The sequence below is a fragment of the Heteronotia binoei genome, chromosome 2, assembly GCF_032191835.1.
Source record: "Heteronotia binoei isolate CCM8104 ecotype False Entrance Well chromosome 2, APGP_CSIRO_Hbin_v1, whole genome shotgun sequence".
NCBI classification, from domain to species: domain Eukaryota; kingdom Metazoa; phylum Chordata; class Lepidosauria; order Squamata; family Gekkonidae; genus Heteronotia; species Heteronotia binoei.
In genome coordinates, this window is record NC_083224.1 from 180,658,050 (window position 1) to 180,729,716 (window position 71,667).

Below are 71,667 nucleotides of genomic sequence, written 5' to 3' on the forward strand. Positions count from 1 at the left end.
AAATAAATAAATAAATAAATAAATAAAATCCCACAGGGTGTCTGTTGTGGGGGAGGAAGGTATAAAGGAGATTGTAAGCCACTCTGAGATTTGGAGTGTAGGGTGGCATATAAATCCAATATCTTCTTCCTCTTCCTTCTTCTCTTCTTTTTTCTCCTTCTCTTCCTCCTTCTGGGCTTGATGCTTAAGTGCCTTTGTCCTCCCCACTTTATGAAACTCAAGTGAAGGGTCAACTTAACTGGCCACCTGTGAACCAGATGCCTGTCCTCATCGAGTGGAACTGAAGCCCAGTAGGTCATGCAGTGTTTCTGCCTTGAATGAACTGTTGTCAGTTGTGGCTCAACATAAAAGACAACAAAACAAACCAGATCAGTGCCAGTGACACGTCTGACGAATCCAGTATTGGGTTAAAAGGGTTTTTTTTTAATCATTTGACTTGGAAACACAAAAGTTTTCTGTAGGGCTTTTTTTTGTAGAAAAAGCCCAGCAGGGACTCATTTGGATATTAGACCACACCTCCAGACATCACCATTGTTTCACACTGGGCTTTTTTTTGTAGAAGAAGAAATTGGATTTATATCCCGCCGTATACTCTCAATCTCAGAGTCTCAGAGCGGCTTACAATCTCCTTTATCTCCTTCCCCCACAACAGACACCCTGTGAGGTGGATGGGGCTGAGAGAGCGCTCAAAAAAGTTGCCCTTTCAAGGACAACTCTGCGAGAGCTATGGCTGACCTAAGGCCATTCCAGCAGCTGCAAGTGGAGGAATAGGGAATCAAACCCAGTTCTTCCAGAGAAGAGTCCACACGCTTAACCACTGCACCAAACTGGTTGTAGAAAAAGCCCAGCAGGAACTAATTTGCATATTAGGCAACACACTCCAACACAAAGCCAGCCAGAACTGCATTCCTGTATGTTTCTGCTAAAAAAAAAAAGCCCTGGCTTTACACAGTACCTCTGATCCTCCACATTTCTTTCTCTTGTTACCATTGGAGTCAGATCACCTTTGTTGTTTGTTTGAACAGCGTTTTTGCCTTAACCAGGAAATGTGTAGGATTGGAGATACTGTGAAAATAGCTGCTTTGGAAGGTGGACTGTATGGCATTATACCAGATTGAAGTCTCCCCCTCCCCAGATCCCCCTCTCCTCAGGCTTCACTCCCCCAAATCTCCAGAAATCTCCCAACCCAGAGACTACTTACGTCCTTCCCCCCTCCCCTGCCCCGTTCTAACAGTATTTTCTTTATTTATGAAGGGCTGCTAGCAAAACCCAAACATTCACCACAAATTACTACCCAGACTTGCTCTTTTTCCTTTCATGGCCCTTTCCAAACTGCAGGCCTCTGGTGGCGAAATCTCTCTCGTTAATATCTGAAAACGCTGAACTTTTACCATGAAGCGGAAGGCCAAGACGTGCCAACAGCGCGGCCAAGATAAATACCATACCTGTTTGCACCGAGCTCAGCAAACTCGTGCAAAGACAAGCCAGATCCCATTCCTGACTCAGGTTAAAAAGAGGGTGGCCGGAGGGAGAGAGACCGCAAAGACCAACATGAAAATTGAAATTCACTGTTCCAACTCTAAAGGGATCAATCTGGTTCTTGGCATTTACAGGCTTCTATGGTTGGTTGTAGGGCTGGTTCCAAGTTTTGAGGGCCCCTATAGGGTTGCCCCCTCTCATGGATTGCTGCCTTGACATGGCGAGAGGGCTTGTGCGGTTCAGTGATCCAAGATCACCGCAGATGGTGACTGTAGCCATGAAATTAAAAGACATTTGCTCCTTGGGAGGACAGCTATGGCGAACCTGGGCAGTATAATAAAAAGTAGAGACATCACCCTGCCAACAAAAGTCAGTATAGTCAAAGCGATGGTATTCCCAGTAGTAATGTACGGCTGTGAGTGCAGAAGAATTGATGCTTTCGAGCTGTGGTGCTGGAGAATAATTTTGAGAGGTCCTTGGACTGCAAGAAGATCCAATCAGTCAGTCCTAAGGGAAATCTACCCAGACTGTTCCCTGGAAGGTCAGATGCTGAAGCTGAAGCTCAAATCCTTTGGCCACCAAATGAGAAGGGAGCACTCCCTGGAGAGGATCCTGATGCTGGGAAAGACAGAAGGCAAAAGAAGAAGGGGACAGCAAAAAATGAGATGGCTGGACAGCATTACTGATGTAACTAACGCGAATTTGGGCAGACTTCGGAGGATGGTGGAAGACAGGAGGGCCTAGCGTGACTTGGTCCATGGGGTCGCAAAGAGTCGGACTCTGTGACTGAACAACAACAACATAGGGTTGCCAGCGCTGGATTGGGAAATACCTGAAGATTTTGAGCGTGGCACCTCAGGAGGCTGGGGTTTGGGGAGGGACCTCAACAGGGTATAATGGCTTAGAGTCCACCCTCCAAAGCAGTCATTTTCTCCAGGGGAACTGATCTTGGTTGCCTGGAGCGCAATTGTAATAGCAGGAGATCTCCAGGTGCCACCTGGAAGTTAGCAACCATACTTGGGCACCGTGGGCATGTGGTGGACAGCGAAAAAGTGAGCATGAGGGAGACAGTAGACCCTGGCAGCTGCCTCATCTCAGGTTATGCTGATGCCAGCTGTTGTTGGATGCAGGGCTTTTTTTGAACAGGAACGCAGTTCTGGCTGACTTGGCATCAGGGGGTGTGGCCTAATATGCAAATAAGTTTTTGCTGGGCTTTTTCTATAAAAAAAAGCCCTGTGTGAAACAATGGTGATGTCAGGGGTGTGTGGCCTAATATGCAAATCAGTTCCAGTTGGGCTTTTTCTACAAATAAGGTCCTGTGTGAAACAATGGTGGTGTTGGTGGTGTGGTTTGATATGCCAATGAGTCCCTGCTGGGCTTTTTCTACAAAAAAGCCCTGTGTGAAACAATGGTGATGTCAGGGGTGTGTGGCCTAATATGCAAATCAGTTCCAGCTGGGCTTTTTCAGGACAGTTCAGCATTATACCCTCCGGGCCCCTTTGATTCGCAGATGTGCAGCCTGCCACGTGGTTTCATTTCTGTACCTAATGACAAGCCTTCACAGGGCTTTTGCTTCAGTCCTCTACCCCAGAGGTCACCAACCTTTTATCTAAGCAGAGTTACTTCTGAGCTACCCATCCCCTCCCTGGAATCCACCTCCTAGATAGGACGCATGAGCTGCCCTGTCAAGTCACCATCCTCCAGATAGAGAGAATTTCCCCCATTAGGAGGCTGCAGCCACCTGGATTCTTGCACCATTCTAGAAGAGAGATCTAGCTGCAGAAGAGAGATCTAGGTGGAATCTCCAGATGACAGAGTTCAGTTTCCTTGAAGGAGATCTCAGCTTTGGAAGGCAGATTCTATGACATCTTAGAACTTCTTTCCTTTGGGACAAGTGATGCTCTGTATTCTTGGTGCTTAGGAGGGTCAACAGTGAGAAGGCTTCTAGTGTCCTAGAACCACTGATGGACCTCCTGATGGCACCTGGGTGGGGTTTTTTTGCCACTGTGTGACACAGAGTGTCGTACTGGATAGGCCATTGGCCTGATTCAACATGGCTTCTCTTATGTTCTTATGTTATGTTCTTCCCTGAGTTTTGTCCTCTCCATGTATTCTCCGAAGTGTCCAAGAATTCCCCAAACCAGAGCTGGGAACCCGGACTGTTTGTTGGACTCAGGGCTGTCGGCCAAGGACTGGCAACCAACAAATGAGTTGCAGAGGGGCAATGCTATCAGTGTTGTGAACACAGAAGTGATGTCACCATGTTGGAATGACACTCTAGGTCTCTATTTTAGGTGAATCCTAGAGTGTCACCGTGGTGAGTGAGGGGAAAAAAAAGAAGAGCTATGTAATTTTTATACCCCACATTTCTCTACTTCAAGGCATCTCGAAGTGGCTTACAATTGCCTTCGCCTACCTCTCCTGCCTTATGAGGTAGGTGGGGCTGAGAGAGTTCTGAGAGAATTGTGACTGCTCCAAGGTCACCCAACTGGCTTCATGTGGAGGAGAAGCAGGGAATCAAACCCAGTTCTCCAGATTAATCTGTCAGTCTTAACCACTCTACCATGCTGTGGAAATGGGCTTCTGAAGCTTTTTGTGGCATGAATGTAAATAACAAATAAAAAAGCCCTGACAGCAGGAACTCATTTGCATATTAGGCCACACCCCCTGACATCACCATTGTTTCACACAGAGCTTTTTTTGTAGAAAAAGCCGAGCAGTTGCATGTTGGGCCACACCTCCTGACACCAAGCCAGCTGGAACTGTGTTCCTGTGCATTGCTGCTCAAAAAAGCCCTGGATATCAATAAAGAAATGAGTGAATAAATGAATGAAAAAATGAATGAGAGAAACTCCATTCTAGCAGAGAGATGTAGCTGCAGAACCATAAAAGAGCCTTCAGTCTGTATCTTACTGAGCAAACTTGCTAGCTCCTCTCTGGAGCAGTCTGATATATGAAGAGGACACAGAAGAACGGCGAGTGGAATGGGGCTCAGGAGCCAAGCAACAGATTATGAAATCCCCCTCTCCCCCCCCCCCCCTTACAGCAGATACTGAAGGAGGAGGTCTGCTCCTCCTATTTTTCCAAGGCTGCACTCCAATAAGAGGGATCAAACTTGCCAGAGATTTCCTCTGCTGCTGCTCCCACTTCCTGCCAGAGAACTAACAGGCTTGGGAGAAGAGGAACCCCAGATAAGAAAAGGTAAGAGGGTATCGGGAGGTGCTGGGCTGGGGAGCTAATGCAAGTGAGGTTGCTGGAATGGTAATCACATGCAAGGAAGCAAAGAAAGAACTCTTCCCTTGAGTTGTAGAGCCTCCACCTGTGTTAAATCCCTGCATTTTTGCACTTCCCATAACTGCCTGCAATGACAGAGAAGAAGGAGAAGTGTGAGCAGGCCTGGCAGAAAAAATGTCTTGTTCCTTTAGTAGAATTAATGTGTGGAAATGGAAAGCTAGGACTTTTTCATGACACTGTGGTAAAGAACATCACCTGCTAGCTTAACAGCCCATTGAGTCTCTGTTGAAGGGACAGGGCATTTTCTTTCCTTTAGCCAGCTGGTAACTACAGAGGAGCTATTCTGTTCCTATCAGTGCTTTTGTTTCCAATGCCTTTGGGTCCTCCTGAGTAGAGCTGGGCTAAAATGAATTCTCAGAATGCTGTAGAACCTGAACCTTTACTCTCCTGGGGCAGGACAGCCAGTTTGGTGCATTGGTTAAGAGCGGCGGACTCTAATCTGGAGAACTGGGTTTGATTCCCCACTCCTTCACATGAAACCAGTAGGGTGACTTTGGGTCAGCCACAGTTCTCTCAGAGCTGTTCTCTCAAGAGCAGTTCTCTCAGAGCTCTCTCAGTCCCACCTACCTCACGAGGTGTCTGTCGTGGGGAGAGGAAGGGATGCAGATTGTAAGCTGCTCTGAGACTTTTAGTAAAGTGTGGGATATAAATCCAACTTCTCCTCGTCTGAGAATTTCTCCATTGGGAGCACATAGCCACCTAGATTTTTGCACCTTGTTTAAATTCCATCTCAGGGCAGAATTAAGAATCTGTCATTAGGGAGCAATCCTAAACTGATCTATTCAGTACTAAGTTCCATATTATTCAATGATGCTTTTCCTCAGGAAAGTGTTTTTAGGATTGCACCTTTCATGTATTGGCTGCCCAGCACTTGAGCAGACTTTAGAAACAGGGCAGGAGATATGAGAGAGAAAAGTATTCTGCATGTATATTACAGCATGCGTGGTCTGTGTTTGCATATCCTAAGTGGGAAGTGAGCATGTCTTATGGCACTGAACTGGGTTTGGCTCCTGGGAATTGTTCACTTGCAGGGCCCCAAGGTTTGCTAACCCTGGCTCTGAGATGTCTTCTGTGCAATACCCCTTCCTCAGGAGGTCACCATGGTACAAAAAGTAGCCATTATCGGTGCTGGGGTGAGTGGCCTGGCGTCCATCAAAGCCTGCCTGGAAGAAGGATTGGAGCCCATCTGCTTTGAGAGGAGCAATGACATCGGGGGACTCTGGCAGTTCACAGTGAGTGTGGAATTCTGGGGCAGGTATCCACCCTGTCCAGTTGCTGTATCATAATTTACCGCTTATGATATGTATCCTATATTTCCTAGTGACTTAAACATACAATCCCTCTAATTTGGCTGGTGGAATCTGTGGTTGCCACGCCTGGCAATCAAAGGAGGGTGGGGATATAGAGGGACACCTTTTGGCGATGGCATGATGTCATTTCTGGGGAAACCATAGAGTTCCCGATAATTCCTAGAGTGGAATGATGTCACTTCTGTGTTTTCTCCAGAAATGATACTGTGTCATTGCTGCAAGAACCATTTTCTAAATTTTCTAAATGGGAACTAAGGGTGGATAATCCCTTACCGTCACTGGAGGACAAGCTATTCTAATGGAATCTGAGGTTCTCTAATTTGGTAATGAGCATTACCACCCTGCTAGTATATACTGGGGATGACCATGTTAGAGATTCTGAGCTGTAAGACACACTGGAAGAAATAGACAGCTGTGGGTTATGATAGTGTAAGTCTTCTAGGTTGCAGTCATAGGTATGTATTTATAAAATGCATACCTTTCCAATTTATTCTATTAAAACTGTTCAATCTTTAATTCTAAACTCAGCCAATGAGGTTGTTCTCTAGATTCATCTAGGATTATCATCTATGGCAAGCAGGGTCTTCTCTGTTGTAGCCCCAGAGCTATGGAATTCTCCATGTATTATTCTGCTTCAGAAGGCACGGAAGAAATAGTAGTAGTATACAAACTATACCAACCCCTGGTAATGTAGGTTATGCTACTTATTCTACATATACAAGCTACAAACAATTGTCCTTGCAGCTAATACTGCTAGTAGTCTGATTAGCACTTAGCAGCCGTTGCAGTGTTGTGAGAAAGTCCAATGTTATGGGGTGGTGGCAGCAGTGGTTTGTGGTTTGCAGCTGACACCCTGGAAGGTTTTCAGATTCACAAGTTAAAGCAGAGGTTAAGAAAGAAAAGTAAAACACTCTTATATGCTTGTTGTAACAGCTCCTGGAGAGGTCATGAAAAGTGAGATCTGTTTCCTGGTTTAAAAAGTGCAGCTGCCAAACATAATCCCCCCCTCCCTTTTCTCTTTTCATTGCCTGTGAATAGACTTCTGTATTTTGTTCTATACTGGTTATACAATTTGCAGAATATTAATCCGAGAGCAAATGGATCAGATGACGCTAAATGTTGCCTGAGTGGGCAAGAAGCTGACTTAATCTTAGCTTCCATATTTGATAATCACTTTCACATTTTATATTACAATCCCGTGCAGAATTACTCTATTTTATTTTGTTGGGCTTTGCTTACACCTTACATGTCAGCGTAAGGTTTCCCAGGTGTTCTAGAATTTGAGCCTGCTCTAATTTTTTGCCTGGTGGAGGTTCGAACACCTGTTCCACAGGTGAGCGAAGAGATAGATTCTCTTATGGAATTGGGAGCATGTAGCCAGCAGCTGTATGCCAGGAGGGATCAGTGCATTTGGATGATTGCTGACTTTGGAGTCAGTCAGCAGTTTTTCTCCAGGCCAGTTTGGCAAGGCATCCTGGAGGGTTTTGCCATCTTCTGGGCATGGAGCAGGGGTCACTGGGGAGTGCGTGGGCAGGGGGGGCAAGGTATTTGTGAGTTCCTGCATTATGGAGGGGGTTGGACTAGATGACCCTGGAGGTCCCTTCCAACTCTATGAGTCTACGATTCTATATTGTAGAACAAAGTGAGCTGTCCAGACTTGTCCTGCTCCATATCTACAGGCCCATCTGCCAGGAGATGTACTCCTTTAACCCATTAGGGTGCAGGGTTTTTAATTTCAAAATCCATTTGGCTCCTTTTCTCAACAGTATTCTTTCATCCTGTCTATCAAGTTTAAATATTGCTGACTTTGGAGTCAGTTAGCAATTTTTCTCCGGACCAATTTGGTAAGGGATCCTGGAGGTTTTTGCCAAAAGTCTGCTTTGGCAGGGAGGGCAGAGTATAAATCCAACAAACCATAAACCATAAAATGAGAAGTCCCTGACGCCAAGTCAGCTGGAACTGTGTTCCTGCTCAGAAAAAGCCCTGCTTACCAATATACATTTTTCCACATCCAAATAATATTACGTAAACCACATGATATAGCATAAGCTGCGTGTTGTGAATTCTTTAAGATGATATTGTTTATTGTCAACAGGATTGGTGAAATATTTCATGAAGATAGAATCATAGAGTTGGAAAATCATAGAGTTGGAAAGGACCTCCAATTCCATAGAGTTGGAAAGGGCCTCGAGTCCACAGGAAATTCACAAACACCTTCCCGCCTCACCCCAGTGTCCCCTGCTCCATGCCCAGAAGATCTTCATGCCCAGAAGCTATGCTGCAAAGTTTGACAGGGACCCAACTGCAAGACACACTTCCCTTGTTTGAACCTTTGTGTTTACACATGAGGGGAGCTCCTCATGGGATCCCCTCAACAGCTTGGACTGAAATACAGGGCTTTTTTTGTTGCGGGAACTCCTTTGCATATTAGGCCACACACCCTTGATGAGCCAATCCTCCAAGAGCTTACAGGGCTCTTAGTACTGGGCCTATTCTAAGCTCCAGGAGGATTGGCTACATCAGGGGTGTGTGACCTAAAATGCAAAGTTCCTGCTACAGAAAAAAAGCCCTGCTGAAATACATCTCAAACACCAGTCTGAGCAACTGCTCACTCACACAGTAGCTGCTTGCGGTAGTGGGGAAAGTCCTGCTTCAGTAAATACATAAGGAATAAGTTGCAGCTGCTTTTGTGCTGAGGTGAGGCATATATCCCCCAAGGTTATAATCGGGTCATTAAATCAACCTCGTTGTAAAACGCAGAATTCTTTGCCCTTGATCTACTCAAGCCAGTTCAACTGTTTTTACCTTGTGTTACTTTATTAATATCCCGACTTTCACCTCAATGGGCTTCCAGCCCTCTCCTCTCCTCCGTTTTGTCCTCACAACAACCCTGTGAGGTAGGTTAGGCTGAGAGAGTGTGACTGGCCCAAGGTCACCCAGCAGGCTTCCATGGCACAAGTGAGAATTCGCAGCTGGATTTCCCAGATCCTAGTCCGACATTTTAACCGCTCCACCATACTGGCTCTCCTTAACATCATGGACACTGGACATGCTTTCTGTGCCTGTGCAGCCAGTGACATCTATCCATGCAGTGATTATTAAGAACTGATCTCAAGTTTAACTAGGTTTGTGCCCAGAAACTGAAGTCATTTGCACACAGACTGTTTGCCCCGGTGTGGATGATACTAGGCTTAGGGTTGCCAGCCCCCAGATCTCAGTGGCGGTTACCCCACTTTTGGGGGCTTCCATCTGCCATTGGCCAGCTGCCCAGTGGGGGAAACCCCACCCACATACAGGGCTGTCACTCAGGAACACTCTGGTATTTAGACAAACTCTATGGTTTTGAGGGTGAAAAAACCATAGAGTTTCACCCAAATACCAGAGAATCCCCATGAAACATAAGAGAAGCCATGTTGGAGCCAAGAAGATAAAAGAGATTGTAAGCCACTCTGTCTCTGATTCAGAGAGAAGGGCGGAGTATAAACTTGCTCTTCTTCTTCCTTTTCTTCCTCGTCCTCCTCTTCTTTCTCCTCCTCTTCTTCCTCCTCCTCCTCCTCTTCCAATCCAACATTCTGTGTCACACAGTGGCAAAAAAACCAGGTGCCATCAGGAGGTCCACCACTGGGGCCAGGACACTAGAAGCCCTCCCACCACTAGAATGCTCCCAAATCTTCCCACTGGCGAGGCAAGGGGACCTGGCAACCCTAGATCCAGATAAGCTCTAATTCCGGAGGATTCTCAGCTCCCACCTGGAGGCTGGCATCCCTCTCTGTGTACTTTGGAGCATCACATGAGTATAAAACAAGTTGCACTGCACTGGCCTTGGTCTTTTGTGTGTGTTGAAATGGAGCAAAACATCAGTGGAGAAGATGAGTCAGCAACCTTGGGATTGTCCATAGCTTAGGAGTTGCGTGCCATCCATAAGGTGATGACCCCCAAATAGATTTGTATTTGCCTAAGAGTAAAGAAAGTGGCTTTCTAGGGCAATGCCTGAATGGTCGTGGTGGTATCAACTGGAAACAGGAAGTATTCATCAAGCTGCACAATAGCCTGGAACTAAGCAGAATGCTATGGCATGGAATTGCTCAGAGCTGCTGATTCAGCTCTCTAAACTTTTCTGCCGTCAGCCCAGCAGTCACGCCAGCCTGCCCTGGGAGACGTGCACCTCAGGTGAACTGGCCCCATGCTGTTGTGCAAGTGTCCAATGTGCAGTGCCTGGGCAAAGTTAAACAGAGCCACAGCTTTACATAAGGAGAGACAAAGCATTTGTTTGTCAGGTCCAGGGGTGGAATTCTAGCAGGAGCTCCTTTGCATTTTAGGCCACACACCCCTGATGCAGCCAATCCTCCTGGAGCTTACAGCAGGCCCTGTACTAAGAGCCCTGGAAGCTCTTGGAGGTTTGGCTACATCAGGGGTGTGTGGCCTAATATGCAAAGGAGGTCCTGCTAGATTTCCACCCCTGGTCAGGTCAATAAAGAGTGGTGGGTTTTGACCCAGTTCTGATCTGTAGCATCCCATATTAAAAACATTCCTACGTGCCACTGGATACTCTGCACCAGTCTGAGAAGAAGCACCCATTCCCACTGGAAATGTCACAATGTAATATGATAGATCCAGAGGAGTTAGCGGTGTTAGTCTGTTGCTGCAAAATAGTAGAATCCAGGGCTCTTTTTGAGCAGGAACGCAGAGAGCTGTGTTTCTCGAAAGCTTATGCTACAATAAAATTGGTTCATCTTAAAGGTGCTACTGGACTCTTTATTATTTTACAACATCACGTGAGCGCATGAATCTGCTTTATACTGAGTCAGACACCTTGGTCTATCTGAGTCAGTACTGTCTGCTCAGACTGGCTCTCCGGAGTCTCAGTTAGAGTCTCAGTTAGAGTTAGAGGTCTTTCACATCTCCTTTTAACTGGAGATGCCAGGGATCGAACCTGGCTGTGACCTACTGCATACAAAGCAGATGCTCTGTCACTGAGCTATGGTCCCTCCCTGTCTTTTGGGTCAGGGACACAAAAATCTCCTATGAAATTCAACATGGTTGCCATGTGCAATTAGGTTTTGTCCCCTGCCTCTTCTTCCGCCTTTGTCTCTTCCCCAGGGTAGCTACAAACCCCAACATGACCCTATTTTCAGGGTCTTGATCTGTATTTTTCCTCTGGTCATTCCCTGAGCATTTGTGGGAAAGCCAGAGAATCGGTCATAATTTGTCTTGCCACTGTCATAAGCGGAGAAAATGGGAGGGAGGGATGAAGTCAAAATGCAGCAACATCAGTTCTGGTTGGTGTTCTTGTGCTGCTCTAGGAATTTTGCCCATCAGTATGGTATTTATCCTAGAGACAGGGGAGTGGAGCCCTTGAGCGGTGTGATCACCACTACATCAACAATACTCCCCATCCTCACACAGTGTCTCCAAAGAATTCCCTGTCCAAGGTTGGCAATCCTATTAGCAATACACAATTGTACAGTCTGTGTGATGTGCAAAAAACCCAAAAGAAAACAACCCTGAAGACAATCTAACCAGAGAGTACAGAAGCAAAAACGTGCTAATTGAGGAAAGTTGGAGGGAGGCAGAAAATATTAGCCATCCTTTCTCACTGGGCAGACTTATAACTAAGCCGGAAATTGCCGCTAGCTCCCTTTGTGGCTGGCACTGAGTAGCTGAGATCTGTTTCCTCTATAAGGTATCATTTTAGAAGAGGGGGTTATGGCTCAGTGGCAGAGCATCTGCTTTGCATACAGAAGGTTCCAGGTTCTGTCCCCAGTATCTTCAGTTAAAAGGCTCAAATAGCAGATGGTGTGAAAAACTTGTACCTGAGACTCTGGAGAGTTGTGGCCAGTCAGAGCAGATAGTTTTGATTTTCATAGACTAGGGGTCTGACTCTATAAGTAAGCCTAATGTGTGTGAGACCACTCATACTGGTGTGAAGTTGTCTCTTGAGGATGGCAGCATGTCAGGTGTAAGACTGATCCATCAAATATCTACATCACAGACAGAATTGAAATATCTTGGGTTTTCCTCAATGCTTGTTGGTAGAATCTATTTCCATATTTAGTTGCCCAACTTAGCATGCTGCAGAGTTGATTAATGGAAGACTCTTCCCCATTTTCCTTACCCATATGTCCCTATTGTTTTCCCCCCCTTTTCCTCAAGTGTTTTGCTCCCTCTAGTGGTCGATTCGATATCACATTGCTTACACAGATGTAATAACACAACACTTGCAGAAAAGAGGGCGGGGGGGGGGAGCCTTGATGCAATAAGGACACACAAGCAAGGAAAATGAGAATGTGGAAGAGCCCCAGGGCTTTTTTTGTAGCAGGAACTCCTTTGCATATTATTCCATACACCCCGATGTAGCCAATCCTCCTGGAGCTTATAGTAGGCCCTGTACGAAGAGCTCTGTAAGCTCTTGGAGGATTGGCTACATCAGCGGTATGTGGCCTAATACGCAAAGGAGTTCCTGCTACCAAACCCCCTCCCCCCTTAAGAACCTCAAAGTTATAAATATGGCACATGTGAATGAGTCTCTTCATTAGCAACGTAGTCGAGGCTAGCCAGTTTCTCTCAGCTCAGGATGTTGCCCTGTTGATTCCCTGTTTCTTCCATTATGCAGCTTGTATTGCTGATTCAAGTCATCTGCTTTCCAGAGGTCCTTCATTTGCTTCTCCATTGGTATGATGAAGTCATGGAGTTAAGCAATGCAGAGGAAGGAGCATCACATGTGAAGACCTGGCCAAAAGCAGAACAACTGAGCATGATCTGATGTTGGTTGTCAGCAACTTTCACCCAAAGCCAAAGAGAATGCAGTGAACATTGGAAATTCTATAGACCAGTCAGGTTCAGTAAAAGGAGGTACCACAGTCCTGTCTAGGGTTGCCAAGTCCAATTCAAGAAATTATCTGGGGACTTTGGGGGTAGAGCCAGGAGCAAGATTGTGACAAGCATAATTGAACTCCAAAGGGAGTTCTGGCCTTCACATTTAAAGAGACCTCTCGGCTTGGCTTCGCGAACGAAGATTTAAGAAGGGTGCAATAGTCCACGTCTGCTGCAGGCTTGCTGGTGGCTGACAAGACCAATGTGGGACAGGCAGGTCCGGCCACAGCGGCTGCAGGGAAAAGTCTGATTTGGGGTTGGTGCTGTAGCAGTGCGATTCTTCCTCAATCTCCTTTTGTCCTCAAGACCAGCTATGCGTGCGTTCTCAAAGGAAGAGACAGCCTGGTGGATGGTGTGCCTCCATGCTTTGCGATCTGAGGCTAGGTCAGACCACTGGTGATGGTTGATGTGACAGGTGCTAAGGGATTTCTTCAAGGAGTCCTTGTACCTCTTCTTTGGTGCCCCTCTATTTCGATGGCCGGTGGAGAGTTCGCCATACAGGGCAATCTTGGGAAGGCGGTGGTTTTCCATCCTAGAAATATGCCCTGCCCAGCGCAGCTGCGTCTTCAACAGCAGTGCCTCAATGCTGGTAACCTCCGCCCTCTTGAGGACTTCAGTGTTGGTCACAAAGTCACTCCAGTGGATGTTGAGGATGGTGCGAAGGCAGCGAGACCACACACGCTTTAAATGCCTTCCCTCCACTGGAAATAATGAAGGATAGAGGCACTTTCTTTGGGGACATATAGAATTGGACCCCCTGGTCCAATTGTTTTGAAACTTGGAAGGTATTTTGGGGAGAGGCACTGAATGCTAAGCTGAAAAATTGGTGCATCTATCTCAAAAATACAGATACATGTGGATCAATTCTCCATTATACCTGATGAGAATTGGTCTCCATAGGGAATAATGGAGTACTCACCTGACATTTCCCTCCCCCCTGCTTTTTAATGACCCTGAAGTGGGGGGAAGGCCTCCAAACCAGGGGATTCTCTGCACCCACCTGGGGACTGGCAGCTCTAGTCCTGTCTCTTGAGGACTAAAATAACCTTATAAGAAGTCTTTAGAGCAGTCTCTCCTGATTCATTCGTGGAAGGCTGAACCCAGATTTCAAGTTAACCATGTCAGGATTTCCACCCTTGGCAGCAAAGAATTCCTCCTTCTGTCTCCTCCTCTAGGATACCACAGTGGATGGCAGAGCCAGCATTTATGCCTCAGTGCACACCAATTCGTGCAAAGAAATGATGTGCTTCCCAGACTTCCCTTTCCCGGAGGATTTCCCAAACTACTTGCATAACAGCAAGCTTCAAGAGTATATCCAGCTATTTGCCAAACACTTTGATCTTTTGAAATACATCAAGTTTAAGGTAAGACATCACAGCCAACAGGTGGGGACATGGGGTTCCACGCTGGGTAGATAGGCATGACAATGGCATGTGAATGATTTCAGAGGTGCTTCCAGCAGACAGAGGTTTTTGCAATCTCTAGCCTGCACCGGAAGACTAAAAAAAATTAATGTCCATTTCCCTGTTCAGTGGTTACAATTTTGGCACTCTAAATTGTTCTGTTTGGAGGCCCCCTGTGGCTGGCCGGCCTGGGTTGCAAGCTCTGGGTTGGAAAATACCTGAAGATTTTTGTGGGTGGCACCTCAGGGGCCGGGTTTGAGGAAGGGAGGGATGATGTGTAAAGTCCACCTTCCAAAGCAGCCATTTCATCCAGGTGGACTGATCTTTGTCACCTGGAGCTCAGTTGTAAGCCCAGGAGATCTCCAGCCACAACCTGGAGGTTGAAGATACACAATAGGCTACACAGAGAAGGTTGGCAACCCTACTAGGACCACCTAGTGTGTGTGTGGGCTACTCCTGTTGGAGCCTGGCAGTGCAATCCTAAAAAAGGTAAACTCTTCAATGGGTCCGACGGCCAGCATAGTGTAGGCCAGGGGTGGCCAAATTGCAGCTCAGGAGCCACATGTGGCTCTTTTACACATATTGTGTGGCTGTTGACGCTCCCACAACTTCATCAGCTGACTTGGAGAAGGCATCTGTCTCTTTAAATCAGTTCTCCAGGCCAAGCCAGTTAATCTTCCTTCCTTCCTTCCTTCCTTCCTTCCTTCCTTCCTTCCTTCCTTCCTTCCTTCCTTCCTTCCTTCCTTCCTTCCTTCCTTCCTTCCTTCCTTCCTTCCTTCCTTCCTTCCTCATCTGACATTCATGTCTTGTAGCTCTCAAACATCTGACATTTATTCTATGTGACTCTTATGATAAGCAAGTTTGGCCACCCTTGGTGTCGCAGTTAGAATTTAGGACTAGGAACTGGCAGATCCATGTTCAGATCTCAGGCATGGCATGGAAGCTTTCTTGGTGGTCTTGGGCTACGCCACACATTGTGAGGGTAAACTGGAGGAGAGGAGAATGAGGTCAATACATTTGTGCCCCCCTTGGGGAGAAAGGCCTGATTTCACTAGATAATGAAACTAAGCAAATATAGAAGGGTGTAACTCTTGCTTGAACTACTGTAAAATCATGTGATTTATGGTTCCTCTAAGACTCTTGTGATTCATGTGAAGAAACGTCCTGATTTTTCAACCACTGGCCAATGGGAAGTGGAAACAGAAACAGAAGGCCAAATGGAATCTGACATTTTTGACGCTGTCATGGTTTGCTCTGGCCATCATGTCTATCCAAATAATCCAGCCAATGAATACACTGGTAAGTGATCATACCATTATTAACAAAAGTAATTAACTTGAGTCTCCAGTTTATGAATTATTTCTAAGAGTGGTTGGAAAGACTTTTGTGCCTTCTGATTGCATTTTGTCTAAGGGCAGGGTTAAAACTTGGTTACTCTTTTCCCTTTTTGGCGAGGGGGTGTGTTTATATTGCCAGAACCTTCTGATTTAATTCTAATCTGCTCTTACCATCTAAATGTCATCAGTGCCATTAATTTCCAGGCTCGATTCTCATGCCCTTAAGGGATTATTCTCCCTATTTTCTCAATTGCTGTTATGATCATGTGTCCAGGGCTTGGGACAAGGTGGTTCAAGTACAAGACAATTTCCAAGCCAAAACAGGCAACTTTTCATTTTGCAGTTGTTGGAATAGCATGACCTGGTTAGTTAGCAGCTACCCATTCCAGCAGATGTTTGACAGAGTGGGCCCTAAGAAGATAAGAGAAGCCATATTGGATCAGGCCAGTGGCCCATCCAGTTTGTGTCACACAGTGGCCAAAACCCAGGTGCCATCAGGAGGTCCACCAGTGGGGCCAGAACTCCAGAAGCACTCCCACTGTTACCCCTCCCCCTCAAAAAAATCACCAAGAACACCTTTAATTCCATCCTTGGAGAGAGTTCTGTGGCTCAAGGAAGCTCCATTCTTCCCACACCTGCTTTTTCAAGGTGGAAACCACCTGCTTGCCACAACGCCTTCATGAAATAGCATTGCCAGCTTTCCTGAGTCATGGGGCAGTAGTGCTCATAATTGGGTAGTAGTGCTCATAAGAGCTACAGGTAGCTTCTGAGCCATAGAGTATCAGTGTTCTAAAACAATTATAGACTTGATCTTTACAATGTGTTCATGTGTGTTCGGGAAAGCCGACAGGAGATGAAATGTCTCTGGTTCGGGAGGACTCGTCTCAAAGAGATGAAGGGTTAGCTGCTATTTTTCTACCGGGTAACAGACCAGAGTTGTCCACTGTGAAGGCGACAAACAATATGGACTGTCTGCCAGAGTCTCGAGGTGGCAGGAGGAAGGTGGCGGGCCTAGCTCGCCTGGGAAATTATAGATGTTTGTATGCAAATGCTAGAAGTGTTCGAAGTAAAATTGGTGAATTGGAATGTTTAGTGTTGGGAGAAAACATAGACATTGTGGGAATTTCAGAAACTTGGTGGAATGAGGAGAATCAGTGGGACACGGTGATTCCTGGATATAAGCTATATCGGAAGGATAGGGAGGGAAGGGTTGGAGGTGGGGTGGCTCTGTATGTCAGAGAGGATATACGGTCCAGTAAGACTGAGGTCAGAGAATTAGATTCACTTTTAGAAATGCTTTGGGTTGAAATAGAGGGCCCAAAAGGAAATTTAACTATGGGAGTTTGTTATCGCCCACCAAATCAAAAGAGAGAGGACGATTATAATATGATGGAAGGCTTAAAGATAGCGGCTAAACGTAAAAACTGTGTCGTAATAGGTGATTTTAACTACCCGCAGATTGATTGGGTCAATATGTGTTCTGGTCGAGAGAAAGAGATTGAGTTTCTTGATGCTCTCAATGACTGCGCTATGGAGCAGATGGTCTCAGAACCTACCAGGGGTGGGGCGATCCTGGATTTGGTCCTAAGTAATGCCCAAGACTTGGTGAGAGATGTAAAAGTGATTGCGCCGCTTGGGAGCAGTGATCATAATGTTATTGATTTCACCATTTGTATAAATAGGGAGTTGTCCAAAAAGACCGCCACAACCACGTTTAACTTTAAAAGGGGTAAATACACTGAGATGAGGAGGCATGTGAGGAGGAAACTGAAAGGAAAGGTACATACTGTCAAAACCCTTGGGGAAGCTTGGACGCTATTTAAAACTATAATCCTAGAAGCTCAGATAAAATACATACCACAAGTTAGGAAAGGCACAAACAGGCATAAGAAAAGGCCTGCATGGTTAACAAACAAAGTAATGGAAGCTGTAAAAGGTAAGAAGGACTCCTTTAAGCGGTGGAAAACCAGTCCAAGTGAGATTAATAAAAGGGAACACAGGCTGTGGCAAATCAAATGCAAGACTGTGATCAGGCAGGCAAAAAGGGACTATGAGGAGCATATTGCAAAAAACATAAAGACCAACAATAAAAATTTCTTCAAATATATTAGAAGTAGGAAACCAGCCAGGGAGGCAGTGGGGCCCTTGGATGACCATGGGGTAAAAGGATTACTGAAGGAGGATAGGGAAATGGCTGAGAAGCTAAATGAATTTTTTGCCTCCGTCTTCACTGTGGAAGACGAGAACTTTTTGCCCACCCCAGAACCACTAATTTTGGAAGGGGTGTTGAAAGACCTGAGTCAGATTGAGGTGACAAAAGAGGAGATCCTACAACTGATAGACAAATTAAAAACTAATAAGTCACCGGGTCCGGATGGCATACATCCGAGAGTTCTGAAAGAACTCAAAGTTGAACTTGTGGATCTTCTAACAAAAATCTGTAATCTTTTATTGAAATCTGCCTCCGTTCCTGAGGACTGGAAGGTAGCAAATGTCACCCCCATCTTTAAAAAAGGTTCCAGAGGAGATCCGGGAAATTACAGGCCAGTCAGTCTGACTTCAATACCAGGAAAGTTGGTAGAAACCATTATCAAGGACGGAATGAGTAGGCACATTGATGAACACGGGTTATTGAGGAAGACTCAGCATGGGTTCTGCAAGGGAAGATCTTGCCTCACTAACCTGTTACATTTCTTTGAGGGGGTGAACAAACATGTGGACAAAGGAGACCCGATAGATGTTGTTTACCTTGACTTCCAGAAAGCTTTTGATAAAGTTCCTCATCAAAGGCTCCTTAGAAAACTTGAGAGTCATGGAGTAAAAGGACAGGTCCTCTTGTGGATCAAAAACTGGCTTAGTAATAGGAAGCAGAGAGTCAGTATAAATGGGCAGTCTTCGCAGTGGAGGACGGTAAGCAGTGGAGTGCCGCAGGGCTCGGTACTGGGTCCCATGCTCTTTAACTTGTTCATAAATGATTTAGAGTTGGGAGTGAGCAGTGAAGTGGCCAAGTTTGCGGATGACACTAAATTGTTCAGGGTGGTGAGAACCAGAGAGGATTGTGAGGAACTCCAAAGGGATCTGTTGAGGCTGGGTGAGTGGGCGTCAACGTGGCAGATGCGGTTCAATGTGGCCAAGTGCAAAGTAATGCACATTGGGGCCAAGAATCCCAGCTACAAATACAAGTTGATGGGGTGTGAACTGGCAGAGACTGACCAAGAGAGAGATCTTGGGGTCGTGGTAGATAACTCACTGAAAATGTCAAGACAGTGTGCATCTTCAATAAAAAAGGCCAACACCATGCTGGGAATTATTAGGAAGGGGATTGAAAACAAATCAGCCAGTATCATAATGCCCCTGTATAAATCGATGGTGCGGTCTCATTTGGAGTACTGTGTGCAGTTCTGGTCGCCGCACCTCAAAAAGGATATTATAGCATTGGAGAAAGTCCAGAGAAGGGCAACTAGAATGATTAAAGGGCTGGAGCACTTTCCCTATGAAGAAAGGTTGAAACGCTTGGGACTCTTTAGCTTGGAGAAACGTCGACTGCGGGGTGACATGATAGAGGTTTACAAGATAATGCATGGGATGGAGAAAGTAGAGAAAGAAGTACTTTTCTCCCTTTCTCACAATACAAGAACTCGTGGGCATTCAATGAAATTGCTGAGCAGAAAGGTTAAAACGGATAAAAGGAAGTACTTCTTCACCCAAAGGGTGATTAACATGTGGAATTCACTGCCACAGGAGGTGGTGGCGGCCACAAGCATAGCCAGCTTCAAGAGGGGTTTAGATAAAAATATGGAGCAGAGGTCCATCAGTGGCTATTAGCCACAGTGTATGTGTGTATATAAAATTTTTTGCCACTGTGTGACACAGAGTGTTGGACTTGATGGGCCGTTGGCCTGATCCAACATGGCTTCTCTTATGTTCTTATTTGTAAAGTGCCATCAAGTCACAGCCAACATATAGCAACCCCAGCAAGGAGCTTTCAAGGCTATTGAGAAGCAGAGGTGGTTGGCCATTGCCTTCCTCTGCATAGTCTTCCTTGGTGGCCTCCCATCCAAGTACCAGCCTTGCTTAGCTTCCTGGAGATGACAAGATTGGATTATGCCATACTGCCTTTCTTTGAGAGCCAGTCTGGTGTAGTGGTTAAGTGCGGAGGCTCTTATGTGGGAGAACCAGGTTTGACTCCCCACTCCTTCACATGCAGCTGCTGATGTGACTTTGGGTCAGCCACAAGTTCTCTCAAGGGTGTTCTGCTCATGAGCAGTTCTGGGAGAGCTCTCTCAGCCCCACCTACCTCACAGGGTGTCTGTTGTGGGGAGTGGAAGGGAGTGGAGATTGTAAACTGCTCTGAGACTCTTTTGGCTAGCTAAAGGTGGAGTATAAATCCAATCTCTCCTCCTCCTTCTCGTCATCCTCCTCCTTCCCAGTCTTCATGATACAAGGAGTAAACGTGTGTGCCTTTTTCTTGATGCCTGCTTTGTTTCCCACTTTCCCATTTAGGCATAGAGAAGTTTAAGGGCAAATACTTCCACAGCCGGGAATACAAAGGACCCGAAAAGTTCAAAGGGAAGAAGGTCCTGGTGATTGGCCTTGGGAATTCTGGCTCTGACATCGCTGTGGAACTCAGTAATGCGGCCTCTCAGGTACTGTTGCACACACTCTAGTAGTCAATCAGCATGACCCAGGCCAAGTTAAGCACTTTTGTGCTCCAGGAATTTCAGTGGGAGGTGAAATCACTCAACATCCTCACATGGAATAGATGATGAAGGAATGAAGGGTGAGAAGTGAAAAGGGCTATATGAGAGGTCCATAGCTCAGTAACATAGCACCAAATACGTTATCTCCAGTAAAAGTATCTTGGGTAGGTTCCTAGGAACAAGGGAACCCCTGCTTTTGTGGGGTGCTTCCCTGCCACCGGCCAGCTATCCAACAAGGGAAATCCCACCCCCAACTGGCCTGAAGGTGATGTGATGATGTCACCCAGAAGTGACATCATGTTCCTGACATCACACAGCAACACTGTAGTTTTGGGGCAAAACTCGATGGTAAAATCTGGTACAAATTTGCCCAAAAACTAGAGCATTACTCCCTGACATCTGTGACATGATGACATCACTTCTGGGTGACATCATTGCACTCCCGCATGAGTGAAGATCCCAGAAAGGACCCAGGATCCCCCACTGGTTGCAAGGTAGGACCTGGCAACCCTAATCTCAGGTAATAAACCAGAGGAAGGGACTTCTGCCAGATGCCTCAGAAAGCTGTTGCCAGAACAGAATGTGCTAGGACATATGAATGCGGAAGGCAGCAAGACAGCCTTGAGCTATTTAGGCCCTCTAAGTAAAAACGAGCACTTTGAATCCTGCCTACTTGTGATTGCCAACTCATGAGCACTGTATCTACTAGGGATGCCAGCTCTGGGTTGGGAAATACCTGGAGATCTTATGGGTGAAGCCTGAGAAGGGTGGGGTTTGGGGTAGGGAGGAATTTCAGCAGGGTGTAAGCAGGGCTTATTTTGAGCAGGAACACACAGGAACGCAGTTCCAGCTGGCTTGGCATCAGGGGGTGTGACCTAATATGCAAATGAGTTCCTGCTGGGCTTTTTCTACAAAAAAAGCCGTGGGTGTAATACTACACAGAGTCCACCCTCCAAAGCAGCCATTTTCTCCAGGGAAACTGATCTTGGTTACTTGGAAATCAGTTGTAGTAGCAGGAGATCTCCAGGTACCACTGGGAGGTTAGCAACCCTAGATGAAGTCTAGGCCCACACATGAATAACAAATTCTACTTTTTTATATACCCACTTTGCAGCACGGAGGTCCTTACTGACTGTTTAAACAGTCCACCCCTTCTGTAGACAAAGTGGACCAACCCAATTGTGTGACTGTATAATTTGCTTTTAGACTTCTTGTTGCAACTGTTTTGCTGTTGTCAAACAAGATTTAACTGGACCCAGGAGACTAATTTATGCTCATGGGCATGGTCCATTAAAATTGATGAGAATCTGTCAGGGTCCATAAAATGTCTCCTGTCATGCATTCCTTCTTTACATGTAATGGTCACTGTTTTAATATGTAATACCTTATTGGGTTGTATGGTAAAGGTTATCTTGTCTCTCTCAGTGGAGATGCTGGTGGTTGCCAGGGAATGTGGGGGCCCTCCCCCTCTCCACCATCTGGAGATGGAGGCTGAAAACAGCCTTCACTTCTCAGGAGATAAGGAGTTCTCTGGGAACTGTTTTGTGACAAATCATGTCTTAGAAGGTCTGGGGGCAGGGAAAGCCCACACTTTTCTGAATTACTTAATGCTGTCTATGGTTTTTACTTTCACTTCTGGCAAGGCCTCCGTAAGGGAAAGGTCTGAACTTGTAACATATCAATAAAGCTTCACCTATGCCTTCATAGCTGAATTCTATCTGAGTGTTACTTGGCAAAACCTCACTGAATCAAAGAACTGTGCTTGGTAATTTGAGACTTACTGGATTTTTGTCTCCTAACCTCCCCCCTCCCTTTATCAAGGTTTATCTCAGCTCTAGAAGTGGATCCTGGGTGATGAGTCGTGTGTGGGAAAAAGGCTACCCTTGGGACATGGTGATCATTAATCGCTTTGAAACATTCCTCAGGAACGCCCTCCCTACAGTGATCAGTGACTGGATGTTTGTGCAGCAAATGAGCAGATGGTTCGATCATGAGGTTTACAGCCTGGCACCAGTAAATAGGTACTCATAATCAAAAAGGTGGCTGTGGAGGGATAGGCTTATCCCCTTGGGGTTGGGAAGCTCCTGGAGATTTAAGGGTGGTACTAGGGAGGAGTGCAACTTCAGTGGGGTGCAATGCCACAGAGTCTACCCTCAAAAGAAGGGGTAACCAAACTTGCTTAATGTAAGAGCCACATAGAATAAATGTCAGATGTTTGAGAGTCGCAAGACATGAATGTCAGATGTTTGAGGGAGGGAAGGAAGGAAGGGGTAGAAAGAGAGCGATAATGCAGTCTCCAAGCCACTGGCTGGTTTGGCTTGGAGAAGCGTTTAAAGAAACAAATGCCTTCTGCAGGCTGACTGATGGAGCACTGAGGACTTTGAGAGCCACACAATATGTGTGAAAGAGCCACAGTTTGGCCACCAGAGAACTATGGTATGTTGGCTAGAGCCACTGAGAGGAGGATGACAAAGAGAGAAGCTTGCCAGGCTCCATCAGTTGTCTCAGCCTTGGCCTCCTTGTGTGAATTCACTGGATGTGAGATTTGCAAGCAACTTTGGTGCAGGGTAGCCTCCTGTGTCCTTTTGGTAGAAATGCCTCTGGAATATGTGGGTCATAGGGTAGATGGGGGAAGAAGGACTCTGCCTGGGGTCCACTGCATGGCCTTTCGTCCCTCCCAGTTCTTGCAGTTATTAAGCAACAACCAGCTGTATTTGTTCTTGGTATTTAGAATAAACAAGAGCAGATGGGAGGGTTGCCTTTTTCCACCCTGGAGCATATGGTTTGCTTTACGGCCAATGCTGCAGCAGATCTGTGATCAGGACCTGCCAAGGGCAGGGAATGAGTGGGGTCAGGGATATGGCACCAGGGAGGTGGAGAATTACCCCTCCTCTGTGTTGTTTTCCTGTCTAAATCCTGCCCAGCTACCCCCAGGTAACATGGTGGTGGGAAGTGCCATCAAGTCACAGCTGACTTATGGCAACCCCATGGGAGTAACAAGGCAAGAGATGGTTTGCCATTGCCTGCCTCCATGTCATGACCTTGGTGCTCCTTGGAGGTCTCCCATCCAAAATACTAGCCATGGTTGACCCTGCTTGGCTTCTGAGATCTGACAAGATTGGGCTAGCCTGGGCCATTTTGATGAGGGCCCCAGGAAACACAGGTATCCAAAGCCACCAGGCTTGGAGGCACCACAGTGGTGGAGCGCAGGGCTTCTCTTTTTACCAGGAACTCCTTTGCATATTAGGCCACACCCCCTAATGTAGCCAATCCTCCTGGAGCTTACAGTAGGCCTATACTCCTATAAGCTATTGGAGGATTGGCTACATCAGGGTGTGTGGCCTAATATGCAAAGGAGTTCCTGCTTGACAGTGTTATCATTATTCCTGAGAAAGTTGTGCCCACAAGCGAGCGAAAGAAGTGAATCTCTGTTGTCCCAATTAATATCTTCTGAGGTAGAACAAAAGCTCATCAGTTCCACTGAGCAGAGACAATGATGGGAAGAGGTGGGAAAGAATGTATACATTACAGGACATGGTATCTCTCTCTCTCAATGGTCTGAAAAAAAGACTTTTGTCAACTTCCAGCCTTCAAGGGCCACTCCTATTAGGTAGTGGATCAGAAACAGGCTACGGATATTCTTGCCAAGAGTTTTGATGGGAGCAGCTATTTGGCTTCAGCTGCAGAAATGTTCAGAATGCTGTTATCTTGAAAGCAGGGACTTCTCCAAGCTGTTTGGGAAAGATATAAACAATCAGCTCCCTCGCAAGTACCAGGAGTGACAGGGGTGTTAAATACTTCAGATACTTTTCCAAAGTGAGTTTTGATTTGTGCGCACCATTCACTTTTGCGCAAACACTGGGATTACCAGTGAATGGCTGGTCTTTATGGAAACAGTTTTTTAAAGATGCGTTTAGCCCAAACCTAGTGAGGAAGCATAACTTAGAAGTTGTGTCCTGTGACTGAACTGGCCCATCTCAACTGGCCAAGATAGCTGAAATTGCAGCCTGAGAGCAGTCTGAGACATACTTGCTTTTGATTCTTGAGGGCTGTTTCCAGAAAAAACGTTTCAATTGTGACATGTTGAAGGATAGTCTTCCGGGCAGGCGAGTTGGGACAATAATGCTAGACCTCTCTTCCATAAGGCACTGTACGTTTGTAGGAAGAAATGGAAGTCAAAGGACAATCAGAGAATGTGTGTGATTCAAAACCAACCCATGTGATTCAAGACCAGCCCATCTATTGGAGGACAAAACATTTTCCCAGAGTGAAGTCAGCTGTTTGTCGTTCCCTAGCTTACTGATGTCTAGGCTTCCTGATTGGGTGGGGAGGAGACAGAGGGAGAGGGAGGGATGGAAGGATGGAAAAAGAGGTGCCAGACCGCTCAAGAGGAAAATAAAGTAGAAATACATGGGTGCCCCTCATGAACTTTTAAACATTTTTTTTTTTTATAATTTTGTTTTCACAAAGAAGTTCCTGGACTCTGTTCCACCGCGTTCCTCCAGAAAAAAGCTCTATGGATGATAGATAGATGGGTGGATGTGTGGATGGAGAGATGGATGATAGATAGGTAGGTAGATGGGTAGATAGATGGAGGATGGATAGATAGATGGAGGATGGATGGATGGATGGATGAGTACATATAATTCCTTCACACATTTTGTCAGAACTGAGTTTCTGCATACTGTTTCTAGTTATGTATGTGTATGATGTCATCACAACTGACTTATGGTGACCCCCGCAAGAGATTTTCAAAGCAAGTGAGAAGTAGAGGTAGTTGGCCATTGCCTTCTGTAAGCCTAAATGCCCTAAAAACGAGGTTGGGGAATTAATCAGGTGGGCACCTGGCTCACTAGGAATCTTTTACCAATGTATACAAGAATACACATCCAGAAAAGTGATGCTTAAATAATTGGGACTCTAATTTAGTGAAATCAATTGTAATTTATTAAGAAAAATATAGTCTTCCATACAAGATAAAAATACACATACAATCATACACACACACACACAGTCCTAGGAAATATAGATAGATTGATAGGGGAACATAAAGGGTTCACATACAGGGTAATATTTACCTCCAAGGAAGGCTCCAATGGCGACAAAAGAGGACGGGGGAAATGGACCCAAAACTGTGGCCAGAATTGGGGATGGATCTAGACAGTGGAAGGTGTGATACTGCTAGAAGCACACATGAGTGGAGTTGGGTCAGAAGTTATAAGGACTCCCTTGAGCCCTCAAGGGATGGGAGGGAGGAGGGAGGAGAAAGGGGAGGCTCTGCAATGACCAGGAAGGCAGGACTATTGCAGAGCCAATAGCAAGTCCCTTGGTGGTGCCCCATTGGGTACCTGCTTTTGACCAATGAACTTGCCTGGGTCCTGTGTACCTGAAAGAACTTTCAGATTGAAACAGGCCGTGGGGGCAGGCTCCAAAATGACAGAATAGAAGTGATTACTGGATGGGGAACACTTAAGATTAGATGGGCTTATCTGAAAAGGTGACAATAGAGAGTCAAATATTGACCTAGGTATCACCCGGATTAGACAACAGACTTGGCTCATGTAGAAGATGGCCTTCCTCTTTTTCTATCTTCTTCCTGGCACCTAGTCTTTGTCCTGGGTTTCGTTAAACAAAGGCTTGAGTGGTCTGGCAGGATCCATGCCTGGATAAGCTTGATTGCCTTATGCAAAAGTTGAAGCAGCAGTTGGATATGAAGTCAGGAAAGCAAGATGGATTCTGGTGGTGCTAGCCTTTGGTTCATGGAGACAGGCTGGAAACTGTTTGCTTGTACAGTTCATGGTGGCATGGCTTCTTTTAGCTGGAAGCACTTCTGTAGTTCTGGCTAACACCCTTCCAGATGTAGAATGCTGCTGCAAAGCGGAGGCTTATAGTGTCCACATAAGCCTTAGAAACTGTAAGCAAAGTCCACTTCTTAGAGCAGATGTGTGAGAGTCAAAACTCCAGGCACCCTGGCAACCATACTGGTGATCACAGTGTTCATATGTATGAAAAGTAGGGGGCTTTCCTTACACTTCCATTACAGAGTCTTCCTTGGTGATCTCTGTGCTGACCCTGCTTAGCTTCCAACATCTGATGAGACTGGGCCGTACCCTATCACTTCACTTCCCCATTTCCAGTTAGGGATGGGTAAATCTCAGAGTCTGCCTTTGGAATAAACTCCAGTTTGCCATAATTATGTTATACTACATCATAATTATTTTATACTACATTGGCTTGACATCTGGCATGTATGGTCCCCTAGAATCTGTTTTGCCAAGAAGTCTTGCCAAGAGCAAGTAAAGGACCCTACTTTCACAGAAAAAAGGAAGGTTTTTTCCCCTTAGAGAGTGCTGCTCTGTTGGAAAACATTTTGCAACCCTAAATGTCCCCTTTGGCTGTGAAAACTGAATTCAACGAATATTCGGCATGGCTCTGATAATTCTCCAGGGACAGAATGACATGTGGTTCCTAACCTGCCTGCAGTTGGGAAAAAGTTCTTCTGTTCTGTCTTTTCTTAGAACACTGCGCAAGGAGCCTGTGTTCAACGACGAACTCCCAAGCCGCATCACATGTGGAGCTGTTGTGATTAAGCCCGGTGTGAAGGCGTTTACAGAAACCTCTGCCATATTCCAGGATGGGACTGTGCAGGAAGGCCTTGATTATATCATCTTTGCGACAGGCTACAGCTTCGACTACCCATTCATGGATGACGAGTCCATCCTCAAGTGCAGAGACAACATGGTCACCTTGTACAAGAGCATCCTCCCCCCTCGGCTGGAGAAACCAACCATGGCAGTGATTGGCTTGGTTCAGTCTTTGGGAGCAGTTATCCCAACTGTGGACCTCCAGAGTCGCTGGGCCATAAGTGTCTTTAAGGGTTAGTGAAGCATAGAGGCAAATAACTGGGTCCCTAGTTCCAATCTCACCCAATCCTTTTGAGCCTGTGGAGTTCTGACACTGGAGGGTGGCACAATCACAAAATGGCTGCCACAAGAGATGGAGCCAACCACAAAATGGCTGCCACAGCTGGTGGAGCCAACCACAAAATCTCAGGGGGATCATGCCTAACTCTGATAGTAACTCTTTAACAGTTCAGGCAGAAGCTCTTTTTGGCAGTATGCCTTTTAATTTGAACATATTGTGTTGCATGCACAGAGCATACAGCAAAGATTCTTAGGCTGTGGTGGCAGCTGCTGCCTAATCAGTTCCTTCAAAATTTGCACAGCCAATCAGATCTACAATGACCAGTCAGAAGCCCTGTCCCCTTTCTAAAATGCTTAGTGGGCATCAGGAAAGGCACTACGGCCACCATGTTGGAGAACTAAGCAAAGAAGTAAGAGAAGAAGGATTCAAAAGGCTTCCAAATGCAAGGCTGATCCTCTCTGTGTGTGTCTGCAGATGTTCCTCCCAGCTCCAGGACCCTGAGGCCAAAATCCCTTTTGCTTTTGTCCAGCCACAACCTTAAATCACTAGACCAGCTCAGGCTTTATAGGATTAACTGCAAGAAAGGGGGAAAGGGCTGCAAGGTTTTAGGATAGCTGCAAAGTTCTGGGGTAGCTGGCTGGTGTCCCCAAAACCTTCCCTTTTTCCTTGGGTGAGATATTGAAGATGGAGCACATTGCTGCCGGACACAGAGACCAAAAGGAGATTGTAAGCCGCTCTGAGACTGATTCAGAGAGAAGGGCGGGGTACAAATCTACCACCTCCTCCTCCTTCTTCTTTGTCTTCATCATCTTCGTCGTCTTCGTTGTCGTCTTCATTGTTGTCATCTTCATCTTCTTCCTCCTGGTCCTGCTTATGCTTCTGCACTGCCCTATGAAGAAACCTGTATAACGGAGGGGGGGACGGGGCTAAACAAAATGACCACATATTCTAGCATATAAATAGTTGATATTCCATTCCAAATGTCAATATACAGCAGCCATAATGATCAATAACAAATTATTGTGTGTGTATGTGTAGAGAGAGAGATTTTTGTAATTATATATACCGCATACAGAAGTGTGTGTTTGTGTGTGTGTGTACATACCCGTGAAGTGGGTGAGGCTGGGAATGCCTGGTCCCAGCAAGCTTTATGACAGAATAGGGATATATACAAAATTACAAAAACCATAATGGTCAAATACAAATCAATATGTAAAAAATCAGATAGAACCATAATAATCAGATTACAAATCCATAATAATTTAATACACATCAATATGGAAGAACTATATAATAATTTCCCTGGGCTCAAGACTTGCTTCCAATCCTTCCTAAGACTTAACAACTTTTCAGATGATCATCTTGTCACTTCATAAGTGAAGAAACCAGTTATTTTCATGATTGTGTAACATCAATATCAGAGTTTAGAAAATGGCTGCATACCTCATAAATCCTGATAAATACCACATAAATGCCACATAATACTAATATATTCCTCATAAATCCTAAGGAGAAAGGGAGGGGGAACCCTATTCGTGCCAAAATTCTGACTGCTGCCTATCTTGGTATAATTCTGAATGAGAAGTCTGTTTTCTCAATGGGAAGGGAAATGTAGCATAGTGTACTAAGCTTAGAGCACTAAGATCAATTCATGAGAAGTGATCTGGTTTGGGTTGAGAAAATGATCCCGAAAACCAATGCAGTAGGGTTGCCAATCCCCAGTTGGGGCAGGGGATACCCAGTTTGGAGGCTCTCCCCCCGCTTCAGGGTTATTAGAAAGAGGGGGGGGGGATGTCTGCTGGGTGCTCCATTATTCCCTATGGAAAGCAATGGAAAGCAGATCAATAATAGAGAATTGATCTGTGGGTATTTGGGGCTCTGGAGTAGCTGTTTTTTGAGGTAGAGGCACCAAATTTTCAGCTCTGGTGCCTCTCTTCAAAACACCTCCCAAGTTTCAAAAGGATTGGACCAGGGAGTCCAATTCTATAAGCCCCCAAAGAAGGTGCCCCTATCCTTCATTATTTCCAAATGGAGGGAAGGCATTTAAAAGGCATTCATGTGATGGCCAGAACTCCCTTCGGAGTTCAATCATTATTGTCACACCCTTGCTCCTGGCTCCACCTCCAAAGTTTCCTGGATCCACCTCCAGTCTCCAGATATTTCTTGAGTCGGACCTGGGAACCTTAAGTATAGCTGAACATTCTCAGGTGGATTCTGAGCTCTAATAGGTAACTGGTTGGAAGCAGCAGAGGGATGAAGTCTGGCACCCATCTTCCAATGGGACAAGACACCCCTTATGTTTATCTATCTACTAAATATTTATCCCTTCTTTCCTCTGATTTATTTATTTATTTATTAATTTCATTTATATCCCGCCCTCCCCCACCTTGGCAGGCTCAGGGCGGCTAACAGCAATCCATAAAAACACACCATAATAAATAAAACATTAGAATTACATTATAGAACAATAAAACATTAAAACATTAAATTAAAAACCAGTCTAGTAGATAAGGAGCTGAGGACAGCATATAAGGTTCTTTTCTCTCCCATTTTATCCTAACAACAGCACAATGAGTGAGGCTGAGAATGGCCCTTTCTACACTAGCCATTTGATCCTTTCTTTGTGTGCATTCCCAAGCTACCTTCTACATTCCATGCCGCCTTCAGTTCTATCTTGCCTCACGGTTTCTTCTACATTTGCTTTGTGTGAAAGTGTACCGACTGCACTTTCACTCTGCTGTTGCCCCACGGTTCTCAAATTTTGTTTTGGTCAGGAGCTTTCTCCAGATCCAGATCGAAATCTTAATTGTAGAACTTTTCCTTCAGATTTCCAAACTCCTCTCCAAACCTCCATAATTTGCATTTACATGTAAGATTGTTGTGTTTATTTACATCTCAGTGTTTGTTCCATGGAAATGTAACTTCTAATTTTAATTTGTATGGGGATCACTCATGATACGGCCCCATCTTCAACAGGATGAAAGAATCTGTAGAGGTTTTCGATGAGTGAAAACAATTGTCACTTTTAAACTAAGACAAAGTTCGTTTTGTTAAACATATTGAGCTTAAGGGGAATGTTGCAGAGGCACCACATCTAGCACACAACCTAAAGAATCACAAAACACTAGTTTTTAAAGAAAAATATAGCCCAGAAGCATGTTAAACAACACAAATACAAAAGTAAAAATCCACAGATAACACTTTCATTTGGAGAGAAGCAAAGCAATTTTTAAAAAGCCGAATCAATTCAGGTGATGCGGATCTGTGGGAGGCGGATTGACTGCTCGCAGAATCTGGATCAAACCTGAGTGTACACAGGGCAAGTGGTTGGTCTAAGCAAGCCTGAGTGTACACAGGGCAAGTGGTTGGTCTAAGCAAGCTTCATGACAGAATAGGGATTTGAACCTAGTTTCCCCAGCTCCTAGCTTTAACACTGTAAATCCTACATATGTAGTCCAGCCAATCCCACAGTGCATGTTTTCCATAAGCAGGAGTCACCAAATCATGTTTCTGTAGCAAATGTGTCTGTCTGGGCCTCTCTAGGCCCCATTTGCCACCTTTGGTGCTGCATTTGCAATCTGACTGAAATATACCATTGTAGTCCAAAAAGATGCATATGGTAGTTTATATGGAGTATCGGGGCAAAGCTTGCCTCTCTTCAGTACCTGAAAACACAAAGGAGATCCAGTCTCTGCATGCTGAAGAAAACAGTGTATACCCCCCTCTGTTTGTGAGTGTGTAAATCCATGGGAGAACTGGTATGGATCTCATAGGGCATTATAATGACCACATTTTCCTCCTTCTGCAGGGTTATATAAGGTGCCTTCGGAGAGCCGCATGATGGAAGACATTGATGAGACAATGGGGAAGAAGCTCAAATGGTATGTTTTAAGGGGAGGACCTGCCACATCAACAGTGAGAAATAGACTTGCTGATAGCTGGAGTGAGAGAGACAGAGATAAGGAGTGGGGAAGGAGGGAAGGAAGCAAACGCAGAAGTGGAATTGGGATTGGGGAGGATTCCTCCTGCAGTATGAATGGCTAAATAGCAGAACATTTTAAAAGGATATTTGAGCTTCTCACGTCTACCTCTTTTGCTGCAGGCTCCACTGTCCTCTTAGAGGGGAGGCTTCTAACTACTTCCCCTCCACCAGAAGCTCCAGAAAGTCTGATTGGCTGAAAGTGAGAAGGGTACACAGAGAGAGACAGAGAGAGATAATGGGTGGGGGAAGAGGGCAGGAAGTTAAAGCAGAACTGGAGTTGGGATTGGGTAGGATTCCTCACTGCCACTTGCCTATCTCTGATGCCATTTTTCCTGAAGTATGACCGGGGAAGTTTTAAAAGGACATCTGAGCCTACAGCTCCAAAGCCTTGCAAGTAGGAGAGAAGGATCGCTCTCACCCCAATCTCTGTAGCTGCAAGCTCCACTGTCCTTTAAAAATATTCTCTTCAGCTTCTAACTGCAGTACCCAGTATGGCAATCTTTGAAATCTCACCTCACATAAACAAAGTGATTGTAATTCCCAGGCAATTCCTTGTGAAGCCAACTACAACACATTATGCAACATTTTGTTGCAGGTCCCCACTTTTAATAACAGATTTGTAATAGAACCCCCAACATGCCCCCATATCAGTAAACAACTTTATTAATCAAATGTTCTTGATGCGATTGAGACAGCTGCCTTTGCAGATGAAAAGGAAACAAACAAATAAAAGCAACTCGACTATATAGGTCTACTGGTTATGCAAAAGTTCTTGGAAATCTTCATGGACAACTTCATTTCAGGTGCCCCAGGCACATCAGATCTCTCAGATCTCAACTAGTTTAACTGCTGCGGATTTCCCACACAGTGTCTTTGAATTCCCTAGTCATTCCTACGGCCCCTCTTTCAATTCTTAGGGGGCCCTAGCAAGAGGGTATTATGGCTCTACAACCTGAAACACATGGAGGTAGATAAGCTGGTTGAACTGAGGCAGCCTTAAGCCAGTTGCAAAAGACCCTGGAGGCCTTTTGTTGCATGCCCTTCATAGGTATGTTACATGAATAACCTTCTTGAGTGACATGTTCTTAGCATCTCTTACCAAAGCTAGCTTTCTACGTTCACATTATGCTCCCACCTTGATACAGCAAGAATTTTGACTCTGTCCTTGAACCTGATAATTGCCCTCCCCATCAAGCTGTTGTCCCACCTGCTTTCTGGAGGTGCACATGTGTGGGGAGTTTTGTGGTCATTGTTAAGCCTAAACCATGCACTTGGCTAGATACCAAAATGTATAGTCCCTGACATCTCCAAGTTTAAAAGCAGTAAATAATACAGAAGACCTTTACCAGAGGCCCCGGAAAGCTGTAGCCATATGCTGTAGGGAATATTAAATTTGATCAACCAAGGATTGGGAACTTGGCTTTTGCTTTTTTTTCCCCCTTGAAAATGAGAGGTGGTTGAGATTAGTTTATTTGATTTCTATCCCTGCTCCATTTTCTGCAAGCAGGACTCTGGGCAGCTTACAACAAGTAATATACATTACATAACAAAATAAATACAATGCAGTTAAGATTGAACCCTATTCAGCAATTAATCTATTAGATGGCGCCGCATGTTAATCCCACAGTACAGATGGATGGAGGGCATGCAATCCGTATTCTAGCCACAGGGAAAGATATTAAACAGGAGAGGATAAAGGAGGAGGGAAAGAACCTGAAAGGCCACTGTACTTTCTGTCGCCATCCAGTGGAACAACTCGGTTTTACAGGCCCTGCGGAATGGAACGAAATTGGCTGAGCTGTGACAGGATTCTCTTTCCAGTCCAGCTCTAATCCAAAAAGAGGTCTTGTGCAGCTGTGTTTCAGCTTGGAAAGAAAATGGGAAGTGACCGATTTAGGGTCTTGCCTGTTTTGATCCTAATTCACAAAGGCCCCATTCAGTCATTACACTTTTGGCAATCCAACTATGCATAAGCAGAGATCATGGCACCCCCAATCTTCCTGGTATGAGTGGTTGCCATGGGTGTGAATGAGACACAAGCCCAGCATTGTCATGAGTCCACATTCACATGTACCAGAGTTGGGACAATACATATAGGGCTTTTTTTTTGTAGCAGGAACGCCTTTGCATATTAGGCCACACACCTCTGATGTAGCCAATCCTCCTGGAACTTACAGTAGGCCCTGAAATAAGAGCCCTGAAAGCTCTTGGTGGATTGGCTACATCAGGGGTGTGTGGCCTAATATGCAAATAAGTTCCTGCTACAAAAAAAGCCCTGAATACATGTATTGTCCTAGTTGCACAAAATGGTGACTGCATATATTGGGAGGATTACAGGTTGCATGATCTCAGTGTATACACAGTTTGAATGCTAGCATTGTAGCGACTAAAAAGAGCTTTTCTGTTGGGGATAGCCATGCATTTCAAAAGGTTGGTGGGAGAATAGATTGGCCTGTAGAGTGTTGTTAATTTGTCATTTTGACCTTCATTTTCTGCCCTTTAGTGGAAGATTCGGCTTCCCTTCAACCTGGCTGCAGTGTGTGTGTGCGTGCGTAGGGGGGTGTCATTGAATTTGCGAAAATGCACATTTCTATGCTAAAGATACTCCTGGGGTAGATGTGTATTTTCTCAACACATACTTTCCCAAAAGGAGACCCAGATTCGGAGCCTCTTCCATGTCTGGTTGAGAAGTTTGTCTGCTAAAACATCTTCCTCCTTTTCTTTAAGGTACGGCCAGTGCGATTCCCTGCAGCTCGATTACATTGTCTATATGGACGAACTCGCCTCTGTGATCGGCGTCAAGCCCAACATTCCACTCCTCTTCCTGACAGACCCCAAACTGGCGGTGCAAGTTTATTTTGGCCCCTGCAGCCCATACCAGTTCCGCTTGACAGGGCCCGGGAAGTGGGATGGGGCCAGGAACGCCATCCTAACACAGTGGGACCGAACCCTGAAGGCCACGAAGACCAGAGCTGTACACAGTTCTCAGAACTCTTTCCCGCTCTCTGTTTTGTTCAAAATCCTGGCCCTCCCAATTCTCATTGCTGTTATTTTTTTGGTGTTTGTCTGATTGATCTCTGGGTAGAACAAGATGCTGCAGCAGCTTAAACCCTGGCCTTCTCCGTTTGTGCAGAAAGAAAGGCGTGAGGGGGGAAAGGACACATGAGGAGGTGGGTAGAACCCTTGCCCTGCCTGTGCTCTACCTAGGGTTGCCAATCCCCAGGTGGGGGCAGGAGATCCCCTGGTTTGGAGGCCATCCCCCCACTTCAGGGTCAACAGAAAGTTGGAGGAGGGAGGGAAATGTCTGCTGGGCACTCCATTATTTCCTATGGAGACCTATTCCCATAGGGTATAATGGAGAATTGATCAATGGGTAACTTGGGCTCTGGAGGGGCTGCGGTAGAGGCACCATATTTTCAGAATAGCATCTAGTGCCTCTCCCCAAAATACTCTCCAAGTTTCAAAATGATTGGACCAGGGGGTCCAGTTCTATGAGCTCCAAAAGAAGGTGCCCCTATCCTTCATTATTTCCAATGGAGAGAAGGCATTTAAAAGGTGTGTGGTCCCTTTAAATATGATGGCCAAAACCTCTCTTTGGAGTTCAGTTATGCTTGCCTTGCTCCTGACTCCACCCCCAAAATCTCCTGGCTCCACCCCCAAAGTCCCCAGAAATATCTGGGGACTTGGGGGTGGAGCCAAGAGACTTTGGGGGTGGAGCCAGGAGACATTGGGGGCGGAGCCAGGAACAAGGGTGTGACAAGCATAATTGAACTCCAAGGGAGTTCTGGCCATCACATTTAAAGGGACAGCACACCTTTTTAAATGTCTTCCTTCCATAGGAAATAATGAAGGATAGGGGCACCTTCTTTTGGGGCTCATAGAATTGGATTCCCTGGTCCAATCGTTTTGAAACTTGGGGGGTACTTTGGGGAGAGGCACTAGATAATGTATTTGTAAATCTTCTCATAAATCTGGTGCCTCTACCTCAAAAAACAGCTCCCCCAGAGCCCCCAAAACCTCCAGATCAATTCCCCATTATACCCTATGAGAATCGATCTCCACATAGGGAATAATGAAGTGCTCAGCAGACGTTCCTCCCCTCTCCCCCCCATCCCGTTTTCTGGCGACTCTGAAGTGAGGGCTTGGCCCCTCTACTCACAAGTTGCAGCCAACTTCTTCCAAGTAACACAGACACCCCATCCCAAGAGGAAGCCTTTCCAATTGGAGACTGGAGCCTCCGGAGGGGAAAAAATCACATGGTGGCTTTGGGGGCGGGGCTTCCCCCCGCCGGCCAGCTGACTGGGGGCGGGAAGGAGACTGGAAAGCAGAAGAACCCCTGCTGGGACCTGGGGATTGGCAAGCCTAGCCTTTAGTTCAATTCCCTGTTCTTTCATTAAACACCAGGCCTCCTATTAATCTCTAGCCCTGCAAATGGGTTGAAGAGACCAAGTGGAAAATAACTGAATTAGTATTGATGGGTTGGCAAATCGACTTTGTGACCTTGGGATAACAGTTCAGGTACAGAGACAAACCATTGGTGATTTTGGGTCAGTCACAGTTCTCTCAACCCACCTACCTCACAGGGTGTCTATTGTGGGAAGGAAAGGTGATGGTAAGCCTCTCCAAGACTCCTTTGGGAAGAAGAAGAAGAAGAAGAAGAAGAAGAAGAAGAAGAAGAAGAAGAAGAAGAAGAAGAAGAAGAAGAAGAAGAAGAAGAAGAAGAAGAAGAAGAAGAAGAAATTGGATTTATACCATGCCCTTCAATACCCAAAGGAGTATCAGAGTTGCTTACAAACCCCTTTCCTTTCCCTTCCCCTCCCCACAACAGACACCCTGTGCAGTAGGTGGAGCTGAGAGAGCTCTGACAGAAACTGCTCTTGAGAGGAACAAGCTCTGTGAGAACTTGTGCCTGACTCAAGATCACATCAGTGGGTGCATGTAGAGGAGTGGGGAATCAAACCCGGTTCTCTTGGACAGGAGTCCGCACACTTAATCACTACACCAAACTGACTCTCCAGTAGAGAAGTGTGGGATCTAAAACCTCCTCCTCCTCCTTCCCCATGCATCCTTCAATTGGTGCTATGATATACACTACACAAGGGATGGGTTATCTGGCGAGCCAGTTTGGTGTAGTGGTTAAGTGTGCAGACTCTTATCTGGGAGAACCGGGTTTGATTCCCCACTCCTCCACTTCCACCTGCTGGAATGGCCTTGGGTCAGCCATAGCCCTTGCAGAGGTTGTCCTTGAAAGGGCAGCTGCTGTGAGAGCCCTCTCAGCCCCACCCACCTCACAGGGTGTCTGTTGTCGGGGAGGAAGGTAAAGGAGATTGTGAGCCACTCTGAGACTCTTCAGAGTGGAGGGCGGGATATAAATCCAATTTCTTCTTCTTCTTATCTCCATCCTGTCATAAAGTGGCCCCCTCTTGGGCCATCTGTTGTAACGGGTTCACATCAACATAACTTCAATGGTCTGATTTTTGATTGGGCTATTTGGCCCAGCCCACTCAGATCTTAGGCCTTAACAAGTTTAGTTTTCTGTTCTTTTTTTTGTTGCTAGCCCCAGCTATCATGAGGTATGGTAAGCTAACATTAAAATGGACCAGGCTCTTGCCTGGGCAGGTGCTTTCTGGATAGAGAGGTATGGAATGTTTCCTGACTTCAACCCAGAAGGGTAACATCTGGTAACTATGAATTAATGACCTAATGTTACACTAGTATGTTAACTGTAGGGGTTTTTTTGTTTTAGTTCTCACTGCTAACGTTCTTTTGAAATATTCTTGCACACTTTAATAAATATCCTTTGATTATATGGTGTGGAATTGTATTTTGTGGCCGCAGAAGGTAGGACCAGAACCAATGGGTTGAAATTAAATCAAAGGAGTTTCCAGCTCAACATTAGGAAGAACTTCCTGACTGTTAGATGGTTCCTCAGTGGAACAGGCTCTCCTTCCTTGGAGGTTTTTAAACAGAGGCTAGATGGCCATCTGACAGCAATGAGGATCCTGTGAATTTAGGTGGCAGTATTTTTGACTTTCCTGCATTGTACAGAGGGTTGGACTAGATGACCCTGGAGGTCCCTTCCAACTCTGATTCTATATTTGGTGTGTAAATGCCTCAATTCTATTCCAGTGCCTTAGACCATGGGCGTTTTCGCACTGACCTTAATCGGCAGCGACGTCTTTCTTCACCGCGGAGGATCTGCGTGGATTTCGCACCAATTGCTGCGGAGCGCCTGGAAGAGCCGCAAAGTCCTGCGGCTTTTGCGGCGCAAATGTAAACCTCCAAAAACCAGTTTACATTTGCGCCGCAAAAGCCGCGGGACTTTGCGGCTCTTCCGGGTGCTCCGCAGCAATTGGTGCGAAATCCGCGCAGATCCTGCGCGGTGAAGAGGGACATCGCTGCCGATTAAAGTCAGTGCGAAAACGCCCCATGTTAATTGTGGAAATTCAGTCAGCGATTGGCCTTCCTTGCAAGGCTGACTTTCTTGCTTAATCCCAGTAAAATGAGAAGCTTCCTCCCTTACTGAGTGGGTAGTCCAAGGGGCTGGTGGCAGATAACGAGAACTGCAGAGGGTGTGTTACACACCCCAGGGTTTTTGTAAGTTTGTACTCTGCGGGTCTGTACCACAAATTTCTTGGCCTGGGGAATTTCTTGGCACTGTCTTATGTGGCCTCTCTTCCTACAGGATCAGCCCATCTTACCTTGCCCAGGCTCTTCAGAGGTGGTAAGTGAACCAAAAGCTGCCACTTCTGGCCAGGATTGAACAGAGCTGTGATTGAAGAAGAATTGCAGATTTATACCCCGCTCTTCTCTCTGAATCAGAGACTCAGAGCGGCTTACAATCTCCTTTACCTTCCTCCCCCACAACAGACACCCTGTGAGGTGGGTGGGGCTGGAGAGGGCTCTTACAGCAGCTGCCCTTTCAAGGACAACCTCTGCCAGAGCTATGGCTGATGCAAGGCCATTCCAGCAGGTGCAAGTGGAGGAGTGGGGAATCAAACCCGGTTCTCCCAGATAAGAGTCCGTGCACTTAACTGCTACACCAAACTGGCTCTCATTTGATGTATTTTGCCCCCCAAGCATCACAGGATGACCAAGATTTAGGAACATTATAATATAGTGGGTGCAATGCATAGATGAGACGAGGTTGCCATGATCGTAGCTCTTTATTGAGTTACAGAATGGTAACCAGTGGCTAGGAAGATTGGCTCAACTGGGCCAACTATATACAGTCCTGGGTTCCTGAGCTAGGATGCCATTGGATCATTTGAACCAGCAGAGGGTTTCTGGTTGGAGCAGGGCAACAGGGATTTGGATCCTACCGCTCATTTTCTATAGTCCCCAAGCTTAGTCTTTAAGGCTCCAATGAGCCAGGCAGGAACACTGGTAAAGAACATTCACATGAGTCCACATACACAACGGACATATTCCAGGTCTGTCTTAAGTTAGGATTGCTGTGTCCTTAAGGGGGGAGGAGGAGAGAATCAAAGATCTTGCAACTGACCAATAAAAGGCATGTATCATTTCACCTCTCACAGTGTGTTTCCTGTACCAAGAGTTAAAAGTGGTTCAGTGGGAGATGTTTCTATAGTTCTGTGTCATGGACTGATCAATAACTGGTGGAGACAACAGATTTCTTTGGCAAATGTGTAAAAAAACAAACAAACAACCTTGTATCTACTATGCAAATATGAACATGAGGCTGAGGGGGAAGCATTTGTGGAGGATATTCAGCGAGCAAGACAAGTGGTTTAAATCCTTCTCATGCTTGCCAATATACAATGACCCTCAAGTTTTCTCTACCCCATTCTGACTTACTTTGGAAATCAGCTGGGTGAATGACTAAACACCCTCCATCTCATGTGCTGATCCTCAGCTACAAATATCCTCCTTCCATTCCTGCACTCAGGTTACAAAGCAAACCCTCTTAAGATCGAGTTCCACCCTTACATTTCTGTGGTGTGGCCTTCCTCGCCTTACTAGAACAGTAGCAAAGTAAACATCTCCATCAATAGTTGAAACTCTGATTAGTAACCCTTTGGTTTCCCCTGATGTATCTATCCAATTTTTCAACAATTTGAGGTCCTTTTACCTTCAAGCTTAGCACCAGGTTCAAATTGTGCAAGGGTTTCTTCAATACAAATCCAACTTCTTCGTTCATATTCCTGACACACTGTCAAAAATTTCCCTTTGATGCTGAAACTTGGCGTTCCCCAAACCCAGTCAGAAAACACATTTTTGGCAGCTGAGAGAGGCCGAAGGATTTGGACTGCTTCTGCAAAGCAAGAATTAGAAACATGAAGCCCAAGATGTGTTTTGAAAAGAACGTAAACATTTGAGTCCCAAAGAAGTAGCCAAGATAATCCAGTGAAGCATACAGTAACCAAAGTGGTGCCCTCTTGAAGACTGACCCATGAAGAGTTTGCACAGGTGTTCTAAAAGCTGCAGGGAGGGAAGGCAGCATGGTATAGCCCAATCTCATCAGATCTTTGAAGCTAAAAGGGGCCTGTACAAGGAAGAGAGACCACCAAGGAGGTCTCTGTGGGGGAAGCCAATGGCAAACATCTGCTTATTGTTAGCCTTGAAAGCCCCTTGCTGGGGTTGCCCTAAATTGGCTGTAACTTAATGGCAGTTGGCACATGCACTAAAATCTGCAACACTCACACAATGAAGGTAAAGAAGACTGCAGATTTTTACCCCGCCCTTCTCTCTGAATCAGAGAGAGTGGCTTACAATCTCCTATATCTTCTCCCCCCACAACAGACACCCTGTGAGGTGGGTGGGGCTGAGAGGGCTCTCCCAGCAGCTGCCCTTTCAAGGACAACTCCTGTGAAAGCTATGGCTGAACCAAGGCCATTCCAGAAGGTGCACGTGGATGAGTGGGGATCTCCTCCACGTGCACATTCAATAATGCACTTTCAATCCACTTTCAATGCGCTTTCCAACTGGATTTCACTGTGCGGACTGGCAAAATCCAGTTGGAAAGTGGATTGAAAGTGCATTATTTAGTGTGTGTGATCACAGCGATGGAATGACATAGCACACCACAGCGTCCAGGAATACTGAGTTGCTCTCTCCAACAGCAGTTATAAGATGCCACCAGAGCTTCTGATTGACATGTCTGCTCAGATAAATTTCAATTACTGCAATTTATGGATGCAGTCAAAGGTGACTGAAGAGGTCCAACCCTTATCCACTTGTCTAAGATAAGTTGTTCTTTGTGTTTCATGGCTCATTGCACTACCTGGAGAAAAGTGACCAGCTGGGTCTATGTACAAATGCCTCATTGGCTGAGTAGCCATTTCACTTTCATTGAGAGAGGGAGAGAATCTTCCTAAAGAAGCCCACCCTCTAGCCCCTAGACAGTTGCAAATCGACTTTGGAAATGGGTGCTAGTGAGAACAACTCCTGGGCCTGGTGGATGAGAAGGGTTTTTTGAGCCCTCTTTCAACCTGCCTTCAGGTCTGGGTATGCTAAGACTTTGAAAGAAGAAGAAGATGATGATGATATTGGATTTATATCCCACCCTATACTCTGAATCTCAGAGCAGTCATGATCTCCTTTACCTTTCCTTCCCCCCACAACATACACCCTGTGAGGTGGGTGGGGCTGAGAGAACTCTCCCAGAAGCTGCCCTTTCAAGGACAACTCCTACGAGAGCTATGGCTGACCCAAGGCCATTCCAGCAGCTGCAAGTGGAGGAGTGGGGAATCAAACCCAGTTCTCCCAGATAAGAGTTCGTGCACTTAACCACTACACCAAACTGGCAACATTCTAAATGACATTCTGTACCAGAAGAGATAGCCAAGGCTAGCCTTGTCAGCTTGCAGAAGCTAAGCAGAGTCTGTCCTGGGAAATATTTAGATGGGAGGCTTCATGGAGTACCAAGGCACAGGGAGGCAGACAATGGCAAACCACCTCTGGATGTCTCTTGTCTGGAAGACTCCATGAGATCACCATAAATCAGCTGTGACATGATGGGACTTTCCACCACCACCACCAGAAGAGAGGCAAGGTGAATGCCATCACCAGACTCCTGCAGGAATATATTGAAATAGCCTCGAGGTCTTTGATTATTTATTCATTCCAGAAGATTTTGTGAGCCAGGATTGCTGCACTCGTATGCTAAAGGAAGCTTTCTCCCACCTGTGAGCAGCCACAATCTTACACAACAGCTAGAGTGTTCCTGATTCTGGGGGGACATTTGAACGACTCCAGAATTCAGAGCCAAGCTCCAAGAGAAGGGGGCCTCGGGAAAGTAATTCATTGCCTTGTTTCAGCAAAACAGTGAGACACGGCGTTAGGCTCAGTACATTTGTCACAAGAATATGAAACACTCTTAGTAGTGTTAGACCTCTAAAAAACAGTTTCTGTTTGCCGCCCAAAAAAGCCGAAGCTAGTTGCAGCCCCGGGGCAGATAGTGTGAAATCGGACAGAAGCCCTACTGAGAAGAGGAGCGTGAGAGCGATGTAAGGCGAGTAGGAAATTAGTCTTTATTTCCTTCCAAACCCTGAGCAAACAACTTGCTTGTGCAAGCAGAGATTGATGAGAAATGCTCCATTCTATTGTACTTTTTCTTCTTCATTTCTTCCTGGAGTCCTTCCTTCTTTCCAAATGCCTGGTTTGAATTTTCCTGCCTTCTGCCCCCTGCATTTGTATAGTCTCCGTTCTCTTTCCTCTTTGCCAGAGTTGCTTTTTCCCAGAGACAGACAGACAGGCAGACAGACAGAGAGCTAACGGTTCAAGCCTCTTGAGTTTTGCCGGTGTACAATCCATGTAATGTAGTCAGCCTGTTGCATTTCTGTATGTTCTATGTTTTTGTAGGATTGCTCCCCCCAGAGCTGATCTGCCTGCTTTATTTCTTTATTTTCTCTTAAAATGCAGTGGCAGCAAACTGAGATTTCCCTGTTGAATTCTGCCAACAGCTGCTCCAGAAAGATACAGTATGGAGAACTGGTTCTAAGTGTTTTGGTGGTGGCAAGATTGGTCTTTGTGCAATATTGAAAACCAACAAACTTTTCCCACAAGGCAAGAATGGTTAATTAAACATGTGGAGTGCCTCAAGGATCTGTCCTGGTCCAAAGAGTTTCCGGCTCAACATTAGGAAGAACTTCCTGACCATTAGAGCGATTCCTCAGTGGAACAGGCTTCCTTGGGAGGCGGTGGGTTCTCCTTCCTTGGAGGTTTTTAAACAGAGGCTAGATGGCCATCTGACAGCAATGAAGATCCTGTGAATTTAGGGGGAGGTGTTTGTGAGTTTCCTGCATTGTGCAGGGGGTTGGACTGAAGGTCCCTTCCAGCTCTATGATTCTATGTGGGATTTGTTAAGATCAGTTAGCAGTTCTCGTGGAGGGAGGGGTGATAGTCTGTGGTGGTAAAAGTTAAGAATTTTGTGGCAGCCAAAAGACAAATGAAATTTTGTTCCAGCATAAGCTTGCTGGAAGTCAAGAACTGTATGCTGTCTCTTTTTCCGACAACCAAGAAGGCTGCAAGAGAGTTAGGAAGATAGAGAGGTCAGGTCACAGGGCATCTTTTCTTCTCTACTCTATTGCTATCCCCTTTGATGGGTAGACTGGTATCAGGGATTGTTTCCTCCCTTCCGGTTTGCCCCCTCACCCACACCACTTTGCCATGACTCTCCACCTTGGCACCATGAGAGCATCTCCACCCATCTAGTTAGTTGGATCCAGTGCTTTTTTTGTAGCAGGAACTCCTTTGCATATTAGGCCACACCTACCTGATGTAGCCATTCCTCCAAGACCTTACAGGGCTCTTATTACAGGGCCTACTGTAAGCTCTTGAAGGATTGGCTACATCAGGGAGGTGTGCCCTAATATGCAAAGGAGTTCCTGCTACAAAAAAACCCCTGGTTGGTTCAGATTAGAGAATCTATCTCTCCTCTTTCCTGTCTAGAGAATGGAGTTTATATAATAAACTCCTATATTAGCTTTCAAATACAATGAGGCTCCCTGTTACTTATATTTATATGTGTGCACACCTGCTGTAGCCAGATGAGCTTACTCTGTCCCATTCTGACTGCTTTGGAAACCAGCTGGGAGAATGACATTTCAGGATAGAATTGGCAGACAAGAGAATGGCTAAACACCCTCCTTCTCATGTGCTGATTCTCAGCTACAAGAGTCCTCCCCGCACTCTCACACTAGGTAGATCCAAGTGGGCAGCCATGTTGGTCTGAAGCAGTAGAACAAAGCAGGAGTCAAATCGCACCTTTAAGACCAACAAACTTTTATTCAGAATGTAAGCTTTCGTACGCATGCACACTTCTTCAGATGAGGGGATAGGGTACAGTACCCTATCCCCTCATCTGAAGACGTATGCATGCATACAAAAGCTTACATTCTGAATAAAAACTTTGTTGGACTTAAAGGTGCTACTGGACTCCTGCTTTGTTCTCACACTAGGGTTACAAGACAAACACTGACTGGGAACTCTGTGCTTCCCTCCTAAGATCCAGTTCCACCCTTACATTTCTGTGGTCTGGACTTCCTTGCTTTCCTAGAACAATAGGAAAGTAAACATCTCCATCAACAGCTGAATTTCTGATTCGTAAACCTTTGGTTTCCTCTGATGCATCTTTCCAGTTTTGCAACAATTCGAGGCCCTTTTATGTCGTATTACCTTCGGGCTCAGCACCAAGTTCAAATTGTCCGAGGGATTTCTTCAATACAAATTCAGCCTCTTCGTTCATTCCCCTGACACGTTGCCAATTTTTTTTTTTCCTTTGACGCTGAAACTTGGCATCCCAGTCAGAAAACACATTTTTGGCAGCTGAAGGATTTGGGCTGCTTCTGAAGCCCAAGATGTCCTTTAAGAAGAACATAAACATTCGAGTCCCAGAGAGGCCGCCATGACAATTCAGGGAAGCACAACAGTAACCCAACTGGTGCCCCCTTGAAGACTGACCCATGAAGGGTTTGCACAGGTGTTTTAAAAACTGCAGGGAGAGAAGGCAGCATGGTACAGTCCAATCTCATCAGATCTCAGAAGCTAAAAAGGGTTGGTCCTTTGAAGGGAACCCACCAAGGGAGCCTCTGCAGGGGAAGCCAGTGGCCAACCTCTTCTTGTCACTAGACTTGAAAGCCCTTTGCTGGGGTTGCCATAAGTTGTCGGTGACCCGACGGCAATTTGCAGACGTACTAAAAGCTGCAACAGTCACAGAATAAAGTTAAAGGAATAGGTTGGCTCAAGAAGTCACCACTATTGGGATATTTGGTTGATATGGCAGAGTTTGCTCAGTCATAGAAGTGTGATACTGAGTGCAGTAAATAAATCTCCCAAGAAGAATATTACCAAAAAAAAAAAAAAAAAGTAAACTTGCAATTTACACACAAATCCAGGAACCAGCTTTTGCAACAAATGCTGATGGCACCCTGTCTCTGGAACTACTTGTAATAGTCAGGGCCTAATACTACCCATTCTGTTGTTGTTCACATCATATGCTGGCAATGGCTTTCTCCCATTCACATAGCAACAAAGCAGACATCAATTTCAGATATTGCAATACAGATCTTAGATGTAGGATTTCATATTGCTGCTGAGCACTGTGGTGCTGGGAGGCCTCTGCAGAAGGTGCTAATGATCATGTCTGCAATCACCTAACGGTGTCCCTGTTATTTTGTAACCACAGTTCCTGAAGCCATAGTGGCACCCAGATGTAGGAGACATATTGGTAGGAAGAGGTGGCAGAAAGGCAGCTGTGTGACCTCGGGTCAGCCACAGTTCTCTCACAGCTGCTCTGTCAAGAGCCATTCTCTCAGAGCTCTCTCAGCCCCACCTACCTCACAGGGTGTCTCTTGTGGGGAGAGGAAGGGAAGGAGATCGCAAGCTACTCTGAGACTGCAAGTGAAGGGCAGAGTATAAATTCAACTCCTTCTCCTCAGCCTCTTCTTCTTCTCGTCCTCTCCTCCTCCTCTTTCTCTTCTTTCTCTTTCTCCTCCTCCTTCTCTTTCTTCTCCTCCTTTCTCTTCCTTCTCTTTCTCCTCCTCCTCCTTCTCTTTCTTCTCCTCCTCTTTCTCTTTCTTCTCTTTCTCTTTCTCTTTCTCCTCCTTCTCTTTCTTCTCCTCCTTCTCTTTCTCCTCCTCCTCTTTCTCCTCCTTCTCCTTCTCCTCCTGTGGCTGAAGTGTAAGTTTGCACTACTTTCTAGAGTTCCACCTCACAACTTGGGAGAGGCCACCCCCTCCCCCAAATGCTGGTACGCAGTACTGGTGAGTACAGCCACACATGAAAATCTGTTTGTAGGCGTGACCCATCAGAACCTAGCTATGCAGATCCCTCTCCCAAACTTTTCATAATGCAGAACTGGCATAAGACAAGAAATGACAGCACCCTTCTGGCTTATCAGGCAGTTATGAAATGGCCTCAAGAAACTATCCAAAAACAGTACATTTTTCAAGGTGCCTTGACATAACTTGACATTTAGGATAAACAATGAAACATAAAAACTATCAAGCCACCAGTGTGACAGAGACACAAGTGCTTTGAACATAGCAATTGTCATAAGTATGGGATATTCAGTACCCTTCAGAACGGGGTCTCCAAACAGAGGCAAATGCTAACTAGATGGTGCCCAAGAAAGCAAAGAAAGAGAATGTCTGAAACGCTGTCTCTTCCCCTGCATGTTCTGTAGAGGCTCATCCTGCCTGATGCTTTCTCTTTGGCTTGGGCCTGCAAAGAAATCAGTCAGGATGCAAACCTTCACCTTCCTGCTACTGGCATGACTGATTGAGGGAGTGGACCTTTGCAGTTGATAACAGAAGCAGCAAATTTACTAACTCCTCATGGCCTATGACCTTTTGTTCCCTGGGTACAGGCTGATTGGAGCTATTTGCCTACATGCTAACTTTTGGAATCAAAAATAAAATAATATCTTTAAGAGAAAGGTTACATAAGGACAAGATGAAAAGTGGTTGGGGACTGAGGAAGACTAGGTTTGCCAGTCCCCCAGTGGCCCCATATCTTCTTGCCCATCACCACTTTAGCCAGTGTTGGGAGAAAAATGTTTTAAAACCTGGCAGCATTGCATACGTTGTTACATCATTTCGGGGGGGGGGGGGGAACCTGGAAGTGACAGAGGGTCTCTCTAGGAATTACTATAAACTCTATGGTTTTACTGTAGAGTTTTTGGCAATTTCTAGAGTTGCCCTCTGTCACTTCCTAGTTTTCCCCAAAAGTAATGTAATGGTACCTGTGACATTGGGACTCTCATGTACCCATGCCCTAAATTTCCCATATGGCCTGGCAGCCCTAGGAAGAACATATACTTATAGATTTGTGCTTGAGAAAATGAACATGTTTTGTTGGTAGGATAAAATTAAAAGCTGAAGCAGTGGGGAGATTATAGGTGTATAGGAAAGTAGAGGCATATGCACAGATGTGTGAGCATACTAGTCAGAATTTATATTCATTCGTGTATTCTCCAGAAAAATATCCTTTCAGAGGGACAAATATTTGCACTCACATACTCATATATGCAGTTCTTTCATTTTCTACAATAGTTTCCCCATCCTGCCATTTACCACAAAGGTGACCCTAACTATAAGATAACCCCCTAATAAAATGGTCTCACATAAAAGGTTCTGAATTACCATACATACCTGTAAGTCACATTTACAGTGACCCTCCCCCTTTTATTCTTGACAGCTCACCCTAGTCTTTTTAGGGTTGCCAACCTCCAGGTGGGGCCTGGAGATCTCCTACATTTGATCTCCAGCTGGCAGAGATCAGCTTCCCTGGAGAAAATCAAAACCACACCCGTTGAATTATTACTCTCACACAAAAAGTGTGCAAACGAACATTTAGTGCAATATAAATAAGAAATGCATGCAGCAAACCAATAGAGGACACACCCTCTCGCCACTCTCCCAGTCCTTTTTTCAAAATAAAGTCTAAGAGGCACCGCCTTCTGCCGCTTCTCGCAGTTCAGAACTCAGGTGGAGCTGGGAGCATCGTTCTGTACAACTTCTCATAGAGAGAACAAAAGATCATATTTCCTGAACTTTTTACAGTTTCGTTGGTATTCACCTTTGTAAGTCTTCTGTCAGCGCTGCTTTAACCGGAGCCACAGTGCACTGATTTCAATCATGGATCAACGCATGCATGCACAAGTCTCTGCTACTGGCAAGAAGCGGCAGAAGGCGGTGCCTCAGGCTTTATTTTGAAAAAAAACGGACTGGGGGCGTGGTGAGAGGGTGTATGTTCTATTGGTTTGCTGTATGCATTTCTTATTTATATTGCACTAAATGTTCATTTGTAGGAAGCAACCACACAAGACGCATGTCCTGGGAGAATTGCTCAGCTTGCAAGCCAGCAGTCTTTATTTTTATAGGATTTTGGTCTTAGATTTTGTCATCACAATCACAAGACTCGCACAAGGGACATGCAAAACATTTACTGAAATACCGAAATCTACCATGACAATTATCCAGAAATAACTTGTCTCAAGGTGACAGACGTAAGAACATCTCTGTTTCCCCACATTTGAGGAAGTCCCTGCTGACCTTTGTCTGGGTAGCTAGACTCGTGATCTTCCCACCCATCTAGGGGTTGCTGGGTCAAAAAGTCATGTAACTGCTCTCTGTAACTGGGGCAAAGTATCAAGTCTCTACTGCATGATGGGTAAGTGCTATGTGTTACTGATTCAGGGGTCCCTGGCCATATTGAATGGTACCACATTCATTTACACACTTTTTTCTGTGAGAGTAATAATTCAATCAGTGAGGTTTTGAATTTCACATTGTGCTCAATACACCGGTACCTGTGTTATTGTATCACCTCTGGAGAAAATGGCTGCTTTGAAGGGTGGGCTTTATTGCATTGTATCATGCTGAGGCCCTTCCCCTCTCCAAAGCCCGCCCTCTCCCGGATCCACTCCCAAAGTCTTCAGGTATTTTCCAACACCAACCTGGCATCCCTATTTTTTTCTGGTAAATACAGTATTCCATTACAATTTGTAGCATCACCCCCATAAGCTTTGTGAGAGACAGGGTTGTTTACGAAATCATCGTCCTCTGGATGTACTTCCTGTTCTTTCTTTGCAGGCCAAAAAAGACTGCGTTCCAGTCAACATAAGTTGCAGAACAGGAGAAGAAAAAAGAAAAATATGGTCTGCTTGAGAGGAGTTAGATTGGTTTCAGTCATGCATGGAAACTGATTGATTGATAAATGACATGTGTTTGCTTTTATTTATTTAATTTTTAGCCTGCCCTTCAAGCTCAGTGTTCTCCTCTCCCGCATTCGGTCCTCACAAGAACCCTGTGGGGTAAATTAGAATGAGAGGATGTGACTGATTTTGGTTTTTAAGTGGGTTTTGGCATTTACAGTAATGCTTTTTAAATCTCAGCTGCTTGAAATGAAGAGATACAGCTGAATATCTGTCTGTCTGTCTGTCTGACTATCTCTATACTGTATCTATATTTATAGCCATGTAAAAACAATTTTATTATAATGTAATATATTGTAATTTCATATTGGTTATTAAAGATTAAAACAAATACATTACATTTTCTCTACCCCTCCCCCCTTTCCATGACCCCTGGCAGTGCAAATTTTACCCCTTTTACAAACTGTTCCTTATTGCTATTTTCTTTGTTTAATAATTTAACTCTGTCTATTAAAAAATCTTTTTTCATTAAAAAAAATTAAAGAAGGAAAAAAAACATATCTGTAATCCAATTTAGTAATACTCCTTTTTAGTCCTTCACAAAAAACAAAAAAATATATAATTCAATAATCTCAGACTTTTCTTAATTCATATAAAGTTTTTGAAATTATCCATTGTCAAAAGTCGCCAAATGTCCCTTAACATTCCATTGTTTTTCAATATACTTTTGAAATTTTCTCCATTCATTTTTAAACTTCTCTAAATCTTGTTCTTTTAAGATTCTTGTATACTTGTCCATTTCACTCCAGTGCATAACTTTCAATGTCCACTCCCACCTTTCTGGTATTTTGTCTTGCTTCCACATTTGTGCATATAATGTCCGTGCAGCTGAAAGCATGTACCATATTATCGTTCTAGCTTGTTTTGGAAATGTTTCCATTTGTAATCCCAACAAAAAAAAGTCTGGCGCCTTCTTAACATTATATCCCAAAATTTTCGAAATCTCTTGCTGAATCATTTGCCAAAATTGTTTCGCCTTTTCACAAGTCCACCACATATGTAAAAAGATCCTTCATGTTTTTTACATTTCCAACATCTATCTGACACCTGGTTGTTCATTTTTGCCAATTTCATAGGTGTCATGTACCACCTATATAACATTTTAAAGCAATTTTCCTTGATGTTATAGCATGCATATATTTTCATAGAGTCCTTCCATAAGTGTTCCCATGACTCCATCTGTATCTCTTTATTTATATTTATTGACCATTTTATCATTTGTGCTTTAACTACTTCATCTATTATCTATATAGTTATATCTGCATCTATCTATATGTGTCTGTCTGTCTGTCTGTCTGTCTGTCTGTCTATCTATCTATCTATCTATCTATCTATCTATCTATCTATCTATCTATCTATCTATCTATCTATCATCTATCATTATCATCATCATCATTATCATCTATCTAATTATCTATATCTATATATCTACTTATCTATATCTATATCTGCATTTATCTATATCTATATGTCTATATATATACTTATAGCCCCGTGGTGCAGAGTGGTAAATCTGCAGTCCTGCGGTCCTAAGCTCTGCTCACGATCTGAGTTCGATCCCAGCAGAAGCTGGGTTCAGGTAGCCAGCTCAAGGTTGACTCAGCCTTCCATTCTTCTGAGGTTGGTAAAATGAGTACCCAGCTTGCTGGGGGGAAAGTGTAGATGACTGGGGAAGGCAATGGCAAACCACCCCGTAAAAAAGTCTGCCATGAAAACGTCGTGAAAGCAATGTCACCCCAGAGTCGGAAATAGGGCTGCCAAGTCCAAATCAAGAAATATCTGGGAATGTGGTAGGACCCCCAGATTGATAGCTCCAATAATCTATAATCAACGTGTGAGCAGAAATGCAGGCTTAATAAAGGCAGACACAAGAGGCTTGTATTAGCAATGAAAAGCAGAGCTTTAAGGAAAGAGGAACTAGCTCCTCTATGCCTTAGCTTAGCTGCAGAGAACATAGTTGCACAAGGTAACCGCAAAGTACAAGCTGACCGCGGAAGCAGGAGTCAGAGTTGTTTACCAGAAAGGGAAAGGAGCTGGAAAGCCCCTAAGAGTATGTACCCAGTATTCTCCCCCTGCACCCCACATAGGGAAAAACCAGATAAGACCAGAAAGGCCGGATGCCCTGACCACAGTGACCTCGAGTAACACCCAATAACAGTACTAACAAGACCGAGTCCCCTTCCGAGTCCCCTTTCCTATGACTAAATATGGGCAGAGAACACCTACTAGGAGGGTGTCACGAGGGACAAGAGAAACGGGTATCGGGCCTAGATGGGGGCCTAGATGGGGAATGATGATGTATGTATTATATGAAAAGAGGAAGTATGTTTGAGGCTCTGAAGGCCTATAAAAGCTGTGATTTTTCTATGCTTGTTGCCCAGTCTCTCTTGAGAGTCTGGCGCCCGTGTGCAGAGGGCCCGTGCACGTTAAATAAAGAAGCTGTTTCCTGATCTTGTCTCTGGCCTCTGTGATTGCTTCAGCTGGAATTGGTAACGTATAAATAGGGTTTTTCCCGCTACATAATTTGGCGAGCCAGCCAGGAGGGGCATTTAGCCCCTTCTATTAGCCCGGCCAACCAGGGCTGGTGGCAGGGGGGATCAGAGCAGCGGTAAGGAGCTCCCAGCCCCTTTTTTGGGCTGACCGTCCCTCTGTCTACCCTGTCCCTGCCTAGGTTTCAGTCGTGGCCTAAATTAAACTAGGAGAACGAGGCAAACAGGAACCAGCTTCACGCCTTGGGCATGAGGTAGTGGCAGATTTAGGCCCTTGTGCCCAACGTGATAGATTTCCTCTACGTGACATAATTTGAGAATTGTAGTGAATCCCTCCATATGAGATTGTCTTAAGTCTCGGAGGAAGGCGTGCCTGGCCAACACGCAGCAGCATCCAAGGACCTGCGGAACAGGGAAGGGCAGTGTCCCTTCTGACTGCAGTATTCCAACGATTGACTGCATGTGTAAATTGGTATTAGAAAAAAGGGGAAAAGTATATTTGAGGAAGTGGTTTGTCCGGACTGTGTGAAGTGTGTGTGTTAGTTGTCTTGTCTGTTTGAGGAAGTGGAACGGGAAATTGGGAACGCGCCAGACCCACAAGAGAGGTAGCTCTCTTCGCCAGTATTAATTGACGTGACATTGGCCAGAGGCCAAGACCAATTTCTCACCCGCCCCTTCCGCATTTGTGTCCAAAATACTTGGCTTGTTTGAGTAACCAGGAGAAAGTCACAATCTGGGGGACGCCCCTGGTTGTATGATTGCCTCCCTGACTGGTCTGAGTGACAGGAAAGCCTGGAGCCCTCCTGGAAGGTTCCAGAAGATGGTTAGTCCTTGGGTTGATATCCCTGGCGCATTAGCCCGCCACTGGCAGCATACTTTGTGTCCCCATTATCGAGTCCAGTTGTGGACTGGGACCTGTCAGACCACTACGGCCTGGCTGATTAAGCGTAACACCAAGAAGCCCAGCGGTAGTTGGAACAACCACTGGGCACGGTGGTACTTTCTCAGGCAAGAAGCAGGAGATTGCATTCATGCCTGGGAAATCAAAAGGCGAACTGCCCGCCCCGAGACTACTCGCAGAGCAGAAGACCGGGCCCGTTTGTTGGCCCAGGACCCATTAGCTCTGGAGGAGTTTCGCTTGCAAAGTTGCCAACAGCGCTTTGACAAAAACGGTCCACCCAATCCCTCATCCAACCCCCTTCCAGAACTTGCCTGGTGGATTAATGCTTTGGATCGAGGGTGGGACCCCCTTTGATACAAAGACGGTAATTGAAAACTACTTTGGTGAGTAAATGGCATAAGTCCCTAGGCCCACATCCCAGGGGCACTGATTCTCTGTTGGTGCGTCCCAAGACACCATAGGCACAATATGGCTTGTGGAAAGGGGAGCACGGGAAGGCAACTGTATGGTTGCTGAAGGGTTCAATTAGATGGCCGCCTGGATGCTTGAGACTAAACCAGGCACGAGGGTGCTTCCTGAGAGAATTGGGGAGGGCCCCCCTAGTTGCTTGGAGGATTAAAGGCCAAACGGCCACCCCTGAAAGATTAGAGGTTGAATTGCCTCTCCAGCTTGGGCCGCCACTGAGGATCTGACAAAGATAGGTCGACCCTCTTTGGAAGCCTTCCAATTGGCAAAGAGTTAGAATCAGAGTCACGTTTCAGATTGTTTAGAAGTTTATATTGCCTTGCTGTGTGAAATATATCTGCGATGTTGCGTAACTGTGGCCTCGCTGAGAGAAAAACGGGAAGTGCAGAATGTGGTTGAGTTAGTAAGACTGCAAAAGGGAAGCACATGTGTTTTACTCCGGGAGATTTCTGGAGACAGCCCCAAAGATGCTGTTTTATTAAGGCAGGAAAGCTGTGGGTTGGCTTGTGCTGTGACTATGACTGTAATACTGATACTGTGTATGGGAAAAGCACCTAGGAGAACTAATTATGTCCCACTTATGGGTTAGGGTGTTTGTGGTTTGGATGATTCTGTTAATGTGTTATTTTGAATGATGTATGGCTACAAGATACCCTATTCTTGAACTAGCATTTCAGTTTCAGGACAAGGCAAATTTAGTTAAGACACCCCCGGGAATTAAGTATTGAGGTATTGAGCAGTGTTTGTTGCTGCCCCTGGCAGGGAGCTGGGTTTAGGCCCAATGCAAAGCTCCCAGTCTTTTTTGCCACCTAGACTCGTTTAGACTTTACCCTTGCCCCTTTAGTGGCTGAAAATTGAAGAATTCCAGATCTATGGGCCCTCCCTAGAGAGAAGTACTCCAGAAGCAAGTCCTCTGCCTCTGGTCAGCTTACCTTTCAGAGGAAGTCCCCATCAGCTATGTGGAAACCCCCCCTCAGCCATCTGACGCCATCGGATGTCCTTTCCCCACTTCCGAGCCATGACCGAGCTCATAAGTGAAGTGATTTGAGCCTGGTTGTTGAAAACGGAGTATGCGTCCTGAGATCAAGGCTGCTCTGCATTTCATCACCTTCCACCTGTATAACAAGCTCCCCCCGGAGACGGGTTGACCAGTTTGGAAAAGAGCTAGGACAGCTGCTACAGAAGAAATATGAGGGCCACTGGTACCCAGAGAAGCCTTTGCAGGGTTCAGGCTATCATTGTGTGCACCTTGGGAAGATAATAGATCCTATAGTGCAACTGGCAGCCAACAGAAGTGGACTGACTGTGGAGGATGTGCAGGACAGTATCCCTGCAGAGTTGACTGTGTGGATTGACCCATTTGAAGTTTCCTACCAATTTGGGGAAGAAGGGCCAATCGAGACTGTGTACCTGAAGGACAGTAGGGGTTGCAGCATAGCAGACAAGAGAAGCAGAAGTGGGCTCAACCCTGAAGCCCAGGCGTTTGTCCCCACTAGAAGTCAGAATACCGTTTTGTCCAGCCCTCCACCTCCATCTTCTGGCCAGTCTCTTAGTCCGACCTTTACCGCCGTGACTTTTGCAGCTACCAGGTTTGGCTCCACTAAAGTGAAGAAAAGCCACAGAAAGTTGAGTTGGGGCATTGTTCACCCAGCAAAATAAGAGATTGGGAAGCAAGAGCTCGCCTGAGTGAGGCAGGCTGCCAGGACACTTATTTGGACAGGCTTTCACTTTTTACCTTTTTCTAAGGCGTCAACGGCCTGGGAGAATGGCGGAGAAAGTGTCACCAGCCCCTCCACCGGGAGTCGTGCAAGAACCCCAGGCTGAGGTCTGCTCTGATGGGAATCATGAGCCAGCAGAGGATGGTTCCCAGACAGCAATCCCTCGTAGGGGCCGACCCAAGAAGGCAAGGGCTCCAACCAAGAACGAGTCCAAGAAGAAGAAGCATGCTGTGAGAGCCTTCAGCAATTACAAAGGTACATACAACCTTGAGATCAAGGGGTGGGACCGGTTTATGATGTTCAAGAAGTTGAATGATGCCCTGGAGTTCCGAGATGCCCAGGAAGACCTCGCAACGAGAAAGGAGGCCCATGGTGAAGGCGGAGAACCTCAGGATGGACTAGAACAAGTGGGTCTCCAATCCCAAGGCCCACCAAGAAGTATGCAACCACCCCTGTTACGCGACGGGCGTGCCTGGCACCACGGAATTGGCCACCGCATGAATTTCTACCCCGATGAGTGTCCAGCCACCCCTCCCCAGGTTCGGGAGAGAGGGAGAGGAAGAGGCCGAAGCAGAGTGCTCGACCCCCACTGGCAGATGATGAACGCACCTAGGGTCATGAGAGTAGCCACAGGATGGTATCTCGCCCCCTACAGGTGGGGTCCTGCAGCTTGGAACGAGGTCTCAGACCTAAAGACTGTAGCCGAAATTGCACCAGAGAAAGATGGCCATGAAAGCGCCGAGGGCCCGGAAGAAGCAGCTGGCCTGGTCCCAGAACAAGATGTGCACCCGCAGGAGCCTCTTCAGGTGAAAGAAGAGACCCTCCAGAAGGAAGAGAGCCCAGAAGGAAGCCTGGAAGAAAATCCCAGTTGCTGAATTTCGTGTGCAGTCGCAAAGGGGGGACCCTCTGAAGTGACTTTGAAGTGATTTTGATTTATTTGAGTTTTGATGTTTGCAGCCATTCTCTTCCTTTGCTGAAGCAACAGCTCTGTGTAGGAGATTTGTTCGTCTATGAAGCAAATGTTCGAGGCCCGAGAAGAAGGTAGGATAATCCCTGGGAAAGTTGAGGGATCATGATGTGTCACAAGCTAGTTTTGGCCTGACACATTGCCTAGTGCCTTGTTTATACTGAAATGCTTAGCAGAAGTAAATAGGCCTAAAAGATTAAATTCTCTAGGTTCTGTCTATGAGAAGCCTTTAGTGGAAGCGAATGAAGGGAATGCTATATGTTATGATAGAAAATAGGCTTGCCTTGAGCCTTGTATTGTTTTGACTATGCAATCTAATCAGAGTTTTCTAGATAGGCTTTCCAGATGCCGTTCGCCCCCGAATCTGGTTGTTTGAAGGCCAACCTCTGAGTACCACTTACCGGAAATAGTGGAGCTCACAGGCAGCCCCCTCTGGACCCTTGCCTACCGGCACGGCTAGGTTCACAGGGTTCATCCCCTCTGAGCTCCACCTACCGGCAACGGTGGAGTGCACAGGGAAGAAGACCTCCTCGTCGCAGCAGAAGAACTGAAGATTCTGTATTTTGAAGTATTGTATTGTTTGATGTAGGGTCTAAGTCCTCTGTTGCACCCTACGCAGGCATAGTCTTCATAGTGCTATTTACCTATGCATTAGAAGGGCATGTGAGTGGCTCACTTAACACTAGCAGGGCAACACCGTGAAGATATCATGGCCCATGAAGTTCTAAATTTAGGGTACCCCATCCAACCGTTGGAACCAGCAGACTAAAAGACGGAAAAGGTCCTGGGGTACTGGAATTTTAGATGTTTTACGCTCTGTGTTCCCAGGGTGAGGAGTCTATGATTTGCAGATCTATACAAGAAACCTGTCCCGAATCTTACAAGAAGGCCTTGAGAAACAGCCTCATCTCTGTTTACACTGCAGAAAGAGGTTGATAGCATAGCTAATGTTGTGCTCCAAACCGAAGAGTGTTGGATCAGTTACTTTCCGAACAAGGCGGGACATGTGCTTATCTGGGAGAAGTATGTTGCGTCTATGTTAATAAATCAGGTAAAATCCTCAGTGGAGTTAAGACCTTACGAGGACTAGTAAAAGAAGCACAAGGAGCAGATACAGCTTTTAACTCAGGAGCTGGCTTGTTCAAATGGCTCACCAGCTGGCTCCCTGATTTTGCCTGGCTGAAAGAAGGTTTTATTGCCTTCCTTATATTCATTTTGGTGTGTATTATTGTGTATGGTTGTATTAGGTGCGTGCCCTCGATAGCTTCGCGCAAAGCTCAGAATGCCTACCCCATATATAGGACCCCACCCCGCAGAGAACCAATATATGAAGAGATGAAAGCTGTTAGATCGCAATGTATTTAGGGTCAGGGAAACTGTGAAATCTCAAGTTCCCCTGAAAGGGGGGAGATGTGGTAGGACCCCCAGATTGATAGCTCCAATAATCTATAATCAACGTGTGAGCAGAAATGCAGGCTTAATAAAGGCAGACACAAGAGGCTTGTATTAGCAATGAAAAGCAGAGCTTTAAGGAAAGAGGAACTAGCTCCTCTATGCCTTAGCTTAGCTGCAGAGAACATAGTTGCACAAGGTAACCGCAAAGTACAAGCTGACCGCGGAAGCAGGAGTCAGAGTTGTTTACCAGAAAGGGAAAGGAGCTGGAAAGCCCCTAAGAGTATGTACCCAGTATTCTCCCCCTGCACCCCACATAGGGAAAAACCAGATAAGACCAGAAAGGCCGGATGCCCTGACCACAGTGACCTCGAGTAACACCCAATAACAGTACTAACAAGACCGAGTCCCCTTCCGAGTCCCCTTTCCTATGACTAAATATGGGCAGAGAACACCTACTAGGAGGGTGTCACGAGGGACAAGAGAAACGGGTATCGGGCCTAGATGGGGGCCTAGATGGGGAATGATGATGTATGTATTATATGAAAAGAGGAAGTATGTTTGAGGCTCTGAAGGCCTATAAAAGCTGTGATTTTTCTATGCTTGTTGCCCAGTCTCTCTTGAGAGTCTGGCGCCCGTGTGCAGAGGGCCCGTGCACGTTAAATAAAGAAGCTGTTTCCTGATCTTGTCTCTGGCCTCTGTGATTGCTTCAGCTGGAATTGGTAACGTATAAATAGGGTTTTTCCCGCTACAGGAACTTTGGGGGTGGAGCCAGGAGACTTTGGGGGTGGAGCCAGGAGACATTGGGAGCGGAGCCAGGAATAAGGGTGTGACAAGCATAATTGAACTCCAAGAAAGTTCTGGCCATCACATTTAAAGGGACAGCACACCTTTTTAAATGTCTTCCTTCCATAGGAAATAATGAAGCATAGGGGCACCTTCCTTTGGGGCTCATAGAATTGAACCCCCTGGTCCAATCGTTTCGAAACTTGGGGGGTACTTTGGGGAGAGGCACTAGATCCTATACTGAACATTTGGTGCCTCGACCTCAAAAAACAGCTCCTCCAGAGCCTTCGAAACTTCCAGATCAATTCCCCATTATACCCTATGAGAATCGATTTCCACATAGGGAATAATGAAGTGCTCAGCAGATGTTCTCCCTGCCCCTCCCTGTTTCTGGCGACTCTGAAGTGAGTCATGAGTTGCAGCCAGTACATGTCAAAAGCAAAAGCCTACTCACGAGTTGCAGCCAACTTCTTCCAAGTAACACCCCATTCCAAGAGGAAGCCTTTCCAAGCGGAGACTGGAGCCTCCGGAGGGGGTAAGTCACATGGTGGCTTTGGGGGCGGGGCCTTTACCTTTATATATATATATATATATACACTTTATAGCTGGTGGGCAGTGGTTAAGCATGCAAAGTGATACAAAGTTAGAGTCCAATGGCAAAATAGTGAAATTAACAAACTGAAAGAACATTTGGTCTGCATAGCATTTGGGTAGGAAACCAATAAAAGATAATAAAAGCTGCCTGTTAATTGCTCTATTGCTACAAGTCTGGGATAAACAAAGGACATGTAGTAATAGAGCAATTAACAGGCAGCTTTTGTTGTCTTTTATTGGTATCATTGACTTTAACGAAGGCGTAGAGGGATTCCTTACTTCATTTGCAGATGACACAAAAGTGGGAGGGATAGCTAATATCTTAGTGCTACAAATGAAAGAGATACCAGGATTACCATCCATCACAAGCTGCACATAATTCTGCAGTGGGGTGAGATTGCAAAAATAGTTTAATAGGATTTTAAGTTGCAACAGAAGCATAGGAGCCAAGTCAAAAGAAGTTCCACTCTACTCTGTGTTGGCCAGGCCTCAGATTCAGTAACAGCTCACAGGAGCACAGATCCTGAACCTTTCTGAGGGTTCCCCCTCCTCCTCCCCACCTACCTTGTCCATTGAATAGTAAGTGCAGCTACACAGCAATCCTTGGATTAGGAGAGCGGGCAGCCAGCCAGCCACCAGGGGCTTTGGCACACCCCCAGCAGCCATCATTAACCCCTGGAGAAGCCTGTGCCACCCTTTCTCCACTTCTTATGTGATTTTGGGCAACAGGTGGCTTGGTGGCCTTTTGCCTGGGGGGGAGGAGCGGTCCAGGAGAGCCCCAGGCAAGCGAGGCCTGCTTGGACTGGCTGGATCTCTAGGCAGCACAAGCAGGCCTCGCTTGCCCAGGGCTCTCATTTCTTGCATCAGGTTGCTTTTTGGGGGGGCAGTATATGCTAATGAGTTATGCTAATGAGTTCCACCATCTATTTTTCCACAAAACGACCCCTGGTGCTAGCCAAACCTTTCGTGGGATGCTGGCTCCAGTTCTGGGTGCTAGAAAGCAATATCAGGGAAGACCTATAAATATACTTTGTGTATTGAGTTCACCAAGAAAATTTAAAGTATTCTTTGTGAATCAGACTGCGGTGAAAGCAAATTATATGAAGACGCACATTTCATCCTTGCATGGTTTCTTCCAATAAGCTACTAAAATAGAAATAACAAAATTGGAATTTGCAAGTAAGGGTCGTCAACTTTGCAACCAGTCCCTGTTCCTCTGACTTTAAGGGCAGCATGACTTGCAGATAATAGTCACTGAGGATGTTTGTTGACATGATACAAACACCTTTGTAGAGTTCCCACCCTCCAGGTGGTGGCTGGAGATTTTCTGTTAGTACAATTGATCTCCAGGCAACGGAGCAAATGGCAGCTTTTGAAAGTGGACTCTGTGGCATAATACCCCCACAGAAGAAGAAGAAGAAGACTGCAGATTTATACCCTACCCTTCTCTCTGAATCAGAGTCTCAGAGCGGCTTACAATCTCCTAGATCTTCTCCCCCTACAAAAGACACCCTGTGAGGTGGGTGGGGCTGAAAGAGCTCTCACAGCAGCTGCCCTTTCAAGGACAACTCCTGCGATAGCTATTCCAAGGCCATTCCAGCAGGTGCAAGTGGAGGAGTGGGGAGGAATCAAACCCGGTTCTCCCAAATAAGAGTCCGCACACTCAGTGGTGTAGGGAAGGGGGGCGGGGGGGGCGGGTCGCCACAGGTCTGGGGGCCCCCCCGCATTGCCAAGGGGGGTCCCGAACAATGGGCTGGAAGTGAATGCAAGCCCTTGGCAAGTTGTAGGGGGAGCGGCGGCCGTCTGGAGCCGGGGAAGGCGCATGGCTGGCTCCCTGCAGCCTGAGGGGGACCCCGGCAGGCGCCACTGGTGACTTCCTCCCGCTGCAGCGCTTGGTGATCCGGTAGGTCCCCGGGACGGATGGGCTCTCTCGGGCGCGCCTCTGGGGGAATGAAGCCGGGAAGGCGGCAGCCAAGGGAGGCTGGGATCCTGCGCACGCTGCCCTGGTACGGCGGAGGGCTTGCTTGCGAAGAAGGCGGGCTTCAGGTCGGGCTGCCTTTTCGGGCGTCCCCTTTGCAGAGCGGCGCTTCGGAGCGGTTTTCTTTGCAAAGCGTTTTTTTTTCTTGTTCTTTGCGAGTTCGTTTTTTAAAACTGTTATGTAAGGCTTTGTGGATCACACATGTAAGGAACGGACGGGTTGTCATGCTTGGAACGTGTGAAGCGCTCGTGCTCTCCCCCCCCCCACATAGGGGGGCCCACATAAATCTTGGGCCCCAGGCCCCCAAAGCCCTAGCTACGCTCCTGCGCACACTTAACCACTACACCAAACTGGCTCTTCCCTTCCCTCCCCAAACCCTGCCTTCCCCACATCTCCACGTATTTCCCAACCCAGAGTTGTCAACTCTGTTCACCTGTCCTATCCTACAGATGCTGCTGCTGTGGAAAGCAGAGGATAAGATGGAGACAGCCCACTCTTGTTTTTCCCTTGGGTTAGCACCCTTACATGCCATCATGGAACGAGGAGGGGGCTAATGCCTGAGAATGAAAAGTTCCAAAAATCCCCCTTTGGGACATTAGAGCTAGTCATGTGATTGTCTCTGGCCGTTTTTTCAAAATGGCTGGGATTCCTACTGCCAAGGTCAAAGTTCAGCTTTGTCAGCAAGGCGGCTACTCAATCTCCCTCTCCCTCGAATCGTCAAGCGGTCAGGAAAACAAACAGCCTGGGGGTCTTCTGTGACTTTAGCGTGCTGTGGAAGAATCAGTAGGGAAGCTGTTTCGAGAGGAAGATTTGTGTTATCCAGATCCAAGTTGGCAACCTCCTGGGGATTTGGGGATCGATCCTGGGGAGGGCGGGGACAGGGCCAGCCCGGCCACTAGGCAAACTAGGCCATTGTCTAGGGAGCCAGCCTTCTGAAGGTGATGAATTGGGCATCCCCCATGTCATTTGGTGATGTTAGCCTTGCTTAGGGTGCCAGACAGTCTAGGGCCGGCCCTGGGTAGGGACCTCAGTGGGGTACAAGGCCATAGAGTCCACCCTCCAAAACATCCCTTTTCTCCATGGGAACTGATCTCTGTAGTCTGGAGATGAGTTGTACTTCTGGGGGATCCCCAGGAGACTGGCATCCATATCACACGATCATTCTTGGAGTATGAAGTTGGTCTTAAAGTTGCAGGACTGAAACCAGCATTCCCTTTGGCAAAGCTATTTCTGCTTTGTAGAAATTGTATAGGCTGTAAAACTGGTTTGAGGATCATCCTTTCTTGCCAGACAAGTTATTTAGCACTATTGGTTTTGTGGGTGCCGCAGCAAAACTGTTAATATAGCAGCAATTGCATAAGAATGCAGCTTGAGGTAGTCTACTATTCAGGCTCTCCATCGCAATGTAAGGGATTTGGGCATCTTTCAGTTTGGGAATAGTGCAGATCCAGGTCATAACATCAGAACTGGACAGTCATCAAAGGGCTCCTTGCCACATCCTGACAAAGTTCTCAAGAACACCACCCAAAAAGGGGTGTTGACTGTGCACCAGGACTGCCTCCTTTCCCCATTGTTTCACCACCAGTTTCTGCATCTGCTTCTCAAATATTTGTGATGCTTCAGTTAGGAACAAATTCATCCGGAGCTGCCTAAGCAAACTTGGGAAACCGCTGCAGATTTCCACCAACACTTGAAAGGGAGGTAAGAGACAAGTCGCCTGCCGGTCTCGCTGTCTAAAGAAGGGAAATACAGTCAGTTTATATGTCTCTCCTTAAATGTGCTTGTGAATTTGGGGGATATTTTCTCATAATGCATTCCCTGAAACTTTGATCACAGGGTTATATGGCGTCTACATCAATTAGCTTGTGATGTGTAAGACTTCAATGAATGTTTGTTGTTTGAGGTCTTTTTCCTTCGTAGCCCTGTCCTATTGGAATGCTTTATCAAAGGAGACATGTGCCTTGCAGGACCTGTCAAAGTTTCTGTAGGGCACGCAAGACAGAATTGTTCCAGAAGGCCTTTAATTAATTTTATTTTCAGCAGCGATCGCTTTGCCAGATAGAGAAAGAGCACGAGTCCAGTAGAACCCTAAAAATTAGCAAAATTTGTGGCAGGGTATGAGTTTTTGTATGTTTTCTCTTTGAATATTTCTAGGTACCGGGTGAATGCTGAGATTTTTAACTGTTCTAATGATGAACCTTCTGGTTCTGCTGTACGTTTTTCAAAATGTTGTGAGCCACCCCAGGCCCCACGTCGCAGGAGAGGGGTGGGATACAATCCTCAAAAATAAATAAAATAAGTTGATGTTGTCGTGCTCCTAAAACAGGAGCAATTTCACATATTTAGAGATACAGCAATTTCGGACTAACACTGAAATGGTATTGGATATGAGAAGAGGGATGGTAGCATGGTATAGCCCAGGGGTGGCCAAACTCACTTAACGTAGGAGCAGCATAGAATAAACATCAGATGTTTGAGAGCCACACAACATGAACATCAGATGTTTGAAAGACACAAGGAAAGAAGGAAGGAAGGAAGGAAGGAAGGAAGGAAGGAAGGAAGGAAGGAAGGAAGGAAGGAAGGAAGGAAGGAAGGAAGGAAGGAAGGAAGGAAGGAAGGAAGGAAGGAAGGAAAGTAGATGGGGGGAGGAAGGGGGAGGTAGAAAGAAAGCAACTTTAACTTTAAATGCATTCTCCAAGTCACTGGCTGGCTTGGCTTGGAGAAATTATTTAAAGAGACAAATGCCTTCTCGAAGCCAGCTGGTGGGGGCTTCAACAGCCACACAATATGTGTGAAAGAACCACATGTGGCTCCCAAGCCACAGTTCGGCCACCCCTGGTATAGCCCAATCTTGTTAGAAGCTAAGTACAGTTAGCACTTGGAAGGGAGACCACCAAGGAAGGCTCTGAAGAGGAAGGTTGCAGCAAACCATCTCTGCTTCTCACTGGCCTTGAAAGCCCCTTGCTGGGGTCACTATAAGTCTGTTGTAACTTGATGGCACATTACATACACTCACGTTGGATATGAGATTTCTCAGAACCCCAAAGTAATTTTACTGTGTTACTTCAAGGTTATGGTGCAAGAAATCTATTCAGAAAATATGTCAAAAGTGTTGGATTCTGCATGTTTACATATTGTATCTTGCTGGAAACATACAGACATCCTCAAAATTTCAGGATGGCTAAAACAGAGTTTAAGAGGCAGCATATTTGACTAGATTAACATGTTAACAGGTAGTCATTCTTTAATAACAGTTTATTTGTGGATATATTTCTTGAACAATGGGCATTCTTGGTAACATTTTGGAACAGTAAGTATAAGGAAAGTATCAATGCTCCCTGTAAGCTGTGGAGTCTTGTGAGCAAAAATTCTACTTCATGAGCTACTGGTATTAAAGTTGTGGGTGTGCGATTTGGCTACTGCATCAGTTAGTTTGCTCTGGGGTCATCCTTTCTGAGCAAAAACAAAAATGTGTGAGCTGGAGCAAAAAAACTGTGAGCTAGCTCACACTAACTCAGATTGGAGGGAACACTGGAGGGTATCCAACCCTACTTCTTATTTGAGTTGTTGCAATTTTTTTTTTTGCTTCCTCATGTGTTGTGTGTAATTAAAGTTTTTGAATTTTTTTAAAAAAGGAGTAAGGTTGCCTGTTGAGCTGTGGCCGGGAGGCATGCTTTTGTGTCTTTGACAGCTAGGTGATGTGAAGAAAATAGCTGATTAATTTTTCATGCCATGGAAACAGATGTTATCATCTGCTAGTATTGACACATCAAACAGTCATAGGCACAGTTGAAAAAAACTGAGGGTCTTAGTTGGAACACCATTCCAGTTTTGGTTTCTTGGCATTCGTCCCCTTCTCTGTTTTGCATTTGATATGGGAATATTTTAAAAGATGTATCAATTCCTTAACTCTTGATCACACACACACTGGTCTTTCATTTAAAATATTCAGTGTTCAGTTGCTTCAGTTCTGTCTGATGTCTTTATGCATTCAAGCCGGGGGGTGTCAAACATGCAGCTCTGGAGCCATATCTGGCCCCTGAGCAACTGGCTGTCATCTCCTTTCTTCTCTCTATCTCTTGCTTCCTTCTGCATAACAGCTTGCTTTGCAAGACTTGCTCAATTGCACAGGCACTACAGAGCAAAGCCTCTATTTTCTCCATTGGCTGAGGCTCCTCCCTTGGGGAGGAAAGGGAGGAGGAATAGCTTGCTTTGCCGGGCTCTCTCACTTGCACAGCAGAGCTACTGAGTCAATAATAATAATAATAATAATAATAATAATAATAATAATAATAATAACAACAACAACTTTTATTTCTATCCCGCCCTCCCCGCCTAGGCGGCTCAGGGCGGCTAACAACAATTTACACGTTAACATAAATAATAAAACTTTAAATTTAACAATTAAAATTAAACATATAAAAACCAGTCAGTTAAGTTAAAATACATAATTTACATTACACTATATATATATAAATATATCTGGCAGTAATAAAACTATTATAGCGCTGGTTCTGCCAGTTTAGACAATCTTATATGAGTGTTCTTATATTTAATAGATGGCGGTTCTTTGTATCATGCAACTCAGCAGTCAGTGTGACCATAGGCTTGTCTAAAAAGGGCGGTCTTGCAGGCCCTGCGGAATTGGTCGAGGTTCCGCAGGGCCCGCACTTCCTCCGGAAGCTGGTTCCACAGTGCAGGTGCCGCAGCTGAAAAGGCCCGTACTCTGGTGTTTTGGAGTTTGACCTCTCTCGGCCCAGGGATAGTCATTTTGTTTTTACCCACTGACCTCAGTGCCCTCTGGGGTTCATATGGGGAGAGACGGTCCCTTAGGTAGGCTGGTCCTCGGCCATATAGGGCTTTAAAGGTGATAACCAACACTTTGTACTGGACTCGGTAGGTAATTGGTAGCCAGTGCAGTCCGCGCAGCCCCGGCCGTATGTGCTCCCATTTCGAGAGCCCCAATAGTAGCCTGGCCGACGCGTTCTGCACCAGCTGTAACTTCCGGGTCCGGCACAAAGGTAGCCCCAAGTAGAGGGCATTACAGTAGTCCAATCTTGAGGTGACCATTGCATGGATCACTGTTGCGAGGTCGCGGCGTTCCAGGAAGGGGGCCAACTGCCTTGCCCGCTTCAGATGGAAGAATGCTGACTTGGCAGTGGCTGCTATCTGGGCCTCCATTGATAACGAAGGCTCCAGTAAAACACCCAGACTTTTTACCTGGCGCGCTGGTTCCAATGGCGCACCGTTGAAAGTTGGGAGAGCTATTTCCCCTCCCAGAGCGCCACGACCCACACAAAGGACCTCTGTCTTCGCTGGATTCAACTTCAACCCACTCAATCTGAGCCACGTCGCCACAGCCTGTAAGGCCCGATCCAGGTTCCCTGGGGCGGAGCCAGGCCGGCCATCCATTAGTAGATAGAGCTGGGTGTCATCTGCATATTGATGGCAACCCAGCCCGAACCTCCGGACAATCTGGGCAAGGGGGCGCATATAAATGTTGAACAGCATTGGGGAGAGAACAGCTCCCTGAGGCACCCCACAATCAAGTGTGCGCCTCTGGGATCGCTCACCCCCAATGGCCACCCTTTGTCCCCGATCAGAGAGGAAGGAGGAAAGCCATTGTAGGGCCAACCCCCCAACCCCTATGTCGGCGAGGCGGCGCTTTAGCAACTGGTGGTCGACTGTGTCAAATGCTGCCGACAGGTCTAATAACATCAGTACTGCAGCGCCGCCCCGATCCAGATGCCGCTGGAGGTCATCCACTAAGGCGACCAGCACTGTCTCCGTCCCATGGCCCGGTCGGAACCCAGACTGGCACGGGTCAAGAACGGAAGCGTCAAGCCTCTCTTCCCTCTATTGGCTGAGGCTCCTCCTCCTCCCTTGGGGAAAGAAGGAAAGAGCCAGTACTTCCTTTGCCCAGTTCCCTGGATCTATGAGAGAAATTCAAAGAAAGTGCCTTTAAGACCAATGAGTGCTAATGTTTTAAGCATGTTTTAAGTTTTGGTTTTTTGTTTTTTTTTAAACCCCTTTAATATGTTTGTCTGTGTCCTTTATAAAGTTTGTCTCTGCTACCTAACCTTAAATAGGTACACACATGGCGTGGCCCAAAAAGGTCTTATTTATGTCGAATTCAGCCCTCATAACCAATAGCTGTTGAGTTAATGGATTCTCCTCCTTTGCATGAAAAAATAACCCCTCAAGATGCTAGCCGCTTTATGATGGAATTGTTATGGTTTTGCAAGCTCCAAGTCCTCTCTCAGCTTTTAATTATCTTATACTGCGTTTTTCAGAACTGTTAGTTGTTTTGGTGGGGCCTGCCTGCCTATGTGTTTTGCCAGACTTTTTTTTAAAGAAAATCAACAGCTAATACTTTCTGAAAGTAACTATGGAGAATATTGCAAATGGAAGTAAACACTGATTGTTCTCATTAAAGCTGGTCACGTGCATAGCACTTCTGTCTAATGAAGCCGTGCCAGTAAACATACATTGGATGCCAGAAATGTGTCACTTTTAGCTTTAAAAAGGAAAAAAAACCCAGCAGCAAAGAAAATTGGAGTTAAAAACTTGGGAAGTGTTTTGAGGAGAGGCACGGGATGCTGTGCTGAAATTTTGGTGTCTCTAGCTCAAAAAGCAGCCCCTCTGGCGCCCCAAATACCCATGGATAAATTCTCCATTATACCCTTCCCTGAAGTGGGGGGAGGACCTCCAAACCAGAGGATCCCCTGCCCCCAACTGGGGATTGGAAACCCTAGGGTGGAGCCTGAGAAGGGCAAGATTTGAGGAAGGGAGGAACCTCAGCAGGACATAATGCCATAGAGTCCACTGGGGTGGAATTCTAGCAGGAGCTCCTTTGCATATTAGGCCACACACCCCCGATGTAGCCAATCCTCCAAGAGCTTACAAAAAAAAAGCCTTGTAAGCTTTTGGAGGATTGGCTACATCAGTGGGTGTGGCCTAATATGCAAAGGAGTTCCTGCTACAAAAAAGCCCTTCTGGGGGAGAAAGCCCCCACTATGGGCAAAGTCATCCAGGTGTTCCAGCTAGGAATCAATTCTAAGAAGAGGATATCTTCTCCCAACTGTTTTAACTATGGTGGAGGTGACCGTGAAGGAGCTATGTCAAAGGGAGATGTCACTATGCAGTTGGCAGCAAGGCAAGGATGCCAACAATCAGGGGTGGAATTCTAGCAGGAGCCCCTCTGCATATTAGGCCACACACCCCTGATGTAGCCAATCCTCCAAGAGCTTACAAGGCTCTTTTTTGTAAGCTCTTGGAGGATTGGCTACATCAGCGGATGTGGCCTAATATGCAAAGGAGCTCCTGCTAGAATTCCACCCATGCTAACAATTATGAAAAATTTGGGGGGGGGGGTCTGAGGTTTTGTTGCTGGAACTGATAGTTACTCTGAGAGGAGGTGGCATGAGAGGGGTCTTGATCAGAGTGAGAATAGGCCTTGCAAGTGAAAACGGTGAGCTTGGAGAGGTTATTTGAGTAATGTCTCCAAGGAGGTGCCTAAGCACTGGTTCTTTCAGTGGATCAGAGCTTCCCTTCCCTTTCGGGGGAGCATCTATACTGCAAGCATCTTTCCTAGGATTTTGGATTTGAATGTGTGCTATTTTGCTCTTTTCAGATGTTCAGCTTCAGTGTCCAGCTGCATGCAATAGGAATGCACATCACAAAGGAATCTCCCAATATGTACCGTTGACATTTTGTGTGACTAGGGCAACATGCGTATTTTCCAGCTTTGGTGCCCACAAACAGTAGACCTGGATTTTTAGTGTATCCATTTCCACTTATTAAAGAACTGCACTCATGGGGAAATCCATGCATTGTCCTACCCATGCAAAATGGTGACGGTGCATACCAGGAAGGTAATAGGTGGTGGTTGCTCCCATTAGACATGGTTGCAGCATCAATATCAAAGATCTAAAATAGGCACCCTTTTTAAACTTGCTTATTCAGACTGCTAAAGAAGGCTGTTAAATAAGGATCTGCCAATGCGGTTTAAAGACCTAGACCGCTGTGTATAAACTGGCAGAACTAGCGTCAAACACCACCAGCACTGTCAGACCAAACTATCGAATTGTAATTGACTGGTTTTTAATATTGTAAAATGTAATGCTTTATATTGTTTTATACTGTTAAATTTAAAGGTTTTATTTATTACTGTATGTTTTTAAGAAATGTTGTTAGCCGCCCTGAGCCTGCCGAGGCGGGGAGGGCGGGATATAAATAAAATTTATTATTATTATTATTATTATTATTATTATTATTATTATTATTATTATTATTATTATTATTATTATTATTATTTCTGTATTCTGTTTGTTTTGAGGATCACAGGGCAGACAACAGTGGGGAGGAGTGCTCCAGTTCTCTTTGTTTGTTTGTGGCAGATACCACAGTGCATGTGTCAGGTTAGGGTAAAGGAGTTTCAATAAGCAAGGCTCTTCCCAGTCCTACATAGCTAGAGTTGTCATGTCAGCCATCCACCTTTGCAGTGCTATGACTGAATTTTAGTCTTTTATGGTCATCACCACCTAGGGTTGCCAGGTCCCTCCTGGAAACTGGCAGGGATTGAGGGGACTTACGAGGAGACAGAGGAGAGCTCAGGCCATATCGCTGGTGTCACATAGGAAGTGATGCCATCACAGTACAATGCTGCTGCTCTGGTATTTGGGTAAAAACTCTGTGGTAAAAATGGCTTGTCCCACAGAGATTTTGCCCAAATACCAGAGCATCACCCAAATATAGCTGGCCTGATGACATCAGTTTGGTGTAGTGGTTAAGTGTGCGGACTCTTATCTGGGAGAACCGGGTTTGATTCTCCACTCCTCCACTTGCACCTGCTGGAATGGCCTTGGGTCAGCCATAGCTCTGGCAGAGGTTGTCCTTGAAAGGGCAGCTGCTGTGAGAGCCCTCTCAGTCCCACCCACCTCACAGGGTGTCTGTTGTGGGGGAGGAAGGTAAAGGAGATTGTGAGCCGCTCTGAGACTCTCGAGTGGAGGGTGGAATATAAATCCAATGTCGTCGTCATCTTCTTCATCACTTCCTGTGTGACACCAGCAATGTGGCCTGAGTCTTCCTCTTTAACTACTACAAAATAGGTGTAACCTAGAATTCAGCTTTACTCCTGACTCATGGTGGGGCAAAGTACTTAACCATAGCCGTTACATAATAATAAAAATCCACTGCTGCCACATTTAGCTAGGCCGTATATTAATGAAGCTTGGTGGTATTCCACAACTGGTGTTTTCCTGTCTAGGGTTGCCAGGGGGGTTGTTGCCAGGGTGAGCAGGCCCTTTAACTTACAGGGGAAGTTCCCAATGGGTCAGTGCTCTAGAGAGGGCTACCGGCAACCCCACAAAGGCTGCTCAGTTCAGATCTGGGACATGGAGAAGATGACAGTGAATGGTGGGAGGCTTGCTCCAAGTTGCTTTAATGCAACAATTTGCCTCAGGTAGCTGTTGCTGTCTACTGATCCTGTACCTTTAAATGTCAAATGAAAGCCAGCTTGGTGTAGTGGTTAGAGTGCTGGGCTAGGACTGGAGAACCAGGTTCAAATCCTTGCTCTGACACAAAAGCTTGTTGAGTGACTTTGAGCTAGCTGCATGGTCTCAGCCTAATTTACCTCACATAGTTGTGGTGAGGAAAAAATGGAGGAAAGGAGGACCGCTTTGGGACCCCATTGGAGAGAAAGGCAGGGCGTAAATGAAATCAGTAAATAAAATAAACTGATGTGGAAGTCAGCAGGTGAAGTTTCCCCCCAGTGTGAGAGCGCAGCAATCTTTGCCTGCTGAATTTCTGCCTGGGACACAGCTCCTAAAGGTACAAGAGATCTGCAGAAGAAAGTTTGGTGACTCTAATTGAGCTCCCTTTGCAAAGTAGGCTTGTGAACAAGCTCCAGGGTTTCCCATATTTATTGGACTTGTGCTTTTCTCACCAATGAATTTCAGTTCCTTGGGGAGGTCCACCTGTTAGTATGTGAACCCTCAGCTGAAAGGAGCAGCAAAACACCTGACTGGGCTGCAAAATATTTACTCTCTGGACTTGGAGAGAAGGTGTGCAGTATTTACTGAGAAATCCAATTGGTATTTAGACAGTCTCCTTAACATAGTTTTAAGTTCACACATTTGGATAAGTTATGCAGAAACACTTTAAAGTGGCTGCCTGAGAAGCTCAGGTGTCTGCCCTCGAGTTAATTTTTAATTTCCATGGAGAGCAATCCATTGTCAAAAGAGTATGGCAGTTTTTCACTTCTCAGGTGAAATAATGGAAAGCTGAGAGGGGAAAGTGACTCCTTTACGGCTCCTTTCAGACTGCCTTTGTAATTCATTTTTGCAGCAAGTTCCTAATGGATTTTTTGTGTCAGTTCAGACACTATGGTTTTAGCAACTGGCTGCTAAAGGCTTTTATTTACTTGTTCATTGAAAGCCACTTGCATCCCACTGGAAAAACAGAGTGGAGACATTTTTGAGGGAAACTGCTTCCTTCCTTTCTCACCTCTTCGTTGCGCTACTGAATTGCTGTGGTGTGCTGCTTAAATGTCCGTACCTTTTCCTACAATGCTGCTTCTCTCCATCCCCTCCCCACTTTTTTGCAGTGTGATCTTCCTCACCCCCACCCCAATTCTAAATTGAGTGCTATAACGCTAAATCCAGAGCTTTTTTTTTTCTGGAGGAACACATTGGAACGTAGTTCCAGAACATCCTCTGGAAACAAAATTCTCAAAAAAGTATAAAAGATCATGAGGTGCACAAGGAGAGCATGACAGTCTTTGATCCAACCAAGTATTTCAAAACAGGGTTGCTTCAAGGTCATCATTCAATGTTAAGCACCAAAAGCAAGACCCAAAAAAGAACTGAGGAAGATGGTGACAGATCTAGAGTTTGGAAACGGCTTTAAAGTACAGGTAATCCCAGGGCTCTTTTTGTAGCAGGATCTCCTTTGCATATTAGGCCACACAGCCCTGATGTAGCCAATTTATTTTATTTTATTCTATGTTTAGCCCACCCTTCCCGTAGAACAGGCTCAGGACAGGTTACATCATAAAAACAATTAACAGTAAAAAAAAGTTTAAAATATATAAAATCTAAAATTACAGAGTAACAATAGGTACTAAAATGGCAAATTCTGCCTCATAGACATGGCCTATTGTCCAGGTCCAGCAGGTCTTATAGCACTAGCATGGAATGAAAGGGGGAGGCCAGTAACAAGTGACATCCACTGCTGAAAGCCTGGTCACTTCCGGGTGACATCATCATGCCAGCAACGTGGGGGGAGATTCCCTGCCTGGACTGGGGGGTTGGCAGCCCTAAAAAAATAATAGCCTTGTAAGCTCTTGGAGGTTTGGCTGCATGAGGGGTGTGTGACCTAATATGCAAAGGAGCTCCTGCTACAAAAAAAGCCCTAAGTAAGCCTGTACTGTGTGAAAATAATACTGTTTCAAAGAGTCCCTTGTGTTTCCTCCTCCATTTCCCTCTTGCAAGTTCTGATACATCTTTTTCCAGAATAAACGCCCTGGGAAAATCAGTACAGCACAGACAGCAGCACCAATGAGATGCTTGAGTTACTTTATCAGTCAGAGGGGAAGGGCAAGGAAGATCACGTGCTTTATCTTATTTCACAATTAAAAATTCTCTCTTCTCTATCGTGCAGAAATTCAGTAGTGTAATATCTTCTTGCTCCTGAAGAAACAGACATAATCTCTGAATTAGGAATCAAGTTTAATTCATCTGCACAGGGCTTTTTTGGTAGAAAAAGCCCAGCAGGAACTCATTTGCATATTAGACCACACTCCCTGATGTCACCATTGTTTCACACAGGGCTTTTTTTGTAGAAAAAGCCCAGCAGGAATTCGTTTACAGATTAGGCCACACCCCCTGACACCAAG

At 45.8% G+C, this 71,667-nt stretch overlaps 1 protein-coding gene and 1 pseudogene across 1 annotated transcript; both read left to right on the forward strand.

Annotated features, from left to right (window-relative positions):
• The first annotated feature begins 5,807 nt into the window (after positions 1-5,807).
• Positions 5,808-34,411, forward strand: LOC132567018 (flavin-containing monooxygenase 3-like). The gene is made up of 8 exons (XM_060232599.1): positions 5,808-6,005; positions 14,132-14,320; positions 15,496-15,658; positions 20,200-20,342; positions 22,218-22,417; positions 26,915-27,273; positions 31,129-31,201; positions 34,030-34,411. Exons 1-8 carry the CDS (start codon positions 5,874-5,876, stop codon positions 34,370-34,372), a joined length of 1,602 nt encoding a protein of 533 aa, XP_060088582.1. The 5' UTR covers positions 5,808-5,873; the 3' UTR covers positions 34,373-34,411.
• Positions 34,412-53,406: 18,995 nt separating this feature from the next.
• Positions 53,407-53,995, forward strand: LOC132567395 (protein Tob2-like; annotated as a pseudogene).
• The last annotated feature ends 17,672 nt before the right edge of the window (positions 53,996-71,667 follow it).

Coding starts and splice junctions, on each gene's coding strand:
- LOC132567018 (XM_060232599.1), top strand. CDS start 5,874: ATGGTACAAAAAGTAGCCATTATCGGTGCTGGGGTGAGTGGCCTGGCG. Junction 15,659..20,199: donor TCCAGCCAATGAATACACTG/GTAAGTGATCAT, acceptor TTTCCCATTTAG/GCATAGAGAAGTTTAAGGGC. Junction 31,202..34,029: donor ATGGGGAAGAAGCTCAAATG/GTATGTTTTAAG, acceptor CTTTTCTTTAAG/GTACGGCCAGTGCGATTCCC.